Source organism: Nelumbo lutea, chromosome 1 (genome assembly GCF_056320005.1).
Source record: "Nelumbo lutea isolate HS-2025 chromosome 1, American lotus-T2T, whole genome shotgun sequence".
Classification (NCBI taxonomy): domain Eukaryota; kingdom Viridiplantae; phylum Streptophyta; class Magnoliopsida; order Proteales; family Nelumbonaceae; genus Nelumbo; species Nelumbo lutea.
In genome coordinates this window covers 135,014,980-135,087,068 of record NC_142684.1, presented here as the reverse complement: position 1 = coordinate 135,087,068, position 72,089 = coordinate 135,014,980, and the positions used below count along the sequence as shown (strand labels likewise).

The window sequence follows — 72,089 nt, the reverse complement described above, 5'->3', positions numbered from 1 at the left end:
CTAGTAAGTTGAGAGCCAGACCAACTGCATGACTAACTAGTTGGTCTATATTCATGATGCGGTTTCTTATGATGATTGATGACCAAGTGTTAACTGGGTCGACTAGTCAACCACAAAATTATTTTGAAGCTGTTTTTTTTTTTTGTTTCTCTAATTACTTGAAAAAATACAGAACTTGTCTGTATTTTGTTATAGTCATGATGTTGCTTTAAATATTTGTAATGGAACATGTTTGGCTGATGGCATATGAAATAGAAAAAGGCATAAAATAAAAGAAGGCAGTAGAGGAGTTCTCTTATGTTCATCTCCAAGTTCTGATCAATGGTTTGTTGGTATAGAATTGCTACAAACAAAAGGCACATCAAATAATCAAGGTTGCACACTTTCTTTTGAAAACGAAGGCTATAGCCTATCCAATCTAACTATTTTATCTTTGCAAAACTGCAACTGTAAACTAAATGTTCAATAGCATTTTTTATTGCATAGTTATGGATCTATATCGACTTATTTATGAGATTGCATTGATATCTTAGATTTAGACTATATCCTTTTTCATCCATTCTATTGAAAATGTTGGCAATGGGTTGTTTACTTTTATTTGTTGGCTTGTGCTTGTCATGCTCGTGCATGTGTATTTGGTTTATTTGTGTTCTTGTGCCAAACGGTATGTGTTGATGTACTGCAGTACCACAAGCATCATGCTTTTGCCTCATCTTTTGGAATAAATATTCCCTGTATTAGTGATGTTTTATCTTATTCTTGCAATACTGACTTGCCATTGGGGGTTGCTAAATTGAGACATCATACATGTTCTATCATATAGTACAATTGCTTTCTTTTACACTAATTTCCTCAAAATTAGACCCTGTTTTAAAAAGGAGAAAAATACTCTTACAGATGTTTTATGAGAAAATGCTCTTTTGGGAACTGGGGGAGGAGAAGAGGGATCATAGGGTGAGCTAGGAGGTGGTGTGTAGAAGCAAAAATCTAGGTGGCTTGGGGATTTGGAACATCAGGAAAAGGAACATGGCTCTTTTGGGAAAATGGTTGTGGAGACTCCCAATAGAAAAAGGAGAGACTATGGGCTAAAATAGTGGTAAACATACATGGCATGGAGCAAAATGGATGGGATGCTGGAATTCGAGCTAGGACAACAAGTGCATCACCTTGGAAAGCCTTTCACGATCTGCTTCCAACTTTCTCTCCTCTCATCAGGTATGATTTGAACACAGGCAATTCCATAAAATTCTGGGAACAAATCTGGTTGGGGAATGCCCCTCTTATGGATTTGTTTCCTTTCTTGTATGCCCTTTCTGATTTTAAGAATGAGCCAGTTTTTTCTTTCATTACCCCTTCAGCCGAATCTTTTGGGTTTGGGTAGAACCTGGGCTTGAGAAGGGCTATGAGAGATACAGACTTGAATTGTATCTTGTGCCTCCTTGGTCTCCTTGATAATGTTTTCTTGGACCCTACTAAGCTGGATTCTAGAATATGGACCCCACCCCCTCAGGCTCATTTTCTTGTGCCTCTTTTTTCAAAGTTCTAAGTCAGCCCCCAAGCCCAATTCTCCCTCCCTTCCCGGTCACTGAGGTTTGGTGCAGACCAATCCCCCCTAGAGTTGGTGGTTTTTGCTGGGAAGCTTTTTTGGAAAGAATCAATACTGGTGACTTGCTCCAAAAGAAGAGGCCCAAGACTTGTTTATCCCCTAACTAGTGTGTTCTATGTAAAGCGGATGGCGAAACTGATTTTCATCTATTGGTAAATTACCAATTTGCTAAGTCTATTTGGGTGTGGGCATTATCCCTCTTTGGGGGTAGTTGGAATCCTCCAACAAATTTGCAAAGCCTTTTTTCCCCTTCCTTCTTCAGGTGCCGATTGAAAAGGGGAAGAACCATGTGGAGATGTTTGAGGGCTGTTGTATGTTGGGCTTTGTGGGAGGAAAGAAATTCCAGGATCTTCTCTAAAGAAGAGAGGGATAGTGAAGAATTGAGAGATTTGATCCATATAAGGGCAGTACAATGGCTGAAATCTTCAGAGCTGTTTATAAACTTCACAGTGGATAATTTATTGAGGAAGTGGAGTGAGATTGCTAACTGCACCCAGTCCAAAACAATAATGAGTGTGTATTGGACCCCCACCGGCCGGTTTTTTAAAACTTAACTTTGATGGGAGTAGTCGGGGGAATCCAGGACAATCGGGGATTGGAGGTGTGTTTAGGGATGAGAATGGGCTGGTTTTAGCCTTGTTTTCAGGCCTAATTGGAGTGGGTGATTCTCTCAGGGCTGAGATTTTTGCAGTTCTGGGAGGAGCCCAAAGAGTTAAGGAGATGAATATTAGAAAACTCATCATTGAAGGGGACTCGGAGGTGGTGGTAGGGTGGCTGAACAAAGAACATAGCAGTTTATGGATGTACAGTAATGAGAGGAGGAAATTTAGATGGCTTGTTCAAGAGATGGAAATTAAGATCTGCTGGGCGAAAAGGTCAACTAACTCCTCTGATGGGTTAGCTAAGCAAGGAGTTGAGAGGGAGTTAATGTTTTGGGCAGAAGTGTTCTTGGGAGCTCAAGCTCCAGCTAGAAGATAAGAAAGTTTATCTTCATCCTTGTAATATTTTTGTAATATGGTTATTGATAAAAAAAAAAAAAGAAAATTCTCTTTTTTGGTAGTAAATAAAAAAGAAAATTTATTAAGAAGAGAGAGAGAGAGAGAGAATATGAGAGGTGATAAGACATCACTCACCTAAAGGAAAATACAATCCCCGACACCAAATCTTACAATAAAAAAAACCCCTCATCCTCGCCTTTGACTCTCATCCTCACCCTAGACCCCAGACTCTTACTTTATGGTGTATGATAATTGGATAATTATCAGCAAGTAAGGCTTAATATGATAATTCTTACACTTAAAGGAAGGTTTAATACTATGCCTACTTTTTATGGGTTGCTATGGGAAATTATTCAGTTTATAGGAAGGTTTAATACTATGCCTACTTTTTATGGGTTGCTATGGGAAATTATTCAGTTTATGTTGGAGGAGAGTATTGTTTTCTAAAGTTCATTACAACAGCACTAAAAAGGACATGGGGCTAGAAGAGCTAGGGGTACACCAAAAAGGACATGGGTAGAAGTAGTAAGAAATGATTCAAGCACTAATAATTTAAGAATGGATATGGCTTTAAATAGAACAGAGTGGCGAAATAGGATTCATGTAGCCAACCCCATATAGTTGGGATAAGGCATGGATGATGATGATGATGATGATAATGGTGACGATTAGAACTGCACTAAAAAGTCGATCCTTCAAACTTCTGTGACCAGATATGGCTAGATTTCATTGACATGAACCAGAATGTGGAAATTATTAACATGTGTGCTCTTGAACCATGAACTTCATGCTTCTAGAATCTACAGTTACAAATGTTTCTCTACCACTTGGAATAGTGGAAATCATTTCAGATGTTGAGTTGCCAATTGCAAACAATTCTGTTGCCAAAAAAAAGTATTCCTTTTTTTTTATTTTAGCAACTGATATCATAAATTTCATGCACCTTTATGGAATGTGTTAATTCTGGGATGGCCCTGTTTTTGCCAATGTTTGATGTTGTTGTTGATAATGTTGATGATGGCAAAGGCTTATAAGTGCATCACTTAATTTAATCAATGAAGTAGGTAAGCTACAAAAACTGATCCATTGTTGCTTGCCAGTGTCCTTTGATGCATAAAGTTTCAGAGACTTGTGTGCTTAATGTAAGCTTACGATGTTTATATACTTATTATAATTGAGAGATGATGCATCCAAACAAAAAAGTCAATCGATGCACACTCTCAAAACCATTCTAGTTTAACAGAACAAAAACAGGACCACCATATTAAAACAATAAAAGCATATGGCTGTATTTTGAGAATTTTATTATCGAGGCTTCCTCATGCACTGTTGTTGGATGTCTCTGCAGTTTTCTTGCACAGACGGGCTTGGTATCTGTAGAACAACAATTGCAAGAAATGGGCATGATGCCAAAAAATTGTGATGAACAAAGCAAAAAAAGTAATTAAAGCAGTTGCACATATGTAGCATTTGAAAGTAGAGCCAACATCAAAGTATCAGAAAAAGCCTCAAAAGGCCATTTTAATGTCAACTTGAATGAAGCACACACATTGGATTAGTGATTCATGTCAACAAGAAGAAAAATAAGCAAACAGAACATGTTTAATAGACTGATAGAAAGCTTGCAGAAGAGGCTCCACTTCTCAATCTCTCTTGGCTTCCTTATTTTCCAATTTCCCCTTATTCTTATTGGACTTCAGGAAGCAGAAGCACGAGCAGCATGGGAGATGAAGTAAGAACTTCATTGTGCTGTTTTTTGGTTGTGCTAAATGTTGTGAAAACAATATGTATATAATGTGGCCAGAGTTATTCTATCATTTCTTGGTTTTTCTTTTTTTTTTTTTTACTTCCCATTTACTTTTTCACTCATCCAATTGATTCCTTTCCAATCGCTTTTGGTAAAGAAGATGCGTAATCAAGCCAGCTTCAGGATACGGGTGTTTGCTGGTTGGTTTATGATCAAAGAAAGTCTATTGGGTTTTGTATGCCTTTCTTTGTGGGTCATCTTGGCAACTTGTAAATAAAGCATTTCTTTTTGTTCCTTTTCTCCAGCAATTCTCTCTGGGTTGGCAAGCAATAAAGCACAGAATGCGATATTCCACATTTCCACTGGTCTCTTATGTTTTTAACTTGTTTACTGGGACACTGAAAGCACCATGAAGACCTTCAGGCATCATCACCTTTACTTCTACCGTGAAATCATGAACAATAACTTTCAATTTGTGGGCCAGTTCATGATAGATGAAAAACGATCCAAGATTTCCAAAACAGTGGTTAGTGGACAATAACCTTATCAAATGTGCCTAGCAGTATCATCTAGACCTCCTTTTTTTCTTCTGTTTCTAATATTTCCTTCTTTATCTGAAAAGTGCATGTGCTTTACTACTAAGATATGATCCATCCTAACTATGGCCAGTTAATTGAATGATGGGGTGGATGATCTATTTGCCTTCTTCGTGGGTCCTGACCCAAAAAAAAAAAATGCTTCAATTGTTGGTGGTCTCATGCATATAATAAAAATGTTCTTCAGCCTTTGGCAAATGGCTTTCAGAGGGTCTTCTAGAAGAATTATCATCATCGTCTATGCCGATGGTCACTTGGCACCCCTCCAAATAGCAACTTGTTGAAGTGTAGGCTCTCTAATATGGCTAGTGAGCTTCAGGTGGACTTTGTTATGCCCCACTCACGTGCCTCACCCCTCACGGCCCTCACCAGACTTGGGAGTATGGGTATGGTGGATGACCCTCATTTTGTTCAGTGCACTCATGAAATACAGGATTGGTTGCAATCTTGATTGCACTCATGTTATCAGCAAACAGAGTTATAATAGATGAGTGATCAATATTCATGTCATGAAGAAATGCCTTAAGCCAGATTACTGCACTGCATACTGAAGACATGGCTCTGTACTCGGCCCTAGTGGTCAACCAAGTGGATGGGGGATTCTATGTCCGAGATCCCACGATGGCACTTTACAAGGCTCGTGTCCAGGACTTGGTTCCATCTTTTCAGAATGCAGAATTCATCCACATTAAGTGGGGCTTGAATTGAACTATTGATGCAGTGGCCACACTTGCTGCTAAAGTCGACCAAGGAGCGGGAACGATCATTCAAATAGTAGGCTACATAGGGCTTCCATAGATGATATAGAGGAAGTTGAAGGTGAAGACAACTGGCGAAGGGAGTTGATTAGCCAATTTTAGGGGATAACGGATGACGGGGAACAAAAGTATTTGGTCCTGAAAGGGAAGCGGTACTATGGGGACAGGGGAGGCATTTTGCGACACTACATTGGACCCAAACGCATAGCTAGCATCCTGGGTGTCACACATCATGGCATACAACGACTAGGGATTTATTGACCCACACTCGTGGAAGATTCCTGGGCACTACCGAGGAGTTGTCCCAATTGTGAAGCATGTCCTAGCTTGGCAAAGATTGACGCAATGAAGAGAATGATTGGAGAACCCCATACATCATTTAGGGTGCAACTTGGTCTGGCCTAACCTAAGCCCGAACCGGCCTAGCTATACATATGTGTATAGTATACTTGGACAGGCCCGACTATACATGTTTATAGTTGGGTTGGGCTTGAGCCCAAGAAATTAGGCTTTTCTAATTTTCAGGCCCAGCCTCGGCCTAGCCCTTATAGCTCGAATCTGGCCCGAGCCCAATCCAACTATACACATGTATATATATGTTAATTTTTCATAAATATTTTCATATATATATATATACATGTGTGTGTATAATTTTAGAGTGGGTTCATTGACCAACCCAAGCTTGGCTTGGGCCTGACCCCAACCCGAGTTCATCAAATTCCAGTGCGAGTTGGGCTCAGGTTGAGAAAATTTGGGCTCAGTCTAGGCTCAATCCTTAAGCCCCAAATTTTAGGGTCGGGCCCGAGTTGACCATAAGCCCATCCCAACCCGCCTGGCTTGCACACCTACACACCATATATCATTAGCAAGGCACGCTCCCAGATGATCTGTGGGAAGCCCGTCATGTATGAAAACATGCCCTCAAGTTCTGGGTCAAAGAAGGGAAGCTATTCAAGCAAGGCTACAATGGACAAAATCAAATCTATGTATCGGACGAAGAAGCCCAGGAAATACTAAATGAATGCCATCAAGGGGAATGCAAAGGACACTAGGGAGCCATGACATTGCATGCGAAGATTCTGAATACAAGGTACTACTGGCCAACCCTAACCAAGGACATAACTGACTTTGTACAAAAATGCAAAGAATGCAATTGAATGGAGAGCTCATTCACCGATCACCACACCTGCTCCTAGAAATCTCTACTCCTTGGCCCTTCCATACTTGCGGGCTAGACTTCATAGGACCAATGCACCCGAATTTTGGGTGAAAGCAATGGATTCTCACGACTACTGTGTATATTATGAAATGGGTAGAAGTAATAGCTTTGAAACGAGTCACGAGGGAAGCAGTGAGGAATTTCACTAAGGAAAACATCATTTATAGATTTAGTGTCTTCGAGTGTATTGCATCTAGTAATGGGACACCGTTCGCTAACAGAATAGTTGGAGCACTCTTGGTTGAGTACCATGTCATACACCTCAAGTCGACTCCTTACTACTCGTAGGAAAACAAACAAGTAGAGGCAACCAATAAGGTGTTGCTTAGGATCCTTAGTCGAACGATGCATGAGTAGCAGGCCAAATGGGCGGAAGCTCCCCCAATCTCACTTTGGGCATACTGCACCACGCCGCGCCACACCACGAAGCTTATCCCCTACACCCTGGTTTATGAAGCCAAATTAGTCCTCCCCGTAGAATTATAGATTCCCTTGGCCCGACTTACTCTCGCTAGCAGGATCAGAAGATCAAAAGAATGGAATCACAGACGCCTTGATTAATTGATGGCACTTGAAGTTCTACATTAGGAGGCCGAGAATAACTTGGAAAAGTATCAAGAAGAGATATCTTGGGGACACAACTGCAAAGTATAGCTTAGAAAAATTGAGGTGGGCGAATGGGTCCTTAAACCCACTCAGCATGTAAGGGCACGAATAAAGGCCCTGAAATTTACCTCAAATTGGGAAGGACCTATTGTTATTTGAGAAGCATACTCTAGCGGATATTATAGGCTTGTCTTGCCCCTCAGGATTGTGTTAAATGATCACATCAATGGTAAATGACTAAAAAGGTACTTTGTTTAAATAATGTATAAAATCTTCTCAAAGAGAAGGGCGACTTCTTGGGGTATAAGAGGCCATCTCCTCCAATCCTTGAATCTCACTCTGTAGACTAACCAATTTGCCCTCTTCTTCTGATAGCCGGGTCCTGAGAGAACTAGCCTCTGCCTGAAGAGCCTGCAGTTTACACTGCCTTTCAAACAAAAGCACTACTACTTACTAAACATATTGATTCTAGTGCCAATAAGAAGCCAGGTGAAGGAGAAAGTCATGAAGCCATGAAGCACATGGGTTAACTTTGGTGGTCGTCCGCACCGTAACAAACCAGCATTGAAGGGTCTCTCGAGAAATTTTTGCGTCCAACGTGAAAGCTACCTCACTCAAAATCTGACATAAGTAAAACAAGCCCACCAACCTGTACACATCCACGCCTTCTTGAAATAATTTGGGGAAACGATCGAAAATGGCTCACACTGTCACCTCAAAGTTTTGAAGGAACAAACATCGCTTGACCACCAAGGGAGGTCCTCAAGCTAACCAGGTGCATCTAGAAAGGCCAACAGTTCGACATCCGGGATAGATTGTAATGAAGTCTCTGGATCCGATAGTGCATAACTCGGAAGGGAAGGACGAACTTGACCTGTGGTACCAAAAGCCAGCATCCCTATAGTGCCTTGGGTGCCTGACTCATGGGGAAGGCTTAGCACCTAGCATGTCTCCATCTGAAGTGGGATTATGGTACCAGTAACACTAAGCGGCCTGTGCATTAAAGGAAGATCAAGGGACTATGGGGCGATTGCGGGCATCGCTCCCTCGACTGTTGCACCGATGTGAAAAGGGGGTGGGGTGTCCACGGCAGGACATCCTGATGAAGGCACAGGCGGACCTACAAGAGGAACATCATCAATAGCAGTCATCATGAGCAAGTCCTCTCGTTGGAAACATAGGTGACATAAGGATGGGTTAAAGTGATGGCACAGGTCCTGACCATTACCATGAGTAGGCCAATGGAATGCTATCTAGCGAAAGGAAGGGTGTATGAGAGTCAAGGTAAAATGAGAGCCACGCACGGAACGAAACAGGGAACCCACAACTGAATCCTCATTGGACTCAAAACTACAAGTTGAAAAAGAGAGTGACAAACCTGAAGACAAAATAGGAAAACAGGAGTACTAGTGATGCATAAGCAGGCTAAGCGATGATCATGGAGGTGGAAACATCGTGTGAACCACTCCCCGAAGAAGAAGAAGAACCCAAGCGAATACTGGTAAACTCAAGAGAGGTGTAGCAGGAGTGCAAATTTTCCCATAACTTGCTCCCCTAGGAGCATGCAAGCTCTAAGTTTCTTCTCTTCCTCCAAGATGGAAGAACGAAGCAACAAAAAGAGCTAAGGCCCCATATGTCTCATGGAAGAATGAGAACCAGTTATTTGAACAAGAAGGTCCTCGAAAGATTTCTAAAAATGGTTGGAAGATTTGCTAGCGAATGGGTTAGATTGGGAAGGTAGTAATGCATTGAAAGGAAGGTCGACCGCCTCGGAAGGAACAACTGTGGAACATTCCTCTCGCCTCTCCACAACTACTGATCCCTATAAGGAAGAAGGAAAGGAACGTCGATGAAAGGGGGAACAAATAAATTAGGGCGACCTCAACCAATGGAGGAAAGTGGGGGTGAGGGTATTCGTTTACTCTCTCCACATCGGCCGATTGGGCAGAATGATAATGACCATCAACAAGGGGTGCCCCACTCTCAACCCAAGAAAAGGGTGTGGCAAGCCTACGCGATGGATCAACAAGCAAAGAAGACTGTAGCAATGCCACTAGACTACCCACACACTCCAAATATTCACGCCAACCTGAAGATACCCCTCAAGAGCACCTTGAGTCCATGAAACGAAAGTCCTGGGGTAAGGTGCCTTAGTTGGAGCTAAGCTGGTTATGAAGGCCTAGAACCCCCTGGTGACCAGAGACTCACGTGAAGGGATAAGAAATCCATCATATGGATGCCCAAAGATTGCGGAATAAGGGGGCGAATTTCAAAAATTTTTATCTCCCTTCAACTGGGAATCGAATTCCCCATTTAGAAAATCATATTTTCAATGATCATTCTTGAATCATATACTGAACCAGATCTGAACCAAAAGAAGTAGGGAGAGATAATACCTAATACAGAGAAATAATATCTCTCAATGGAGGTGTTCACGCCCAAGGAATGATCCAAAATCTGCTCCCACTGAAGATGGCGCAGTGCAGGGTGGAGCAGAATCAGCAGTATTCTTCCAAAAGAACTTAACCCTTCTCAAAAATCACCTGGACGGCTTGTGAATACAACTCCTACCAATCTTTTCTCCAAAATATTGGAATCAAGATCCAATCTTGATTTCTCCCAAGAATTGGAGATCGAACTGCTGTAGGCGGCGGCTGCAGGAAGGAGGCGGCAAGTATTTGCAGGGTGCAGAATTCTCTCTTTTGTGATTTCAGCTCTAAAGACAAGACTATCTATTGCTTGCTTGTGATTGATGTCTAAAGGTTGTCGCCCCCTCTTCCTTTTATAGACTTAAAGGGATCAGGTCCTAATCTCATTAGGAGTTGCTAACCCAAATCATATATGGATTAGAAGTCCCTTTAAGATAAGGGTAACCCTTATCTTATCTGCAGATTAGATCAGCCATCTCCAAATCTAATTAGGAAGTTTCCAGATCTAAATCTTATTTAGATCTTGGACTCTCTAAGTGGATAGGGTGTGGGCCCAATCCTATCAGTTGATCCATCTCAGAATTCGCCCCTTAAGTGACTAATCAAATTAGTCCCTTTCAGTACAATTTTTCTTTCTCTAAAAATTAACTCCACGATTCCTATTGCCGCGGCTGCAATAGTTGCAGTAGTCCCCAAGTAGAGAGTGATTTCTCCTTCACTCAGCCTTCTGCTTACCTTGAACCCCTGTAGTGAGTTACACACATGAGTTGAAGCCCTGGAGTCAATACACCAGGACGCAAAAGCCACCAATAAATTGGTTTCTATAACACAAGATTCGAAATTACTTTTCTTGGATTCCAAGTAGGCAGGACAGTTCCTTTTCCAGTGGCCGGTCTTATTGCAGAAGTGATAGGCATCCGATGCTTTGTCTTTCTTCTGCTTCTTACCCTTAGTGGCTTTCTTTTGAGGCTTCTTTGCCTTCCTCTTTCTCTTGCCCGTTTTGCTAGCTTCAACAAGCATAGCTACAGGCTCATCCTTTCTAATCAGTTATTCGGCTCTTTGCAACATATTGCTGAGCTCTTACAAGCTGACATTCAGCTTGTTCATGTTTTAGTTCATGATGAACGGATTAAAGGAAGGAGGCAAAGAATTAAGGATATCATCTATCTGAGTCGCAAGGTCCAGCCCGGATCCAAGAGCCTTCAGTTCGTTGATGTAATCCATCATCCAAAGACAATGGTCGTGAACTTATTGGCCCTTGGACATTTGTGTGGTCATGAACTGTTTGAAGACCTTTTGTCGAGTAGAACGATTCTGCTCTTCATACATCATCCTCAGGTTGTCCAATATGTCCTTGGCAAGTTTGATCTGATCGAACTGCCTCTGTATTGGGTTGTCCAAGGAGGCAATGATGTCACACCGGGCAAGGGAGTTTTTCTCCTCCCATTCCTGATAGTCTCTCCTTCGGGCCTCAAAAGCCCTATCACTCGGACGCTCTGGGGCAGGATTCTTTGCCACTTTGTCCACCATTTCAAAAACTAGGACCAGCATAAGGTTCCTGTACCAGTCGACATAGTTTGGACCCTTAAGCTTGTTGTCATCAAGAAGCTTTGCAAAAGATCCGTTTGTCATTTTCTGATAAAAGAGCAAACATCAGTCCACAACCTAATTTGATTAATGTTCATTTCATAGATATGGATTTTAATCTACGACCCATTTCCATTTATTCATCTCTGAGATTTCCCTCCTTTCTCAGTGACAGAGACTACGGGTTGTCTCTGGAAATGTGGGAAATCACATAGGGTGCATGGAGCCAACTGTTTCAGCTGCATAACCCCACCACCTTTCTGTGAATGATCATATCCACTCATCATACGAGTTTTCCCTTTGGCCTCTGTCAAACAAGGTTTAGAGCCGTTTTCAGGTAAACTTTTCTGTCCAGTGAGTGCTTACCCATCATATTAGTGAACGCCAATGTACCGTGAGAGAGTTCCCATTTTCTGGTGAAGCCCCTCCCACAACGGTCTATGACGCCCCTATCATCTTATGAAACACTCAGACAAGCCCAACAGCAAGTGGATAGCTCATTTTCTAGTGCATTTCCTCATTACTGAAGGACCCATCCTCATGCTAATGATGGAAGGCCTTTAGAGAGTTCATCATATGAATCACCCTATCACTTGCACTCATATTAGTTGAGGGAATAGTTAATTACACCCTAGTTTGATTTAGGTCAAACCAAAGTGGCTCCCACTAACTTTCATAAAGCCAGATTTTGGTGGGCCTTAAATCGGCTAGGGTTCCGCACGTAACCTCTTGATGAGGTGTGGGGCCCACCACTGAGGGACACCATGGCAATGATGTGCATGGCATCTAACGACCAAAAGGGACACCATGGCAATGATGTGCATTCAGCCATGGTGTGCGCAAGAGCCACTGTCGAATGGGCATGGGCCAAGCACTTATGGCCCATGTACGCAGCACATCATCCAAATATCTCATGCAGGGATAAATTGATCCAATCAATTAATTATCTATAAGGCCCATTGGAAGCCTGTTGAAAATCCATAATATTAACCATTAATATTATTTAGGTATATGGGCTGAATTAGGGTTACCCAGTTCGGCCCATATAGCTTTATCCTTTGAAGTGAGCTTTTAGTAGTTTTAACTATTTAAAACTGACCCTTTACAGGTTGGGCCGAATTAACCATTTAATTAAATATCAATCCTCAGGCCCATTAGTGGGAAAAAATAGGACTGACTTTCAACCTTGATTAAACCTTAGATTTGGTCCAAACAGTTTTGAACCAATCTTGGTTCGAATGGGTCTAGGGTTTGATCTTTAATTAAATCCTTAATTCAAGAAAATAATCTGAAATTAAATAATTGATAAAAGAAAAACAAGAATCAGTTAATCAGGGCTGTTCGCACACTCCATCCTGCAAAACAGAGGTTAGATCACAGATCGCAGTTTCACAAACTGCAAATCGTAGATAGAGAATCTCCCATCTACGAAATCTCCTTCTCTACGTCGCCATCTTCGATCCAAAATAAAATTAAATAGAAATCCTATTTCTATTAATAATAACATCAGATCGAATGCCTATACATTAAGTCTAAAAATTAAAAAAAATATTTATAGACCAAATGTAATAAATAAATTCAAAAACTGCAAATCTTGCAGTTCTCCCTGCGCAAACCAAGAATTCGATCTCCTCTTGTACGAACAGCCCATAAATCAAGAAAATCATATAGAACTATTCTAAATAATAATCAGATTTATATAAAATTAATTTCAGATTTTTTGCCCATCAGTTTTGGGAACAAATTTCCCAAAACCCATATCTGTGCAAATTGGGTAGAACGCCTTCTCCCTATTTGCGCAGGTTCAGATCTGAAACAGAATGGTTCAAGATTTGAACCATGGCTCTGATACCACTGAAGGGATAGGAAATCCATCATATGGACGCCCAAAGATTGCGAAATAAGGGGGCGAATTTCAAAAATGTTTCTCTCCCTTCAACTGGGAATCGAATTCCCCATTTAGAAAATCATATTTGCAAGGATCATTTTTGAACCATAAACTGAACCAGATCTGAACCAAAAGAAGTAGGGAGAGATAATACCTGATACAAAGAAATAGTATCTCTCAATGGAGGTGTTCACGCCCAAGGAAGGATCCAAAATCTGCTCTCACTGAAGATGGCGCAGTGCAGGCTGGAGCAGAATCAGTAGTGTTCTTCCAAAAGAACTTAACCCTTCTCAAGAATCACCTGAACGGCTTGTGAATACAACTCCCACCAATCTTTTCTCCAAAAGATTGGAATCAAGATCCAATCTTGATTTCTCCCAAGAACTGGAGATCGAACTGCTGTAGGCGGCGGCTGCAGAAAGGACGCGGCAAGAGAGTATTTGCAGGGTGCAGAATTCTCTCTTCTGTGATTTTAGCTCTGAAGACAAGACTATCTATTGCTTGCTTGTGATTGATGTCTAAAGGCCGCCACCCCCTCTTCCTTTTATAGACTTAAAGGGATCAGGTCCTAATCCCATTAGGAGTTGCTAACCCAAATCATATCTGGATTAGAAGTCCCTTTAAGATAAGGGATAACCCTTATCTTATCTGTAGGTTAGATCAACCATCTCCTAATCTAATTAGGAAGTTTCCAGATCTAAATCTTATTTAGATCTTGGACTCTCTAAGTGGATAGGGTGTGGGCCCAATCCTATCAGCTGATCCATCTCAGAATTCGCCCCTTAAGTGACTAATCAAATTAGCCTAGTTCGAAATGGGCTTAAGGCCCATTTAAGGTTATGTATTCATTTATTCTTCCAAATTGCTGCCCAGTTGGGCTTCCTTGTATGGCATGGGACCCAAATATTGATCTACACATCAGCCACCTTGGTTCAGCCTAGCCTTCATTCCAAGTCTGGCCGAATACACTGTTATGGACAGTGCAACCCCTGAAACCCATTAGATGGGCTCTATGGGCCCAACACTTACCCTAAGTGGTCCCTGGGCCAAGCCACCTTGTAACACCCAAGGACTGTGGGAATATGCAAGATTAGCCCATCATGTATTATCCTCAATGGCCTTACACTTAACCTCTCAGCCCATAATGATCATACACTGCCCGACAAGAGAGGACATCTCCCTCGGCTGCAAGGAACAGTGTTGCACTCTCTGCTTATATGGATCCCGGGAATTAAAACCTTTTGCAAATCATTTCGAAACCATAATTTATATACTTTTATATCTCATATAAAATATATTTTGCAAAACAAATGTCAACGATTGAAATCGGCTGCCGATAGTCTTGGTTTCCATCAGTCAGAGTGCATCCCCGATCATTACCTTTGTCCAACAAAGGGGCTGATCCTGTCACTTTGATCACCCAATTAGATGATTTCTCAGACTGTCCCAACATACCTAGGTTTTGACCCCCGCTAAGGATCTCACTGATTGGTACTTCAAAAGACAGCCCAATCCGACACCTAGTGCAGTATCATAATCGAGTCTAGGGGTCGGGTGTAACTTTCCAGTTTTGCCCATCAATCTCCAAGGTCCAGGGCAATACTGGAAATCTGGTCTAGTTCAAAGATTCAATTAATCATACACTATATGTGCCTAGGGTCTCATCCCGGTAGTTGAGACAAGCCACACCAACCGACTTGGTGGCACCACAGTGTCAGCCTTGTCAGGATAGGTCTCCCTAGACTGACCCACTAGCTGTGAACATTTTAAACTAACACGAGTCTCATTAAGTTTCCAGTTTAAGGGTATTACACAGAAACATACCAAGGGAACATGAATCAAATATGTACTTTTATTCATTTACAATAAACTCATAAAGTACATCATTTTGATTGAAGCTAAGGGCATACAAATCTGTCTAACATCACGGAGTCAGGACAGGCCTCCTATAGTGAATTTGGCCAGGCCTTATGACAAAGGTTGGGCTGAACCCATGTGGGTGATGTATAGATCGATGTAAGGGTCCCACGCCATACAAAGAGCCAACTAGGCAGTAGGTTAAGGAGTAAGTGAGCACATAAGCTTAATGGGCCTAAAGCCCAATTCAAACTGGGCTTAATTTGGTTAATTAAAAGGGGCAAGATTTGATTTATAATCTGATTAGGATTAGCTGAAGGATAAGATAAGTCTTATTCATTTTAGAGTCCAGATCCAAATATCATATTTGGATCAAGAAACACTCTCCTAATTAGATTAGGAGGCTGATCCGAAGAAGACTATAAATAAGGGGCAAATTCCTTAGTTTTATACATAGCAATCTATAGAATTCTCCCCTGTTCTTGCCGCCCCTACCCAGTTTGATCTCCACTTGTGGAAGTGATCAAGAAGTGCTCTTGATATTGATTTTTAGTAGAAGAAGCAATCTAAATACATGCTCACCAACCCCTATTCGATTCTTGCTGAAGAATCCTAGTTCTTGTTGAAGAGCCATCTTGATGATCTTGTTTCAACATGCACTGTGTCATTTTCAGTGGAAGCAGGTTTTGGTTTTCTCCTTGGACGTGAACACTTTCATTTGGAGTTACTGCTACTTCGTATCTGGTATATCCCTAACTTCCTAATGGTTTCAGATATGGTCTGATTTTGTTTCAAGAATGATCATTGAAAATGCAATTTTCTAAAATAGGGAATGCGATTCTCGGATGACAGAGAGAGATTTTTGAAATTTCGCCCAACCTTCTTGTAGGGTTCGGCCATCCATATGATGGATCTCTCATCCCTTCAAGTGAATGCTCCGCAATTGGCTCCGTACGAGGGGAGCAGGGTAACCCCTACTGTAGCAGATCTCATTCCCGAATCTGACACTCGTGGGTTGGGCCTCCCAACCCTGAATGGGCTAGGTTGGGTCACCCCACATCAGATTGCATGAAATTGATCCTTCTAGGTGGAGAAGATGATGGGTAACATTGCTTTTTAGAGGACGTTTCGACACTTCGAGCGAATACATAGCAGAGTATCGGGTCAAGAAGACGAAACACGTGGATCGGATCATTTGCATATCTTACAGCCCAACCCACATATATGTTAATTAATGTTACATACTATTAGTTAATAAAAATTTTACTTAACTTAATTTACTATTAGCATAAATTTAAGTAATGGTAATTATTAACAATAATTAGTACGAATGATTTATTATTGTGAACAATGATAAATTATTAAATTTCATTAATAGTTGTTAATGATTATTGAGTTAAATATAATTAATAGATAATTAATGGTACAATGTTAGTAAAATTATATGTTAATTTACTAATAATTAGTTGAAAAATTGCTAAAAATAATAGTTAATTAATAGAATATTTATTATAACACCATCTTCTAAGTACAATTTTTGAAATTTAAATTTTAGGAAATTAATTATTGGAGTTAATTAAATATTAAGGAAATTAATTTTCTAAAAAATAAATATTCCAACAACATAATCAAAACTAAATATTTCTGAAAATATTTTTTGTGAAAATTATGTATTGCAATAAAATGTCACAATTAAACAATTTTCTAAAAATAATTAAATGAATAGCTGAAAAAGTATTTCCAAAAATCAAATTAAATATTAATTTGAAAAATTACTAATGATTTTTGTAATTATATAGTCTGAAGAATAATTTAATAATTATTGTTATTGTAAATGATTAAGTAATTTAATTATAATGTAAATAATTTAATAATTTAATATAGTTTTCTGAAAATGAATTTAATTTTGGTATATTAATTTTTTGAAAATGTGTTTAATAAATTATTATAGTAAATTAGTTTTCTATAACTGATAATAATTATTATAATTTAATTATTAGATTAATTATATACCCTAAATATTCCAACACGACTCACATGACCAAATACCCAAATTCTACCCCACAGACACTAAACTGGGCGGAGGGGTGATATGGATGTCAAACCCACAAGGTAGTGTCATTTCTTGAACATTATTTTTTTTTTATTTTCACATGGAATTTTTTAGAGGATGTTATTGATCACTTCTGTTTGTACATAAAATAGACTTATGCATAACCTATGTACATACATGTTATATAAATATATCTTATTCCTGTCCTGTCAAATACTTAGCAACCTTTCATTCTCGCTTTATTAAATGATAAGGAGAAGCATACCTATATTAGATTCCTTGTATTGATCTTCTCATGATGAGATCAAGCCAATAGAACCTATTATGGTCAAATTATGAGATAGTCTATAAAGTATGACCTTCCCCATTATCTTTGTGTTTGTCAGCCTCTTTTGCGTGTATGGATTTCAAAGGTAATGTTGAAAACTTTTGTTTACATTCCCCTTCTTGTTCAAACACTACATCCTATTTTCAAAATGCAATTCACAAGGGAATGAAAAGTAACAACAATAACTACCTATATAAGGTAGCAATTATAAAGTCCATTTTGTTCTATTGCTAATAAAAGGAAGGAGAAGACATAACTATGTAGGCTAAGAAAAATGAAGTATACTCATCATCCTTTTAAGTAAATTTTCACTTCTTTTGTAGATGTTTAATTTGTATATATAATATAGAAACTATAAATGAAGTTGTAATTTTTTCAATAAATTGAATCCTCTCTCTCTCTCTCTATCTATCTTCTCTTAGAGCTAACAAAGGATATATACTTATAGAGCCCCATATGTCCACCATTTGGATATGCTTAAGAAGAATGCTAGAATAGTAAGGATCACCAAAATGTTTTCCACAAAGAAGACATTAACAATTGGGGGTCATATGTTGTTAATCCACAGATAGTTATCAAGGTAAGGCTCAACAGCCACGATAAACTTGGTACCTGATGGTGCGCGATCTAGTCACTCCTAACTGGAAGTGGTTGCGCTCCTATCTGGCGACGGACGAGAGATACCTGTGAGGAAGAAGATGAAGGAACCCGAGGGGCTCACCCGAGAGGAACACTCCGATGGTTAAGTTAGTAATCGGATTGAAAGCTAGGAGAGAAAGAAAGAGAGAGAGTTGTAGAGAAATTAAAGAGCTAGAGTGATGATCACGCAATACTATCGTCCCTGGGGGTCGGGGTCCTTATATACTAGTATCCTGACATGTCAGGTGCAACCACCTCCGAATCTCTGTTGCGGCGATCTGTTGTCAAATAACGGCTTGGGGTGGCTGGCCGTTATTTTTCAAAGCTGAGCTGGCGGGCAAAGGTGATTGCTATAGAGTATGGTCCTGCCAGACAAGAAACAACCTCCAGGGTTGGCAGGCACGCCGCCGCCAGGCAAGAGACGTGGGCGCAATCTCCAAGTTTGGCAGGTATGATTGCCAGGCAGAAAACCCCCTGCGTTATGTCGAGCTGCTCTGCAGCTAGCTACCTTACACCGAGCTGCTGGTGATGCATCGAGGTGCTTCTACCCAAGGCAGGTCTCCGAAGTAGCCTACTTAGGTTTGGATAGGAGCGAGCTTATTCTAGTTAGGGACTTGATGAGCTTAACCCAAAGTGTCTTCAGTTTGGGATGCTCCCTACTTGGGAGGGTCTAAGCTCGGGGTGCTCCCTATTTGGGAGAGTCTTAGCCCAGGGTAACGGAGTATTATCTTGTAGCGAGTTGCCATTTGCGGTGAGTTGTCAGGCTAGGTTATAGCAAGCTCGTCACGCTGAGTTGTCACTTATGTCGAGTCACGTCCACGTGTCCCCTTATTATGAGGTCGAGCCAAATCACCCTCCATCAATTGCCCCCACTCCCCAGGCCAGGGGTCCTGACTTGGTGCGGGGAGTTCACGATGTGACAGGTGGATTTGGCTCAAGGTTTAGGCCATCCAGTCAGACAGTTCATCGGTTGGACCGATTCGGCTACTCAGCTCAACCAAGTATAACCCAGGTCGCATGTGGTTTATGCGCGGACGTCACGCGATCTATAAACTCTACGGACACCAAAAAATGTGCTAAACTAAATTCAACCTCGAGGGTTGTGCAATCGGTTTTTCAGGAACCGCTAGATCTCCTTGATCTCGACCGTTGATCCCCTGTCCTTGTGGCTATAAATAGGGGGGACCCGAGTCATTTTCTTCGAAATGTTGAGTCATCGAGCTAGGTGACCAAGGTAGGGGTTTCTTAGTTGTTACCCCGAATTGCCACCCCGTACTTGGGAGTAATTTGCCGAAGTGAGCGACATTGTAGGGTATACGCCCGACCTGTCTGCACATAGGCTACATGTCGTAATAACTATTACAGGTATTCATACCCGAGTTGGGTGTGCCTTAGCACTTCGCCTATTCCTAAGAGGCAACTAGGTCTTTGATGGTGTCAAGGTCCTTTGTTAGCTCGGTGTTTTAGCCCTTAAGCTGAGGGAGTGACTTATATTCCACTCTCTGGAGCTCGCCCATGCCAAAGAGGCAGCTGGGTCTTATATAGTTTCGATGTTCTTTTATTAGCTCGGCACTTTGGCCCTTAGGCTTGAGGAGTGACTTGTGGTCCACTCACTTCTAGAGTTTGCCCATGCCGAGGAGGCGGCTAGGTCTTGTAGTGTCGAAGTTTAGCTCGGCACTTTGGCCCTTAGGCTCGAGGAGTGACTCATAGTCTACTCACTTCTAGAGTTCGCCCATGCCAAGGAGGTGATTGGGTCTTGTAGTGTCGAGGTTTAACTCGACACTTTGGCCCTTAGGCTCGAGGAGCGACTTGTGGTTCACTCACTTCTAGAGTTCGCGCATGCCAAGGAGGCGACTGGGTCTTGTAGTGTCGAGGTTTAGCTCGGCACTTTGGCCCTTAGGCTTGAGGAGCGACTTGTGGTCCACTCAGCTCGGTAATTACAAGTAATATTGCCTTAGGTTGACAATATTCCATGCCCGAGGTACCTGCTTCCCTTCTAATGTTTCGAGCTCATACGTTCCTTCCCCAAGTACCCGCTTTACTTGGTAGGGTCCTTCCCAATTTGGCCCGAGCTTAACAACACCGGGCTCTGGTACCATGACTTTACAAAGAACTAGGTCTCCGACGCGGAGGTTCCGCTTCTTGACCCTGGCGTTATAATACCAAGCTACTCTCTGCTGGTAGGTTGTGGTCCTAATGTATGCGAGGTCCCGAACCTCATTAAGTAGGTCAAGGTTGGTGTATAGTTCATCATTGTTTGCTTCGTCATCATATGCTTTCAGGCGTAGCGTAGGTACCTCAATCTCGGCGGGGATCACTACCTCCATGCCATAAGTGAGGTTGAAAGGGGTCTCGCCCGTTGCGGTCTTCAGCAAGGTTCAATAAGCCCATAGTACGTTGGGCAGCTCGTCTACCCACAGTCTCTTAGCTCAGGCTAGACGTGCCTTCAGTCCGTGGAGAATGGCTCTGTTTGTGACCTCCGCTTGACCGTTTGCTTGAGGGTGTGCCACCGAGGTGAAATTTTGTTGTATTCCCATGTCTTTGCACCAGTTCTGGAACTTAATGTCCTCGATTTGTTTGCCATTATCAGAGATGAGCACTCGGGGTAGTCCGAAATGACAAACTATATTCTTCCAGAAGAAATTCTGCACACTTCACGTTGTAATCGTTGCGAGAGGTTTGACCTCCACCCACTTAGTGAAATAATCAAGTGCTACCACTAAGAACCTCCTTTGTCCTGTCGCTAGAGGAAACAGTCCGAGTATATCGATCCCCCACTGTGCAAAGGGCCATGGGCTAGTAAGGTACTTTAGGTCGGCAGTAGGTTGGTGGTGGGTGTTGGCATTCTTCTAACACTTGTCACAACTTCTCACAAACTCAATCGCATCTGCCTTCATCGTTGGCCAATAATATCCCTGTCGTAGCGCCTTCTAGGCGAGAGCCCTACTCCCCATGTGTTCACCACACAAACCCTCATTGAGTGTCACGGAGCACGAGCTCGACTTCAGAAGGTCGTAAGCAGCGCAGATAAGGGAGATTGCAGGATATTCGGTACAACCGTCCGTCTATCATGACGTATTTGGTTGCCTAACGCTCTACCCTTCTAGCAGCATTACGATCTACAGAGAGGGTCCCGTGTAGCAAGTAGCTCGCGAGTGGATCAACCCAGCTCAGCTCTGCTTGTAGACAGAAGCGACCTCCTATGCTCCCCTGAGAATGCTAGGCCGAGGCATGTTCTCTATTTACACGGTTCACATGGTGTTATCGCTTGTGCTAACTAATCGAGACAGGGCATCGACCTCAGCGTTCTCGAATCTCGGGATCTGCTTGATGAAGTAGGACTAGAAGTTGAGCAGAGCCTCTCTGACTTTGAATAAGTAGGCGACCATGGTTTTCTCGCGAGCTTCATATTCGTCGGTGACCTGGTTGACCACGAGCTGGGAGTCACTACAGATAACGATGTGCTTAGCTTTTACTTCACTCACTAGGGCCAGCCCGGCTATCAACGCCTCGTACTCTGCTTCATTGTTGGACGTAGTGAACTCGAAGCATAATGTATACTCCAATTTCACACCGCTTGGCTCGTACAGAACGATTCCAACCCCGCTATCCTATTGATTTGACAAGCCATCCACATGGAGGATCTAGGGCTCCTCATCCCAGGTCGGGTTTGGTCTAACCAGGAGAGAGGCCGCGCTGGTTGAAGCTTCCTCGCTGTGCTCGGGCTTGTCGGACCTGGGGACATCGGTGCTGAAAGTGAATTCCGCGACAAATTCAACTAAGGCTTGGGCCTTGATAGCAGTTCGCAGCTTGTAATGGGTGTCGTACTCATTGAGTTTGATGGCCCACTTCGTCAACCTACTGGAGACCTCGGGCTTGAGCAAGACTTGCCTCAGGGCTTATTGGTGAGGATGACGATCGTATGAGCTTGGAAGTATGGTCGAAGTCTCTGAGCTGCAACAACTAGTGCGTATTCCAACTTTTTGATTTCTGGATACCTCGTCTCTGCTTCCTGCAACACTTTGCTAACATAATAGATGGGTCGTTGGACCTGATCTACTTCTTTTATCAGTACCGAGCTGACTACCTCATCAGTCACGGAGTGGTACAACTCCAAAATATCTCCCTCCTCAATTTGGGTTAACACCAGGATACTAGCGAGGTACCATTTGGGCTCGTCAAAAGCAAGTTGGCACTATTCGGTTATTCGAAGTCCTTACTTCTTTTAATTGCATTGAAGAAAGGCATGCAACGATCTGCCGATTTAGATATGAAGCGGCTATGTGGCCGTTCAACCTCTGAACTTCAATTTCCGGGGTCTATGTCGGGCATCTCTATAGCGAACCATGCAAAAACATCTAAATTTTTAAGTAGAAAGCTTACCGGCTGAGATCGTAGAGGCTCCTCAATTGAAGCGCCGATCTGGAGAGTCTGAGCTAGATCATTTGTCGAAGTAGGTACATCAACCGTCTCTTCAATGGGCGTAGCTCGCTCTTCATATTGTTCCGCAGGTCGCTCCAACTCAAAGTCGTCGGCCTCCTTGGTTTTCCCTTTCAGGGCGGCGACATAGCATTTGCGAGACTCGAGCTGGTCGCCCTGCGCTACCCCTACTCTGAAGTCCGTTGGGAACTTCATAGCCAAATAATAGGTGGACACCACTGCGCGTAAAGCGTGGGTGATTGGTCGACCTATTATGGCATTGTATAGGGAGGGAGTCGTGACCACTAAAAAAGTGTGGTCGAATCTCACAATACTAGGCCATGTGCCGACCTCCACAGGTACTGTAATTCTCCCTAGGGGCCTGACTTCCTCTCCGCTAAAGCCCACCAAGGGAGTGTTCGTGGGCTTGAGATCGTTTTTTTAAAGCTGAAGTTTGTCAAACGCGGTCTTGAAGAGTATATCTGCTGAATTGCCAGAGTCGGCTAGGACGCGCCTTACCTCGAAATCATTGATTCTCATCTTTACAACGAGCACGTCATCGTGGGGGTATTGGACTCCGCACGCGTCATCTTTGGTGAAGAAAATCGGCTCCTCTATCCTTGGTTGCTTCGGGGAATTCCGCTCTTCTCTTTCGATCTCACGAGCCGAGGTCCTTGCTACGGCTAAGGTGCAGCCCGCGACGATCGATTTGCTGGTGATCATTTGGATTGTTCCCTGAACTGGCCTCTCTTCGGGTGGCTGCCTCTCCGGCTGCTCATTTTGCATGTTGCTGGACTCAGGAGTGTCTCTACCTTGCTCCCCTTGTCGTCTTGTTTTATTATCACTTTGTACAAAATTTCTCAAATACCCGCGACGGATGAGTTCTTTTATCTCATCACAGAGATTTTTACAATTTTCGGTGTTGTGATCGTGATCTCTATGAAAATGGCAATACTGATTTTTATTTTTAGTATTCGGGTCTCCTCTCATCCGAGGTGGCCACTTCACATAAAATGCATCCTTGATCGCCATGAGGATTTCTGCTCGCTTCGCGTTCAAGGGCGTGTAGTTCGTCCTTTTAGCTAGAGGAGATCGGAAAGACTAGTCTGGCTTTCCTCCCTGAGTTGGTTCTTTCTTCCTCTTATTGTCCCCGTTAGTTGAGGGCTCACCTTCTCTTTTCCTCTTCTCAGATGGGTTCTCGTTTTTCTGGTTCATCTCCTCCTCTTTTCCGATGAACTGGTCCGCGAGCTTGAGGAATTTGGTTATGTCCTTGGGCTTGTTGGCAACCACGTGCCACTTGAACTCTTTGTGTGTTATGCCTCTTTTGGCTGTTGTGAGTCTCACTACGGGGTCTAGATCAGATATCTGCAGACATGCATCATTGAATCTCTTGATGTAACTGTGTATAGATTCCCCCTCCCTCTAGACTATGCCGAGAAGGCTTTCTTGGGACCTCAGACACCTCTTGCTGGTGATAAAGTGTGAGGTGAAAATCTGCACGAACTGCGCCCAACTCTTGATTGTCTCGGGCGCGAGGTTTCTATACCATGTGCGAGCTACCCCCCTTAAATGTAGTAGATAAAGCTACACACATGTAGGACTCACCTGCCCCGACTAAGTACATCTGGGACTGAAAAGAATCTACATGGTCATTCGGATCGAATGACCCATCATACTTGTCCAGGGGAGGTACCTTGAAATCTTTTGGCATCGGGACGGCCAGGAGTTCGGGAGACAGGGGAGATGGCACAGAGAGGAGTGGAGTGGCTTACACTGCTCCTGAGCTCGATGAGCTCTGCGGCGTCTCCATTGCTTCTTTGTCGGCTCCTCATTGGTGCTGCTAGCCTCTGTGTTGTCAGGCACAGTTCTCGCGGGGAGTGGCCCAGACTGCTGGCGATGGCTGTGGATTGAGGGACCTTGTCTAGAGTCCACGGCCAGGACCTCGAACCAATTTTCTATGAGTGGGATCTCAAACTCTGAAAGCCGAGGTGATGCGGGTCTGTTAGGTTGAGAATCTCTCGACCTGACCATCCGCGGCGAGGTGGGAGTAACTAGTTTCTCCCTCTTACTGCAGGACAAGACTTGGCTCCTAGGGGGATTTTGGGACTGGGATGTCTCTCCCTAGCGATAGGGGCATTCGCTCCGACGGCGAAGCTTAGCTTGCTGTGTGGTCGGATGTCGAGGTGGAACCGGTTGCTGGTACTGAGGTAGTAGTGGGAATTGCTGTTGATAAACATGGTGTTGTTCTTGCTGTTGATACAGTTGGAGCTGCTGGACTTGCTGCATTTGAGCTTGTATAGCTCGTATGCAGTGCATCAGGTCTTTGAGTTGGTTTTGTCCGGCTACCGGGGGGACAAACGGTTCGGCAAAGGTTGTACCTACCATGGAGGGGAGTGGAGCACTCACTGGCGCCATGATCTGAGGCACGTTCAGAGTTGGGACCCCATCCACAGAGAGTGGTAGGGTGAACTAACAAATGCACACCGTCGGGATCTGAGGTTGTTCCCCGGAAGTATCCATATCCGCTCTGCGTCCGGCGTTGCTGGAGGAAGCCATGAAAACTTAATTAAAAGTGCTTGGCGGAAAGAGGCTTTTCGAAGCGTTTCCCACAAACGATGCCAATTGATGGTGCGCGATCTGTTCACTCCTACCTGGAAGTGGTTGCGCTCCTAGCTGGCGATAGATGAGAGATACCTGTGAGGAAGAAGATGAAGGAACCCGGGGGGCTCACCCGGCGGGAACACTTCGATGGTTAAGTTAGTAACCGGATTGAAAGCTGAGAGAGAAGGAAAGAGAGAGAGTTGTAGAGAAATTAAAGAGCTAGAGTGATGATCACGCAATACCTTCGCCCCTGGGGGTTGGGGTCCTTATATACTAGTATCCTGACAAACGACGCCAATTGATGGTGCGCGACCTGGTCACTCCTAGCTGGAAGTGGCTGCGCTCCTAGCTGGCGACAGACGAGAGATACCTGTGAGGAAGAAGATGAAGGAACCCGGGGGGCTCACCCGACAGGAACACTCCGATGGTTAAGTTAGTAACCAGATTGAAAGTTGAGAGAGAAAGAAAGAGAGAGAGTTGTAGAGAAATTAAAGAGCTTGAGTGATGATCACGCAATACCTTCGCCCCTGGGGGTCGAGGTCCTTATATACTAGTATCTTGACATGTCAGGTGCAACCGCCTCCGAATCTCTACTACGGTGATCTGTTGTCAAATAACGGCTTGGAGTGGCTGGCCGTTATTTGTTAGAGTTGAGTTGGCGGGCAAATGTGATCGCTGCAGAGTACGGTCTTACCAGACAAGAAACAACCTCCAGGGTTGGCAGGCATGACGCCGCCAGGCGAGAGACGTGGGCGCAGTCTCCAGGTTTGGCAGGTACGGTTGTCAGGCAGAAAACCCCCTGCGATACGTCGAGCTGCTTTGCAGCGAGCTTCCTTACACTGAGCTGTTGGTGATGCGCCGAGGTGCTTCTACTCGAGGTAGATCTCCGAGGTAGCCTACTTAGGTTTGGATAGGAGTGAGTTTATTCTAGTTAGGGAGCTGACGAGCTTAACCCAAAGTGTCTTCAGTTTGGGATGCTCCCTAGTTGGGAGGGTCTTAACTCGGGGTGCTCCCTATTTGGGAGAGTCTTACCCCGAGGTAACGGAGTATTATCTTGTAGCGAACTGTCAAGCTGGGTTATAGCGAGCTTGTCATGCTGAGTTGTCACTTATGTCGAGTCACGTCCATGTATCCCCTTATAATGAGGTCGGGCCAAATCACCCTCCATTAGTACCTTCCCTCAACATGAACTTAAATCGAAGTTTGAGTTCGACACCAAAGATTTTGTTCGTGGTGTTTGATAGAGATCAAGTAACAAATGGTTCCGTGGATGTATTCTTTTTCTAGGTTTGGTATGACTAAATCTTGGGCCTATTTGGTCTTGCATTGTCAATTTTGAAGAAGCATTTGGACATGAAAATTTTAATTCTATCAACTTTCCTTTTAAAGTATGTTAATCTTCGTTAATCTGATAAGTAAAGTTATATAGTTCAATTGTGAGTCAAGGAAATATGCAATTTCAAATTATCCAAGCATCAAATTGTGAAACTTGTTTTATTTCATTATATCTTTAGTTTAATTCTCTTATTGATAAATTAACCAAATTTAAACATATTGAAAGCAAAAGAGATAGTACTCCCCCAACCACGAAGCTATGAGAATTTAAATATATTGAAAGCATAAGAGCAAAATGCAAGATAATACTCCCCCTACGATGAAGCTATGAGAACAATACACATGACCAGAAGTATAAGAATATAGTATGCATCTTTTTTTCCTAATTTCTTGTTGTTTTTTGTTTTGTTTTCAATTTAAGTACATTTACAAGGTAAGCATGTTGGGTTAATCATTTTATAATGTATTGATTTTACCTTTTATTTTTAGATAATGACTTCTTCCATTTAACGATGGCTTTAGTAAATTAACACAAGATGCTTAATTTACATCTCTTTTAATCATTAGTAGTAATTATTTTTATAAATTTTAGGTAATTACAAAAAAAAAATGGAGATTTGTTAAGAGGGCATCTTCATCAATTCTCCAATTCTGCATGAAGTTTGTGTTTTGTTGGGATAACTCACCATTGTATGTAACACTACTAAATGTAGTTTTATCACTGATTTGTTGCATTTAATCTAATGTATGTGTGACCCCATATAATTATATGGGCGTTATGAAGATCAGATCTTAGCATTTTATGAAGTAGTCTTTCTTTTTTTTTTTTTTCGGTGTTGTATAATTGTTTTAAGACTTGAATTGAATTTAAGCTATCATTTGTGCCCAATATATGGAACTATAATCGAACATCACCATTAATGTCAAGTATCCCGTGCATCGCACGGGCCATTCTACTAGTATTTGAATATGCGAATATGACAAACCTTTGTAGATCCATCGATTTCTCAACTTCCCTCACCATGTTAGGGAGTTATACTGTAGGAGATTCCAGCGTGGGATTCAAAATGCAGGCACGAAGAACCATCGGCAACCTTGAAGATGGAAGAGGTGGTGATTGGACAGAGATTTTGGGAAGAAGTCTCAAGTAAGGAAGCAACCGTGTATTAAATACGAGGGGCATTTTGGTAAAAATTTAAGTGATTTGTAGTGGGGGTGGAGTTCAAAATAAAAATCAATTTATGAATTTGAACTCTGCGGTGGAGAGATCAATAAAAACCCCATTTTTATACATACCACTACAAATTTAATTAATTATAATGATGCCATTGAGTAAACGAAAAAAAAAAACTCATAATTTGTTATTTCTCATTTTCTTCTTTCATATTTGATACCAAATATGTAATTATTTGCAATAGTGTCACTTTCAATTATTTACAATGATGCCACTAAACTTTTACCTTTTCATATTTGTTAAAAATTATTTTTATCTCTCATTTTATTTACAATCGAGTCGTGTTGGGACATGTCATGCTAGTCGTGCTTCGTTTCTATGGGATACTTTAAGGGATTGACCCAATACAGCCCTTGACCCGAGCCCACGCAGGCCTGTGTCATTCTGCAAGTCGAGTTGGTCCATGGGCCAAGTCTTAGGCTAGGCCGGGCCACGAACTAGGCTAATCCATGGTTTTTAAAAATTAATAAAACAAAAAAAACAAAAAAGTTAACATAAATTAAAAAAATTAAAAAAATATATTAAAATTTTATTTTATATGAATTTTGATGTATACAATTGTTTATATATGCAATAATAAAATGAAATAATATAATAAAATTGAAAATGAAATTATATATCATATAATTATTTTATATAATATACAGCCTGAGCTTATGCGAGCTCATGCCGTACCACAGGCCAAGCCGGGCCATGAACTAGGCTAAGCCATATTTTTTAAAAAATAAAAAAAATATAACGAAAAGTTTAACTTAAATTAAAATAATTAGACAAAAAACTAGAAAAAGATCTTAAAATTTTATTTTATATGAATTTTGATGTATACAATTGAAAATCAAATTATATATATTAATATATTATATAATTATCGTCGGGCCATGAATCAGGAGAGGCCATGTTTTATAAATTAAAAAATAGATAAAAATATTAAAATTTTATTTTATATGAATTTTGATGTGTACAATCGTTTATATATGCAATAACAAAATGAAATAATATAATAAAATTATATATTAATATATTATATAATTATTGTATATAATTTACGGCCTATGCCCACGCGGGCCCATGTTTGGGCCATGGGCCAGGTTGGTCCATGGGCCAAGTCTTAGGCTAGGGCGGGCCACGAATTGGGCTAACCCATGTTTTCTAAAAATTTTGAAAATATAATGAAAATTTTAACATAAATTAAAAAAATAGACAAAAAATTAAAAAAGATCTTAAAATTTTGTTTTAGCCCGAGCCCGCATGGGCTCGTTTCATGCCACGGGCAAATTGGTTCGCGAGCCAAGTCTTAGGCTAAGTCGGGCCACGAACCAGGCTAAGCCTGTTCATGGGCTCGATAGCCTAGTAGTTCAGCCCAACCCATTAACAACACTAAATTAATTAATTAAATAATTTGAGATAGCATTTACCAATCTTGTGTTGATAATACATAATGTTGTATTTATTTATTTATTTGCTTATTTTACTAAATTATTTAATTAGTTAACAATTTAATAATCTATCAATTTATTATTGCTAGCAAAGTAAGACATAGAATTGTGTATATATTTATAAATATTTACTCTCTCACTTGATTGTCTATTTATCTCATTTATTTTATATATTTATTTATTAAATTAAATTCATTATTATTTAACTATTTATAATTACTCTACTATATAAAACAAAAATACAATGACAAAAGTCATCTCTCCCTCTTTCACTCTATTGCCCGATGGCCATGATTATTTATTGTTTTATTTATTAAAGTAAATATATTATTATCCATAAAATTTTATTTATTTTAAATAGATCTTTTTTTCCAATAAACTTTTAACTAAAAAAATTTATCTTTCACAAATTTTTTTCCTATATAATAATCTATCTTTGACAAGCCACTTACCATCAATACGATACACTTGATATGCCCCAATATGTGATGAAATTTTGAAAGATCTTGTGGAAACCATCTTCATATCACTATTTTAACCCAATATCTTCACTGTGCATTGGGAACATATCTATAGAGCACACCTCATAGAACCCACCCCACATCATCTCTTAACCAAATTCAGATTTCGTCCTCATAGCCCTTGTAGTTATGTGTTTGGAATATCTTCTCATGAATTAAAACATTTAAGTATTGAGAATTTATCAATGCAAGATGGCAAAAGGCTGAAATGATGGTTTTGTGAGGATGAAATCCAAATTCAATGTACCGTGAGTTTACATTTGCACCCCATAGGCGCTTCACAATACATCTGAATTTGAACCATGTATCAATGCACGCTGAGATATGTACGTGGGGCGTGTCATGTGGGGTGCTGATGTGATCTCATTCCAATACATAATAGGATGTGCATGTGGGGTGCATTGTATGGGAATTCACATTTGCGCACCCACGACCATGAATAGTGGGGCACAGATGTGATTTTGCTAAGTTTACATCAATGCCCCACAAGGGGGCGCCCCATGATATATTGGGAATATCTCCCGATGACAAGTATGGAAGATGATGAGATGTCCACGGGAGATGTTCCCAATATAAGGTCGGGATGTGTTGTGGGGCACAGATGTGGACTTGGTTTTTTTCTATTGGGAATCGATAATCGATCTAAAAGCCTTCTAATAGGCTAACCCCATTTAATAGAGGAGTTGATATGTACAACCCACAACATCCCACAACACATCTCTGTCGTGTATTGGGAACATCTCCTGATGATAGTACTGAATTGATGATATCATCATTAGGAGATGTGCTGTGGGACGTTGTGGGGAGCCCTTTTGTGAGGCGCAAATCTAAACTCAGATCACATCAACACCCTACTAACGTGTTGATGTTCCCAGTAGGGGTGGCTACAAGCCGAGCTCTTCACAAGCTATTTGAGCTCGGCTTGGCTCGGTTTCAACCAAGCTTTGAGTCGAGCTCGAACCCAATTTATAAGATCGATTAATAAATGAGTCAAGCTTGAGCCTAATAGAGCTCGTCTCATGAGTCTCGCGAGTCGAGCTCGAATATATATATATATATATATATATAATATTATAATTCTTAATTTTTTAAATATCAAATAAAAAATATTTTTTATATATAATTTTTTATTTTTATAAAACATTTTTTCTCAAATCGAACTCGAACCGAACCGAGTTTATGAGTTTTTGACTCGAGCCGAGCTCGAGCTCAATGTTTTAACTCGAACCGAGCTCAAGCCTTGTACAACCTTGGCGAGCCGAGCTCGAACCTCATACTATTCGGCTTGGATCAACCCCTAGTTCCCGGTACTAATTTCGTACTAATTTCAGATGTGTTGTGAGGCGTAGTTGTAAACTCCACTCCATTTAATATCAATATTATTGCGCCACACATGCACGAAAACATCTTCCGTACATGTTAATGGGAGATGTTCCGAATACACGGTTCAGATGTGGTGAGCTATCCATCTTGTTTAGAGTTCGGATCAGGTCCCAACAGCCATGCTGTACATTAAGAACATCTCCTGGAGGGCAAACGAGATGATCCCAATGCAGGCCTCCAAAGGCTATTGCTATTGGGACCCTCGTTGGGACTAGATCCGGTCTCTCTTGTCCAACAGCGAATCTTTGACTCTTGAGTATTGGAACGCAGACCGTTTGTGGCTTGTACATGAATTAAATTCTCTCATACTTAACGGTCAGGATCAAGTTTAGTCGTCTAGTTTGGTGGGACCAATACAACTTCGTAATGATGCTGTGGAGTGTGGGCGTGCCCCTGCCAGGGGCTGAATCGAGATCCCCACTCCCAGTGATGAATCTGAAACTCTGAATCTGAATCCCTTCTTTCTCCCTGCCTCCTCTTTCAATAATACAGTTTCTCAAATCGCACAAGGTTCGAGCGGGTGGTTCGGAATGGATAAATCCATTAGAGAAGATATATCATCTGCAAAAGCAGTTTTGCTGGGGGCTTTGGCTTCAGGCGTTAATGTGCGTTTTCTTTTGCTTTGATTCAATCTTGTTGCAGAGATCAAACAGTTTTAAATCCTCTTTTGTTTGGTTATCAGGGACAAACATGGTTTGTGCTCAAAATTACATTTTTGATGCTTGGTGTTTGTCTTGCTGCCATGCTGGGCCTAGCGTTTTCTTCTAGCGATTCCACCATGATGATTCATGTTCTTTTCCTCGTTCTTATAACTGGGCTCCTCTTTTTTCTCCTTAATGGGTAATTGTTCTCTCCCTCTACACACCTTTTATGCTTTCTTTCATGAAAAATGCAAATTTTGCTTATCTCAAGATAATAATCTACACTTTGGATGTACATTTCCTTGGTCCTGGAACAGAAAATTCAGCCCGGATATTCTTGTAGTTAAGGGCCAGAGTTTAATGCTATATATAAGAAACGATTTGCAGCTTATTCAACTACTAACTGGTTTCACTTATTTCAACATTTCTAGGTCCTTTACCTGCACAGTCTTGCATTCCTTACTTTGATTCATCAAATGTTTGTATCCTGTTTCCATATTGTTCAGACCTCACCTCAACAGTTGACCTTTTTTTTTTTTTTTTTTTTTTTTTTTTTTTTATCAATAGCCAGGAAAGCCATATTGCAATAAAGTAGAAGAGAGAAAGGGCAGTTACAATTGTCTAGGGATCTAGAAGAGATACACATACCAAAAGGGTAAAAGGAAAAATTTGAAGATGCTATTGGATACATAATTAAAATTTTCTTTTATTTACTATAAATACATATACATATGCAAATATACAAATAACATCTGTATATCACTTTCGAGGGTGGAGGTTCTGAAGAAACTAAATCCTTCTTACCCCTACTTCAAGTCCGAGCTCCATCAAGAAAACAAAAGAGAAGAAAAAAAAGAGCCAGGCTATCCACTGAAAGTAGGGGTGTCAATTGGATTGGATTTGGTCCAATCCGATCCAGTCTAATGTGAGTCCATTACAAATGGACCAGGTCCAATCCAATCCAATGTATTTTGGACCATTTTGGACTGGTCCAATTCAATGTCTGGACCGTCCAATCTGTACAATTTTGTTTTTAATTTAGATTAATTTTAATCCAAACTTGGTCCATTGACACCTATATTCTTATATTCTATCAATGGATCAGATATTGGCTCAATCCAACCCAATCCAATATAAACTCATTACGGATGGACCGGATCCAATCCAATCCAATAAATACTTTAGACCATTAAGTCTAGACTGGTCCAATTCAATATGTCTTGTTGGTCCGTCCAATCCGTCCAAATTGATTTTGGTCTGGACGAGGTCCAATACAAAACCAGTCCATTGACACCCCTACACTGAAGAGCTGTTTGACTTTGACACTTATTTTCACCCTTGGTGCCAAAGCTCTATTATTTCTGCTGTGGTGTAGCAAGGATGACAAGCTGTTAGCTCCCTCTTTCATGCATCCAATGACATTCTTCATTTCTCCTCTACCACAGTTATATCATGCCCCAATGTAAACCTCAACCTGAGCCCATGCAAAAGCGCCATGGCCCCTACGCTGGTGCAGTTTCCCAAGCCAGTAGGACCTGAGGAGACTAGAAGTCTTGTCACCTGAACTGACTCCGTAGCTCCTCAATTCTTGAAGGTGTTGAAGCTCAAAAAAAGCAGCTATCAAAAATTGAGCTTGACCAGGGGAGGGGGGTTGCTGTACAATACAATTCATCCTATCTACAATATAATTAGAATTCAGTGGTAGGCAGATCAGCAAACTCAATGGCTGACTCACCTGTAAAACAGGGGGTTTCTTGGGCTTCTTTATTTTGGGCTACTTTGTAATTTTATTTGAACTTATGATTCTATGACCAATCTTAAAGGAAAAGTCACATCTCGTGCCTTTCCCTAGATTTTTTTTGATAGATAATGCCTTTCCCTAGATTGCCAGTAACTCTTATTTGCTGGATTAATAAAGTTTTACTCATTTATCAAAAAAAAAAAAAAAAAACTAAGGGTCTGCCAACAATTTATGTTCCCTCTACCGTGACATCCATTGAAATGCTAGTGATGAGTTACTCCAACTCTCTGACATTGAAATCAATAATCACCTATATGGCTTGATCTTTCTCCAAACTTGATCAATTTAATGCTCTTTTTTCACCTTTTGCTTTTTTGGTGGCTGAGGTGGGTGTTCTTTTTCTCTGTGTTCACATCATTTGATGGTAGGATGTTTGGTGAACACTAAGTCAACGAAGCTTCTTCGAGGGAGCTCCTTCCTCCAGAAACAGAATTAAGAGAGAGAGAGAAAGAAGAGGAAGAGAGAAGGAAATAAGGTAGTTATGCTTTTTCTGCCAATTCTGTTCTACCCGAAGGCCTTTTATAGGCTTTCGCACTTATCAGTTTATCATGTCTACGAGCTCTGCATGTGGAAGGTTATGATGTGGCCTACGGTTATAAACAAATCGCAGGGGAGGTTTGTAACGCATTGCGTGTGCTTCTACTACTGCTGCATGGGCTTCACGACTTGTGTGGGCTTGGCTTTCCTGACTTGTATGGGCCCGGTACCTAATGGTGGGTTATCCACCTGGGATCCATCATCTCCCCCACCCTTAAGAACGACCTTGGCCTCAAGGTCAAGATGGTGAAATTGTTCTTGCAACTGATTGAGGTCTTCCCAAGTGGCATCTTCTGGGGGCAGGTTTGTCCACTGAACAAGGGCCTGCTTCACCACTTTGTGACCCATCTTTATCCATCAGATGTCAGTGATGACATTGGGCTCAACAATCATCTACCCCTTACTAATAAATGTCAGTTCGTGAGAAAGTGAAAGAGCAAGGAAAGAGACAGAGGTTCAGATCTGTTAGGGTTGATCAATCTGATCAAACCAACCAAGAAAAGAGATATTTATATTAATCTTATGTAAATGGACAAGGTTGTCCTTACAAAGACAATAAAAGAACTGTATGCTAAAATATACACCTATTATAGATTTATAGTACAAGAAAGAAAAATAAAGTACAATAGAATTACAAAACTACCCTTCAGTAGTTCTTCTACACGCCCCCTCAAACTGATGCTGGGGTATAAGCATCAGTTTGTCAACAAGGAAATTATATCGAGTTTTGGTGAAGAGATCCGTAAGCTATAGACCCGATGAAACATGTGGGAGAGAGATATGACTCGCATGGAGAAGGTCACGAATGAAGTGACAATCCACCTCAATATGTTTAGTGCACTCATGAAATACAGGATTGGTTGCAATCTTGATTGCACTCATGTTGTCAGCGATCAGAGGAATAGTAGATGAGTGATCAATATTCATGTCATGAAGAAGTGCCTTAAGCCAGATTATTTCACTGCATACTAAAGACATGGCTCTGTACTCGGCTTCAGTAGATGACTTGGAAACCATTTGTTGTTTCTTGCATTTCCAAGAAATCAAAGAATCACCAAGGAATATACACCAGCCAGTAGTAGAGCGACGAGTGTTAGGACAACCTACCCAATTAGCATTTGCCTAAGCTCGAAGTTGTGTGGATGAAGAGGATGAGAAAAATAAGTCATGTGATAGTGTACCCTGTACATAACGAATGATTCGGAGAACTGCAGAATAGTGAGGCTTGTGGAGAAGAAACAAATTGACTCACAATCTGAACCACATAGGAAATGCCAGGTCTAGTCATGGTTAGGTAGATAAGACTACCTACAACTCTACAAGTTGTCGATACAGGGTAGCATCAGGAAGATCACCCTCATCTTTACTCAATTTACAATTAAGCTCTAGAGGTGTATCAACATGTTTAGAGTCAGTCAAGCGAGCAAGAGACACCAAATCAGAAGCATATTTTTGTTGGTTGACAAAGTAATCCTAATGACATCTTTGATTTTCGAGTCCAAGAAAGTATGTTATTAGCCCAAGATCTTTCATTTTGAAGGAGTTACTAAGCAGAAGTTTGAGTTTGTTAATACCATCCACATCATCTCCAGTAATAAGGATGTCATCAACATAGACCAAAAGAAGAGTCAATCCCTGAGCCCGTTTGAGAGTGAAGAGAGTAGTCTGAAGCACTCTGTTGAAAACCAGCCTCCAACACTATTGTACGGAAGCGATCAAACCAAGCTCGTAGAGCTTGTTTAAGGCATATAGAGATTTCTTCAGTTTACACACCAATTGAGGATTGTCACAGTAGCCGGGAGGTGGTTTCATGTAAACTATCACCTGTAGCTCTCTATGGAGGAAGGCATTCTGGACATCCATTTGGTGAACTGTCCATTGTTTGAAAGCAGTAATGGCTTGTAGCAAACGAACTGTTGTCATTTTGGCCATAGGTGTAAAAGTTTCATCATAGTCAATTCCATACTCTTGCTTGTAGCCTTAAGCAACTAGATGGGCCTTATATCTGTCCAGAGTACTATTAGATTGAGTTTTACGGTGTAAACCCATCGACTACCAATTATGGAGGCATCTGGGGGAGGAGAGGCAAGATCCCATGTATCATTCTCTGCTTGAACCTTTGGATCTATAGCTTCTTTCCAATGCTTAACTGCTACGGTCTGGTTGTAAGACTTGGGAATATCTGTGGATGACAAAACAACTGAGAATGAGCTATAACTCGAAAAGAAGCCATAACGATCAGGTGGACGAGAAATACAAGATGACCGATGCAAAGGAATAGATGAAGGTAAATTCTCAGGAGGGGAATCTACACTTACAGTAGTGGTAGGTGGAGAGGAATGACTAGTCACTGTTTTTTGAGGTGGAGGCATAGGCAATGGGCGAACTGGATGCTTTCTGAAATACGTCTAAAGAGGCTGAAGAGAAGGAAAATCACTTGTAGATCCAAAGTCATGAAGAACAGAAATGGATGTGCAGGTAATTTACAAATATATTCAAAGAATGAAAGATTCTCCAAAAAGATGACATTACAAGAAATGCGCAACCGACAGACTTTGGGATCATAACAGAGAAACCCCTTGTGTTTCGTACTATATCCCATGAAACCACACGTGGCTAATTGAGCTGCTAGCTTAGTGCATTCATGGGGAGGGAGATAAACAAAGCAAACACATCCGAAGACACGAAGTATGGATAGGTTTGGTCAACGATGAAATAAGGACTGATGGGGAAAAGAATTTTCAAGAATAGGTGTAGGAAGACTATTGATGAGATGAACAATAGTGCGGCCGTGCGGGTCGCCTCCACCCAGAAGGTATGGGGAGCATGAGAGTCTTGTATCAAGGATCCCACCATACTAGCAATGTGATAGTTCTTGCGCTCCAATACTCCATTCTGTTGAGGAGTACCAGGACAAGATCTCTGGGACTGAATGCCATGTTGTTTAAAATAGGTTTGAAACTCACCATCATAGTACTCTCCCCCTAAATCTGACATCAAAATATTAATGGGAAGATGTAAGGGTTTGGTCTTAGTAGTGGATAAAAATAAATCATTACAACCATATACAGGTAGATAATCACCATTAGCAGTAATAATATGGTTGTCAAAGGTTCTAGGTTTAGAAGTTGGTAGACTCTAGAATTATTACCATCACCATTAGCATTTTGTCCAGGTCTTTACATTGGTTAAAGACTCTATAATTATTTAACCATTTTACTTTTGCTGATTGTTGGAAGGATTGGAAGTTGGTAGCAAGCTGTTCCTCCTACAAGCGAAGGGCAGTGACTAGCTGGGTCCCCCCTACTCTTGGTTCTTTGAAGCTGACTTTTGATGGGAGTAGCCAGGGTAACCCGAGTTCCTTTGGGATGGGAGGTGTACTGAGGAATGAGGCTGGAGAGGTTGTCTTAATCTACTATGGCCCTTTAGGAGTTGGGAACTCTATCCGAGTAGAACTGCTAGCTGCAATACAAGGAATACTTCTTGCAAAAGAAGTGGGCGTGGAGCAGCTTCTGATTGAAGGAGACTCTAAGACATCAGCTAATGCTTTTGCTGATGTCTTGGCAAAACAAGGGATAAATAGGGAAACATTGTTCGGAGCACAATTGTAACTATTGTTTTAATTTCAACATTCATGTTTTCTCTGTTGTAGTTTGTGTATTTGCTGTTTGGAGAGGCTGCTCCTCACGCCTCTAAGGGGGTCTTCTTGTATCTATTCATTATTTTAATGGAATTGATGTTATTTATCAAAAAAATAAAAAAGGTTATAGGTTTACTATTATTATCTTTTAATAAAAGTCTCTGTTATTTATCAAAAAAAAAGGTTCTAGGTTTAGTAGACTGACCGAAGGAGGCCCCAGTCATGTGTTTGAGGCCCCTAATCAATAATCCACATGTGACAAGGAGATGAACACAAAAAAGCAGACTTACCAGCCAGTCCAAAAGCAGAAAAAACAGAAGAAATAGTTGAAGACATGAGCTCACGAGTTTTTTCTTCAGTCAGATTTCCCTGGGCATCTGGTTTGTGAGCTGATGATGAGGTGGTAGTATCAATAGAGACAGATTTGGTTGAGGCCTGATAAGCCTTATGTTGTCCTTTCTTGGGAGGCCTAGTCAGGCATTCCACTATAATGTGTCTTTGCTGTTTGTAGTTGGTACAAAAGTTTTTCTTCTTGCAGTGGGATGCCACATGACCAAATTCTTTGCATTCATAACACTGCAACTTCGAAAAGTCTTTCTTAGCCTTCTGTTTGGTGGCTAAAGACACAATATCAATCCCATGTTCCTTCTTCTGATCTAGCGCAGATAAGGTAAGAAGACGAGTTTCCTCCCGTAACAACTCTCCAAGGATTGCATCAACTTTAGGCACCGGTTCTCTATTGAGAATGCTGGATCGTAAAGTTTCATAATCAGGCCTGAGGTGCATCAAAAAGTGCATAGTCTTTCTCTTAGTGAGATGCTTCTTCATAGTCTTCACACAACAATCTGTAGACACATCCCCAAAGTGAGCTATTTCGTATTCAATCCAGAGATTTACAAATCCTGCATAGTAATCCTGAATCTGCTTCTCCCCTTGAACATGGGAGAAGATGTGAATTTCAATCTGATATTGCCTAGATATATTCAATTGCCGATATACCTTTTCTAGGTATTCGAGCATGTCATGGGCAGATTTGAGACCTTTCATCGGAATACTGACATCCATTGAGATAGACCCAAGTATCCATGAGGTAACCTGAGCATTCTTGGTTCTCCACTGTTTCAGCCTTTTGACATCACTGGCATCGGGCATGGAAGTGGAACCGTCGATGTAACCCCACATACCTTTCCCTTCAACAAAATACTAACAATGGAATTTCTAGAGAGCATAGTTGCTCCCATCGAACGTAACAGAAATAAATTCATTCTTTTCCAAAGCCATAATGAAAAGGAAACATGTAAAGACTGATCGAATCAAGCAATAAAGTAGTAATCAAGCTGTGAGAGTCAAAGAAACTGATAATAGAAACCTCTTACAGTCATCAGAAATTGTCCAAGTTCCAGCAAATGGAGAAAAGTTGAAACACAGTCCAGAAAAGGAAAGTCTGGGTGCAGCTGCCTAGAAGAGATGTACAAATCTCTCTCAAAACTTCTCAGATCTCGATGAAAGTTTCAGAATATGATGAGAGGGCCTAGATGACACTTCCTTTCAATTCTTATTGCAAACTGATGTCGTATGAGAGAGATCTAATGAAATCTCTCTCCTTGGATGCGCAAAGCATAGAGAACAGGTCTCTGGAGAGATCGAAACAATCCAGAGTCAATCGGCAATGATTAAAGTTGTCAAACTAATCAGAAAGAAGGAGAAAAGGATCATAGAGCAGTATGCTTTGATACCGTGTCAGTTCATGAGAAAGTGAAAGAGCAAGGAAAGAGACAGAGGTTCAGATCTTCTAGGGTTGATCAATCTGATCGAACCAACCCAGAAAAGAGATATTTATATTAATCTTATGTAAATGGACAAGATTGTCCTTACAAAGAGAATAAAAGAACTGTACACTAAAGTACACGCCTATTACAGTACAAGAAAGAAAAATAAAGTATAGTAGAATTACAAAACTACCCTTCAGTAGTTCTTCTACAGTAAACTCAGGCAATAGTGACTTCACCAAAGCTGCATCTGCTCGACATGGTTTGAGGAGTGAGACATGAAATACTAGGTGGGGGCAGTACTTGGCAAGTCTAATTTGTAAGCCACTGCTCCCACTCTCCCTGAAATGCGAAAGGGACCAAAGAAGCAGGGTGAAAACTTCTGCCACACTCTTTTTGCCAATGATGACTGTCTATAAGGTTGTAGTTTCAAGTAGACTAGGTCCCCCACTTGGTATTCCACCTCGCGATGTTTCTCATCATACTGCATCTTCATGTAATTCTGAGCCTTGAGTAAGTGATTCTTGAGTGATTGAAGTGCTTCATCTCTGGCTTCAAGCTGCTGTTCAACCTCTGCAACTGCTGAAGTGCCTTTCTCATAGGGTAACACCGAGGGTGGGACTCTTCCATACAAAATCTTGAATGGGGTGGTCCCAGTAGTAACATGATAAGTGGTATTATACAAAAGTTCAGCCCATGGGAGCCATTTCAGCCACTGAGTAGGCTTTTCTCCTGTGAAACATTTGAGATAAGTCTCTAGGCAGTGGTTAACTACTTCCGATTGCCCGTTAGTCTGTGGGTGGTAGCTGGTGGAATGATAAGTGCGAGTACCCTGTGCCTGGAAGTATTCTTCCCAGAATCGGCTTACAAAAGTGGGGTCCCAATCCGTGATGATAGTTGTTGGTGTACTGTGGGGTTTTGCCACTTCACGAGTGTAGGCCTGAGCTACTTGAGATGTTGTGTAGGGGTGGGAGAGCGCAATAAAGTGCGCGTACTTGCTCAATCTATCCACAACAACCAGTATAACAGACTTCCCTCCAGACTTAGGTAGTCCCGCAATAAAATCCATAGTTACCTCATCCCACACCTGATCTGGAATGGGTAGGGGCTGTAGCAGCCCAGCTGGGGTTTGGGCCTGATATTTCCGAGTTTGGCACATAGAGCAACCTGCAACAAAATCCTGTACTGCCTTCTTCATTCCCTGCCAATAGAAGTGGGCTGCTATGCGCCTATAAGTTATGATCATCCCCAAATGACCTCCCTCTACTGACTCATGGAATAACTTCAATAGGTCTCTGTGGAAAACAGATTTCGGCGCTATAACTAGTTGCCCTTTGTAGAATAAGTCTAAGCCACCAGGGAGTACCCTGCTACTGGGTTTGCCCCTGATACCAACTGCTCCCGAGTTAGTTTTAATTCATCATTTTGTTGAGCTTCTTCCTTGATGCGATCAAGCAAGGGATGGAGAGGTCTGTAAACTGTCAAAGAGTTCATTTCTTCTCTTCTAGATAAAGCATTAGCAACTCTGTTGGAGGGGCTAGGTTTGTATTCAATGGTGAAATCAAAGCCCATTAACTTGCTGGCCCACTTCTGTTGTTCAAGGTTAAGAATCCTTTGTTCCATCAGATGTTTGAGACTCCTCTGATCAGTCCTCACTGTGAATTTTCGCCCCAACAAGCAAGCTCTCCATTTGTGCACGGAGAGCACCAAGGCCATCAGCTCCTTGTCATAAGTAGACTTTAAATTGGGCCTGGGCTGACAGGAACTTACTGAAATAAGCAATAGGATGTCCTTCTTGCATCAGAACTGCACTGATCACTCTGCCCGATGCATCAGACTCCACCACAAACGGCTTGGTAAAGTCAGGTAATGCCAAGGTAGGTGGTGTCATAATCGCCTTTTTTAGGGATTCAAATGCTACTTCTGCTTGTTCTGACCAAGTAAAGGCTTCTTTCTTCAACAGAGTTGTAAGAGGGGTGGCTAGGGATGCATAGCCTTTTATGAACCTTCTGTAGTAACCGGTGAGGCCCAAGAAACCCCGCAAACTCTTAATGGTCTTGGGCCGAGCCCACTGAGTCATTGCTACAATTTTCTCGAGATCGGTCATTGCAGTCCCCCGCGAAATTGTGTCCCAAATATTGAATCTGTGTCCGGCCAAATGTGCACTTGGAGGGCTTGGCAAATAACTGATTTCACCGGAGAATCCCAAGGGTTAGCTCCAAATGTTCTAAATGAGAAGCACAATCACTACTATAGATCAAGATATCATCGAAGAAAACCAAGATAAAGCATTTGAAGTGGGGCCGGAAGATATCATTCTTGAGGCTTTGAAAAGTGGAGGGCGCATTAGTAAACCCAAAAGGCATGACAAAAAATTCATAGTGGCCATCATAGGTCCCGAAAGCCGTTTTGTGGATATCTTCTGGGTGGACCCAGATCTGATTGTAGTCGAATCGTAAGTCTAATTTGGAAAAATAACGGCATGCTTCAATTCATCAAATAACTCATCTATTAATGGAATTGGGAATCTATCCTTCACAGTGATGTTGTTAAGGGCCCGATATAATCAACACAAAAACGCCATGTTCCGTCCTTCTTGATGCGAGCAGGACTGGAGAAGAATAGGGACTGTGGCTCGGTTGTATAAACTAGTTGAATAGGGATGTGGTGATCATGAGTATGTACGGGAGGTAGGCTGTTTGGTTCTCCAAATACATCTTGATACGTTGCTAAGAGCTGTTGTAAAGTGGGGTCCTCCGTAATAGTATGGGTTCCGTTGTCACAACAGATAGTGGGTTCCACTCCCAATGATCCCAAATAAACCAGGGTCGCTGCACTGGAGTGAAAGCTGTAATTGAAAGCTGTAATTGATAACATGTTGGGCCGAATCTGCTGCTGGTTCGGTTGGCCCAATTCCCTTCAATTGGCATTTCTTCCCATTCATCCAGAAATGCATAGTCAAGAGGATCCAATCACATACTGTTGGCTCAAGTAGTTTAAGCCATTGGATCCCCAGGACTAAGACAGCCCCACTAAAATCCAAAGGGTAGAAGTTCACACTGAACACATGGCCTTGAATTCTAAGGCCCACAGCCCTGCACAACCCCTCACAAGGAATTTGTTGTCCATTAGCTGCCTTAACAGCAAAGGGAGTCACTGCCTGAACCTGTAGGCCCATTTGTTGAGCTAGGTCCAGAGTGATGAAGTTAAGGGAACTCCCACTGTCAATTAGGATGCACACTCCCCTACCCTTAAGTACACCATACACTCTCATGGTCTCAATGGAATGGAGACCAATCAGGGCGTGGAGTGAAATCTCTGGGTTTTCTTCAATGGAGTCTTCCGCCTGGTCGGAGACCATGGGTCCGGTGTTCACATCTTCACTCTCATCCAGATTGTCAACAATTTGAAGAAGGAACATCGGGGTTAACTCAGTTTTGGATGTCAAGGGCTTGGGAGCTGGTCCGAAAATTCTTGGCTATGGGTTCCTCCTTACCCGGTTCAACTTGTCTTCATGCAGTCGGGCTAGGCTCACAGCAGTCAAAACAGTAGGGGGTTGCAGGGCTTTCGCTTCCAACCTAATGTCTTCCCACAAGCCACTAATAAAACAGCCGGTGAGTGCATGTTCCGGCCATCCATGCACTCTCATGGCTAACCACTCGAATTCAACTTGATATTCTCGAACGGAGCCGGTCTGTTTCACTCTAGACAAAGCTTTGTCAAAATTTTCAAAGCTGGAAGGACCAAATCATATTTGCAGGGCCTCAACAAAGTCTAGCCAGGAGAGTTGTGGGTGTAAACGGCGGTACCATTGGTACCAGAGACTAGCCTCTCCATCAAGATGGATGGAGGCAATCTGTACTCTCTGGCCGGCTGGAATCTCATGGAAATCAAAATGCTGCTCTGCGCGGTATATCCAGGGGGAAGGATCGGCACCCGAGTATGTGGGGAATGCCAGTTTGGGGCTGCGAAGGTCAAAGGTGCCGTTCGGTTGAAGGCTGCCACTGCTCGATCCCTCCTGATCTGCCTCCTTGCTCAGCTGAGTTGACATCCCTTCGATCTGAGACACTACAGCAGAGAGGGCATCTTTAATACCCCTCAGTTCTTCCTGCATCCGATTGATCCTTTCTTCTTGTGATTGATTGCAAGTGGTGGGCATGGTGGATCAGGGGCTCTGATACCAATTGGTGAACACTAAGTTGACGGAGCTTCTTCAAGGGAGCTCCTTCCTCCAGAAATAGAATTAAGAGAGAGAGAAAGAAGAGGAAGAGAGAAGGAAATAAGGTTGTTATGCTTTTTCTGCCAATTCTGTTCTACCCGAAGGCCTTTTTTAGGCTTTCGCACTTATCATTTCATCATGGCTACGAGCTCTGCATGTGGAAGGTTATGACGTGGCCTGCGGTCATAAACAAATCACAGGAGAGGTTTGTAACGCCTTGCATGTGCTTCTGCTGCTGCTGCTGCTGCATGGGCTTCACAACCTGTGTGGGTCTGGCTTTCCTGACTTGTATGGGCCCGGTGACCTGATGGTGGGTTATGCACCTGGGATCCATCAATGTTACCCTGTATGTATTGAATAACTATGGAGGTGTTGCCTGAGAATTTTCATCATGTGTTTTTAAGTGCAATAAGTAAGATCTATATTTTAATTTACATAATATTACATCTCTTAAGGCCTATTTCTTCATATAACAAATAAATCAATAGGGTATGAACTTAAACTTGTTTGTCATCACTCAAAATTTTATTCAGATAGATGATTTATGAGACTCTCAGGGAAGGAATTTCGTGAGTGTAATACATTGAGATGTAGACTAGTATTTTCTTAGGAAGGTTTGTAGATTATTTTATGTGGTATTAGAAGTTGATGTATCTGTTTGTGATTATTTTATATTTTCATGACTGCATTCTGTTATAATTTGGTGATATTTGCTCTTCTGTGTACTTAACATCACATTCAACAGTTTTTCAGATGCAACACTTGTCTTATGGATGAAGTCTTGTCTCAAGTGAGCTTGACTTATTGTGAATTTTCTTCTAATCTGCCTCCAATTGGTTGCACATTAAAATGAAGGAAAATGGATGATTTCCACAAAGTGCTATTATATGGTGTTTTGGTTGCATGTAAAATGAGCATTTTTCTAAATGGAGAGACCAACGGGCTTGGGTGGAAGTAATAAGAAATGATTTAAGCGCCCATAATTTAATGATGGGTGATGCTGAACAGAACAGATCAATAGAATGGTGAAACAGGATTCATGTAGCTGACCCCAAATAGTTGGGACTAGAGGTGTTCATTATATGGTTCAAACTGCCAAACCAAACCGGAATTTGCAGTTCGGTTTGGTCTAGACTTAAAACAGTTTGGTTCGATTTCCTGAATTTTAGAAACCAAACCAAATCGTAAACTGAAATATATACATATATTAACATATATATTTATATATATGTATATATATATAAAATATAATATATATAATAAAATAATTTCTCAAAACACTCTCATTCTAACCAAATTCAATAGCAATGATTCAATGATTTTATGGTGACTAAAAGATAACATTTATTATTTATGCAAGTATATATGTTGTTTGGGCTTTCTAATTGGGTTAAGCCCAACAGAATGGCCCAAACCATATTAGAAACATCACTAAACCGTAATAAAACGGTTTGGTTTGGTCTGAGATCTACTCTAAACCGCACCAAACCGAATCGTGAACACCCCTAGTTGGGACAAGGCTTAGATGTTGATGATTTTATGAACAGAGAATTTGTCTTGTTGATAGAAATCTTGCAATGCATATTCTTTTCTTAATCATTCATGTCCATTTTCCAATTTAAGCCAGATGCCAAGAAGATTGGGATAATGGTTTCCAATTCTTATTGATTATCATTTTCCACCTTTTGGTCATTATAAATGAAACTAACGTGCTCATTCATTCTTACCATAACATAAGAAATATTTATTCTATAAAAAGAGTCCTGCTATGGTACCAGAAAGGCATGGTACCTAACAAACTCATAACCAATCAATCGGTATTTTCGTTTAAATTAACATGGGATTTTGATTGATCAAAGTGGTTTAGGTTTTCACTTTGTTCTTTTATGGGCAATGAGTAAGCTTCATATCCACAATCCATGGTAAGGAGTCAAATCATTAACTTAAATGAATTTATCTGCAATCCTAGAACTTTTACCACTCAGTGTTGTAGACCATTTCAGACCCTTAGAAGGCCTTTAAATGAGAGAGTGCGGTTAAAGGGCTTGGAGTGGACAAACATAGGGGCAAAGAATAAAGAGTGGTTAGAAAGGGAGTTTGAGGTGAAAGAAATAAATGATGCTATGTTCTCTATGGATAGGACAAAAGCTCCGGGTCTAGATGGGTTCACAATGGCTTTCTATCAAGATTGTTGGAAAATCTTGGAAGATGACCTAAAGCAAGTGTTTGATGAATTTCACAAGAGGGGAGTAGTTAATTTGGGGTTGAACTCAACCTTCATAATTCATTGCTTTGGTTCCAAAGAAGAGAGATGCATTACACTCAAAAGATTTCAGACCAATCAACCTTGTTAATAGTCTATACAAGATAATTGTGAAAGTGCTCTCTCAAGATTAAGCAAGTTCTCCCTACTATTGTGGCCCCAAATCAAGGAGCCTTTGTGAAAGGGAAGACAGATTTCTAGTCAAATCCTAGTTGTAAATGAGTGTATGGAGAACTACAAAAAGAACAAAAGGAAAGGAGTGGAGGAATATACCTGATACGAAGTAATAATAACATCCAATGAAGGTGTTCACGCCTAAGGGAAAATCCAAATACTGCTTCCACCGAAGATGACACAGTGGGGGATGAAGCAGAATCAACAGGATGATTTTTTAGCAAGAATCGAATTCTTCAGTAAGAATGTGATGGAAGGTTAGTGAGCACGACTTCAAATTACCTTTTCTACCAAAAGGTAATATCAAGAACCCTTCTTGACCGCTCCCACAGGTGGAGATCGAACTAGTATGGCGGCAAGAGCAGGAGAGGAGACATTGCAGTCAAACTGTGTTGTCTCTCTCTGGAATTCAGCAGTCTGTTAGATGATCTGGAGGTTCGCCCTGCTCTTCTATTTATAGCCTTAAAGAGAGGTTCTCCTAACCCCATTAGGAGTTTCCTAATCCAAATCTTGTATTTGGATCTAGACTCTCTTTAAAAGATAAGGATAATCCCTTATCTTATCTACAAATAAAGATTAGCCTTCCTAATCTAATTAGGAGTTTCCTGATCCAAATCTTTATTTGGATCTGAACTCTTTGAGTGGATAGGGATAATCCCTTATCCTATTTGTTGATCTAAATCCCATAACCGCTCTTTTAATTAAACTCATTAAGCCAGTTCGAATTGGGCTTTAGGCCCATTAAGTCCATCTGCTCACTTAGCCTCCTAACCACCGCCCAGTTGGTTATCCTTGTATGGTGTGGGACCCAAGCATTGATCTACACATCAGCCACATGGATTCAGCCTGGCCTCTGTTACAAGGCTTGGCCGAATTCACTGTAGGAAACATTGAACCCCTGAGTCCATTACCATGGGCTCTTAATGGGCCCAACATTTATACTAAATGGTCATTGGGTCAAGCTACCTTATAAAAACCCAAGGACTGTGGGCAGACGCAAGATTAGCCCCTCATGTATTACCCTCAATGGTCTTACACTTAACCTCTCAGCCCATAATGATCAAACACTGCTCGACAAGAGAGGACCTCTCCCTTGGCTGCAAGGAACAGTGCTGCACTCTCTACTCACATGGATCCCGGGAATTAAATCCTTTTGCAAACATTTTGAAACCGTAATAGATATGTATATCTTTATATAAATATATTTTGCAAATACAAATTTCAACGATTGAAATCGGCTGCTGGCATTTTTGGTTTCCATCAGAGAGAGTGCATCCCCAATCATTACCTTTGTACGACAAATGGGCTAATCCTGTCACTATGATCACCCACTCAGATGAATTCTCGGACTGTCCCAACATACCCAGGTTTTGACCCACTCTAAGGATCTCATTGATTGGCATATCAAAGACAACCCAATCCGACACCTAGTGCAGTATCATAATCGAGTATAGGGGTTAGGCGTAACATTCCGGTTTTACCCATTTATCTCCAAGGTCCAGGGTAATACTGGAATTCTGGTCCGGTTTAGGGTTTTAAGAAAACCCACACTACATGTACCTCAGGTCTCACCCTGGCAGCTGAGAAAGCCAACCAACTTGGTGGCACATTAGTGTCGGCCTTGGCAGGATAAATCTCCCCAAATCTATCCAACGATTGTGAAGATTCTAAACTAACACGAGTTTCATATGTATTCAGTTTAAGGGTATCAAACATGAACACACCATGATAACATGAATCAAATATGTACTTTATTCATTTACATTAAATGTCATAATGTACATCATTCTAATTGGAGCTAAGGGCATACACTGTCTAACAGCTCCCACTTGCACTTAGGTCCAATCTGGTATAAGTTGGAGTCTCATGCTTTCCACGTGTTTCTCAAACACTTTCTGTGTTAGTGACTTAGTCAATGGGTCTACTACATTTTCCGCTAACGCTACATTTTGAATTAGGACGCCCCCTCTTCCAACTATCTCCCGTAGTACATGGTACTTTCTCTCGATGTGCTTCGACTTCGAGTGGGCTCGTGGCTCCTTAGCCTGAGCAATGACTCCAGTGTTGTCACACAACAATGGAATGGGTGATGTGCTGGATTGAACTAGTCCCAATTCGTGAATGAACTTCTTCATCCATATAACTTCTTTGGCAGCTTCACTTGTGGCAATGTATTTGGCTTCGGTTGTGGAATCCGTCGCAGACCCCTATTTGCTGTTTTTCCAACAAACGGCAAACGATCCTATCGTGAAGATATAACTAGAAGTAGACTTTTTATCATCTGGATCTGACTAGAAGTCGGCATCAGTATACCCCTAGATTTGTAGTGAACAGCCATTAAACACCAGACAAAACTCTTTTGTCCTTCAAAGGTATTTTAGTATGTTTTTCACAACAGTCCAATGCTCCTGCCTTGGGTTTGATTGGAATCTGCTCACCACACTCACTGCCTGAGAGATGTCAGGATGAGTGCACAGCATGGCATGCTCTCTACGGCTGAGGCATAGGGAACATCTTTCATGCATTCAATCTCTTTGGGAGTCTTGGGAGACATACCCTTGGAGAGACTGACTCCATGCTAGAAAGGAACATTTCCTTTCTTGGAATTGTCCATGCTGTATCTCTTGATTATTTTGTCAATGTAAGCAGATTGAGATAATCCTATTATTTCTTCGATCTATCTCTATAGAGTCGAAGACCCAGTATGTAGGAGGCTTCTCCAAGATCTTTCATGGAGAATTGCTGTGAAATCCACACTTTCACCGTAGTCAACATTTTGACATCATTCCCAATGAGTATAATGTCATCTACATACAGAATTAGGAACATAACCTTATCTTCACTGGATTTCCTATAAACACAGGGCTCATCCAGATTTTGCTCAAAGTCAAACTGTTTAATGGTAGAGTCAAACCGAATGTTCCAACTCCTAGAAGCTTGCTTAAGTCCATATATGGATCTGTTTAGTTTATATACCATGTGTTCCTGACCCGCAACTATGAAACCATCGGGGCCCTTCTTCCTCTTATAGATCCATTTGCAACCAATTGCTTTTATCCCAAGGGGCGGATCTATCAGAGTCCAGACTCCATTGGTCTTCATTGAATCCATCTCAGCTCTCATGGCATCTACCCACTTCAAGGAATCTATGTCCAACATAGCTTCCGTATAAGTCACGGGGTCCTCCTCATTGGTCGTGGCTTCCACCAAGTAACTTTCTTGGTCATAGCCAAAATGAACTAGAAGCCTGGAAACCCAGGTAGATCTCGTAGATTGGTCATTAATTGGAGCTTGTGGGACATCTCCCACTACCTCTGAGCGCTCTTCATCAAGAACAACATCTTAACGATGATTGTTCAGGATATAATCATCTTCCAAGAAATGGGCACTTCGACTACAGAACACCTTCTGTTCTCCTGGGTCATAGAATAAGTAACCCACAGAGCCTTTGGGGTAGCCTATGAATAAGCAATGGCTGGTCTTGGATTCCAAATTGTCATCACTCATTCTTTTAACATGTGTCGGACAATCTCAAATCTTCAAGTGTCTCACACTTGGTATCTTACTGGTCCAAAGCTCATAGGGAGTCTTCGAAACTGATTTGGTTGGAACCCAGTTCAACACGTATATTGCAGTCTCTAATGCGTAACCCCAAAAGGATGTGGGTAATTCTGAGTGTACGAGAAGTAATCGAACCATATCCAATAAAGTCTGGTTCCTCCTCTCTGACACACCGTTTAGTTGTGGTGTAGCAGGAGGAGCTAGTTGTGATACTATCCCATTGTCCTTTAAGTAGTCCCTGAATTCATCAGAGAGATACTCGCCACCTCGATCTGATTTAAGGGTTCAAAGGGTCTTAATTTCTCTCCCTAACTATTTCTCGACCTCTTGTCTGAATTCTTTGAACTTTTCAAAAGATTCAGACTTATGTCTCATTAGGTACACAACCATACCATGATTAATCATCGGTAAATGTTATGAAATAAACATGTTGGTAGTGTCCTAACATTCATGGGACCACATACATCAGTATGTATAAGGTCAAGTGTGCCTGTCGATTTTTCAGGCTTACCGTTAAATGGTCGTTTCGTCATCTTACCCTGAAGGCAAGGTTCACAGTTTGGAAGATTTTCTACAGTTAGAAAATCCAAAGAACCGTCATTTACCAACCTTGTGATATGATCTATGTTAATGTGGCCAAGTCCGTAATGCTACAGGCACGTGGGATTAACTGTATCACAGGTTCTTTTCTTGGTGTTATTATTCGACGTAGTTTCAGTTATGTTTGTTTCCAGAGAAGGATGGAGAACATAGAAACCATTCTCAAGTTCTCTGTATGCGAGGAATTTGTTATTTCTTTTGATAGTAATCATATTACTAAAGAGAACAGAATATCCATCCGCATACAGTTTTGAAACAGAAATCAAAATTCTTCTCAAATTGGGTATATAAAGACAATCTTTTAATGTAATTGATCATTCTCCGAAATACAATTCTACAAACCCTATGGTTGTAGCCGCAACACTTGCAGAAGTCCCCAAGTAAAGAATCACCTCTCTGTCACTCAGTCTTTTGCTTGTCTTGAACCCCTGTAGTGAGTTACACGCATGAGTTGAAGCCCCGGAGTCAATACACCAAGAAGCAGAAGTTACCAATAAATTGGTTTCTATGACAAAGGATTCGAAATTACCTTGTTTCTTGGTCTCCAGGTACTGAGGACAGTTCCTCTTCCAATGGCCGACCTGCTTGCAGAAGTGACAAGCATTTGATGCTTTGTCCTTCCTCTACCTTTTGGTCTTGCTAATTTTCTTTTAAGGCTTCTTCTTTGCCTTCCTCTTCTTTTTGCCCGATTTGCCACCTTCAACAAACATGCAATGGGCTCATCCTTATTTATCAGTTCCTCGGCCCTCTGCAACATATTCTTGAGTTCCTGGATGCTAACATTTATCTTGTTCATGTTGTAATTCATGATGAACTGATTGAAGGAAGGAGGCAAAGAATTTAGGATGGTATCAACTTTGGTGACATTATCAAGCCCAGATCCAAGAGCCTCAAGTTCATTGATATATCCCATCATCTTAAGACAATTGTCATGAACTTGCTGGTTCTTGGACATTTGTGCGGTCATGAACTGTTTTAAGACCTTCTAACGAGTAGAACGATTCTACTCCTCATACATTGTCCTCAATTTATCCAAGATATCCTTGGACAATTCAATCTGATCCAACTGTCGCTGTATCGGATTATACAAGAAAGCTATGATGTAGCACCGGGCAAGAGAAATTTTCTCTTCCCATTATTGATAATCCCTCCTACGGGCCTTAGAAATAAAGGGAGTTTGAGGTGAAAGAAATAAAGGAAGCTATGTTCTCTATGGATAGGACAAAAGCTCCAGGTCCAGATGGGTTCACAATGGCTTTCTATCAAGATTGTTGGGAAATCTTGGAAGATGACCTAAAGCAAGTGATTGATGAATTTCACAGGAGGGGAGTAGTTAATTTGGGGTTGAACTCAACCTTCATAATTCATTGCTTTGGTCCCAAAGAAGAGAGATGCATTACACTCAAAAGACTTCAAACCAATCAACCTGGTTAATAGTCTGTACAAGATAATTGTGAAAGTGTTCTCTCAAGATTAAGCAAGTTCTCCCTACTATTGTGGCCCCAAATCAAGGATCCTTTGTGAAGGGAAGAACAAAATGAAAGGAGTGGCATGCAAATTGGACCTAGAAAAGGTGTATCACTTGGTTGATTGGTCTTTCTTGATGGAAGTGTTGGTTAACTTTGGAATTGGGAACAAATGGTGTAAATGGGTTTTGGGATGCATTAGGAGTTGTCACTACTCAATGTTGGTAAATGGAACAATGGTGGATTTCTTCCTAGTTTTGAGAGGAATAAGACAAGGAGACCCACTCTCCCCCTTTTTGTTCATACTGATTGCAGATGTTTTAGGAAGATTGAATCATAGAGCTAGCTCGGAAATTTAATAAGGGGCTGGAGGGTAGAAAAGGAGGAGATACCACTTACGCACTTGCAATTTGTAGATGACACAATACTTTTCTGTGAAGGTGGGAACATGAGTTGGATTAGGAACTTGAAATTGGTGATACAATTGTTTGAGCAAATGTCAAATCTTGAGATAAACTTGGAGAAAAGTTGCATAATGGGAGTGAACGTGGAGGGAAGGGAGATTAGGGAGTATACAGATACTCTAGGGTGTACAATCTCGGAGTGACCTGTACAGTACTTACGCCTTCCCCTAGGAGATAACCCCAAGAAAGGAAGCTTCTGAATTCTGGTGGTGTAAAGATTTGAAAAAGACATGCTTCTTGGAAGAAGAATTATCTCTATGAGGAACTTTTTGTGGGAGCCAGGAGAGGAAAAGAGGGACCATAGGGTGGGGTGGGAGGTGGTTACTAGAAGCCAGAAACAAGGAGGTATTGGGATTGGAAATATAAGAAAAAGAAATATGGCTTTATTGAGGAAGTGGTTATGGAGGTTCCCTTTAGAAAAGGATAAGTTGTGGGCTAAGTTAGTAGTCAGCATTCATGGTCGGGAGGACAATGGATGGGATCCTGGAATTCTAGCAAGGACTACTAGTGCTTCTCCGTGGAAAGCCATCCATGACCTACCGGTTTACTCCCCTTGGGTTAGGTATGATTTGAACTCAGGAAACCTCATTAAATTTTGGGAACAAACTTGGGTGGGGGACATTCCCTTCATGTACCAGTTCCCTTCTTTGTATGTTCTCTCTGACCTGCAAAGTGAGACCATTTCTTCCTTCCTAGTTCCTTCTGATTTTGCCTCAGGATTTGGGTGGAATTTGGGATTGAGAAGGGCTGTAGGGATACAGATTTGGGTAACATTTTGAACCTTTTGTCCGTTCTTGAAGACATTTTCTTGGATCTTTCAAAGGACAGCAGATTTTGGACCCTCTCATCCTCGGGTTCTTTCTTTTGTGCATCTCTGTTCAAAACCTTAACTCAGCAACCTGCTCTTCCTGGTTTGTCTTTTCCTGTTAAAGAGGTCTGGTGCAAGCCCATTCCTCCTCGGGTTGGGAGTTTTTGTTGGGAAACTTTCCTGGAAAGAATCAATACAAGTGATCTACTTCAAAGAAAGAGATCCAAGACTTGTTTAGCCCTGCATAGGTGTATTCTTTGCAAGGCAGATGGGGAATCTAGTTACCACTATTTGGTATCTTGCCACTATGCTAAAACTGTATGGGAGTGGACTTTCTCACTTTTTGAGTGTACCTGGAACCCCCTAGTTAATGTACAAAGTTTGTTTTCCCCTTCCTTTTCCAGATGGCCAATGAAAAGAGGTAGGATCATGTGGAGGTGTATGAGGGCCGTGGTGTGTTGGACCTTATGGGAAGAAAGAAACTCAAAAATTTTTTCAGAACAGGAAAGAAACATTGAGAACCTAATAGAGTTGATTCACATTAGGGTGGCACATTGGCTGAAATCTCTGGATTTATTCACAGATTTCACTGTGGATGACCTGTTGAGAAGTTGGAAAGAGATAGCAAGTTCTGCCCAAGTTAAAAAGGACAAAGTCCCTCTTTGACACCTCCCCCCTTGGGCTTCGTAAAACTGTATTTTGATGGCAGCAGCCTTGGGAACCCAGGTTTGTCAGGTATTGGGGGAGTATTCAGGAATGAGGAGGGAATTGTTTCAGCCATCTACTCTAGCCCTATTGGAGAGGGTGACTCTCTAAGGGCTGAGATCATGGCAGCATTGGAGGGAGTTCAAAGAGCCAGGGAGTTAGAACATTAGGAGACTGATAATAGAAAGGGACTCTGAGGTGGTGATAAGATAGATAAAGGAAGACAAGACTGCTATGTGGAATTACAGCAATGAAAGGAAAAAAATATTAAATGGCTGGCAAAAGATATTGAGATAAAATTCAGTTGGGTGAAGAGATCTGCTAATTCATTTGCGAATGGGTTAGAAAAGCAAGGGGTGATTGGGGATTCTTTGTTTTGGGCTCATTTCTAATCCTGTAATTTTGTTTTGTTGTTTGCAAGGGAGTTAAGATAGCTTACCTCCCTCTGCTTGTATGGATACTTCTTTAATCTTAATGAAATTCATGGTTATTGATAAAAAAAATTGAAATGAAAATGCAAGAACCAAGTTAAGTGGTTGTGTTATGGGCCCGGTCGTAGGATCTCGTCACGGGTCGGTCCACGGGGAGAACCTCTTGCTTCCCCTTGCGCCTTCCCTTGCGTGCAGGCCCTATTGTGGAGAACGAATGGGTGATTTGTCCAAGAGACCACCCGAACTCTCCTCACTCTTCTCTTGACTGGAAACTGAATACTTTATTCCCAAATCACAGCTCCTTAAATAGGAGATTACAAGAGGAGACTCCTTACTCCATTCGACTAAGCTGGGACAATCCAACTTTAAATCAAACTCCTACTTCTAATAGACTTCTAACAGAACTCAGTTCTTATCTCTAATAGATAAGTAAGAACAGAACTCCTACTTCTAACAGAACTCAGTTCCTATCTCTAATAAATAAGTAAGAACAGAACTAGATAAGTAAGAACAGAACTGGAATAAGTAAACTATTGGCGAGCTGGCAAGAAGAGCTGATGTGGCAATATAAGCTGCTGTGTGGGTCCCCCCTCACTGCTGCTGCCGGTGGCGGTAATTCTTCCCACGAATGCATCCACAACAGGTTGCCTTAGCTTTGTGCTGGGGATAATCTTGAAAGATGATCTTCCTTATATTTTTGAGTCTTTGACTGATAGAGGTCTTATCCTCACAATCACAAGGCAAAGATAGTGGAAATTTGGAACTCTAAGTCAGAGCTTCGTCGAGTTAAATTTTGTTGGTTGTTCCCTGTGAATTCTAGGAGACTAGGACCCCCTAGAATCCAGGTTGTTTTCAAGAACAGTGATTGTGGCCATCCCTAACCTCTTAAGGAGTGGCTCGTTCAATCAATTCTGCAAGAGATGGATTCCTTTAAAAAAATATAGTAAGGAGAAAATTCATTAGAAAAATGAGACTATACGAACAGGTGAGAAGGAATTACCATAACAGGGTAACAGAACACATCACCACCACCCATGACCCAACCCCAACCCTTAAAGGAACTCCAAGCCAAGTTCCAGCTAAGATCTTCCAAGATGCCTAATAAAACCAGAACACTAACTAAATTATCACTGCAATCAACAAAACCAATAATAAAAGCCAAAAAGAACACTCCCTAGTCCCTACCTACCCCATCTTTAAAATATACACAAGGTCTTAGTCTCTTAGACTAGCTCTCTCCATGAGATATCAAAGGATACCTAATGAAGAGATCCAAAGACTGAGTAGATAAGAGATTGATAGATCTGGAGGCATTCAGACATTATGTCAACAGATTAGAGTAGCTAGATCTTTGACACATGGATTGAGCTCCTTGTCTTATTGGTTTCTAGGAGGCCCTGCAGGGGGTATGTAACCTAAATACAGCAAGGACACAGCTGGACGAGGTTTAAGATATTAAATTTACAATAGAAACTGAAGTGCTCAAGACAATACCCATGTACAGTTATCTGAGTATCATAGATGGTGGGCCTACATGAGGTAATAGCTATTAGGATATCTCCATACTTAAGTTTTCGCAGAGTCTAGGGCCTTTATAATGGCACCTTGCATATATTTCTTACATTAATATAATTTAACACACTTCCATTTTCTGTGAGAGAGAGAGAGAGAGAGAGAGAGAGAGAGAGAGAGAGAGAGAGAGAGAGATCTAGGGCCTAACTGAGGCAATAGGGTACCATTATACTTGGGCTTTTGCTGAGTTTAGGGCCTTTATCATAGTACCTTACATATATTTTCATACATTAATATAATTTAGCACACTTAAATTTACTGAGAGTGTGAGAGATGTTTCCTAGCACTGGTTTCCTTCAACTATATGCCTATTCTTTAGAAAGTAGCTATTGTACTTTACATCCCAATGCAGTAGGATAATAAGACACATTAAAGTCTTTGAGCAAGAGATGATGTATGGCATACTCAGAAATCAATTTACTACAATAATTTTTTTATCAGACACATACAGGGACTTCAGTGTTTTAGAAGCTTGACCAATCAGTGAACTGGACAAAGATTGGTTCAATCCAACTGAATGATCAACTCTTGACACTACACCAAAACCAGTTAATTGTCATCTAAAATAAATTAAATAAATGAAAAGAAAATTGCTCCATGTCAAACTGCCATCAGGTTCGATATTCATGCAAATTTGAGGGTCAGACTGGTGGTTCATAGGTTCTTTTCAATTTTCGTAAGGACTCAATTCACTAGTCAAATTGAACCAGTGGCATTTCAGTGGCCCAATTTTCGGGTCCAATCCAGTTTGTTAAACATTGATATGTGTATGTGTGTTTTCAAATTTAAGCAAGGATAACCCTATCCTTAATGAATTCTGCACTAAAGGTCTAGGCTCCCAAGTTTGTATTTGATTTTTTGTTCTTGTTTGAACTACATATTTGATTTTTTTTTGTTATTGTTTGAACCACATATAGAATATATGATCTAATATATGATCTAATATATGGGTGAATGCCATCTCTTTAATATAAGCAATCTTATTCTCTTTGAATTTATTTGGCAGTCACAATACAGGCACTACTTTTGGTTAAATAACAGAGAAAGAAAGATCAAGATGAATAATAAGTATATTTTTAATAAATAAATTAACTTTAACAGTGGATTGGTTTTTCTGAGTTGTCTGAAGGGGAACACATATGGTTAATTCTTTTAAACACAGGCTGCATTCTTTTCACTGTAAAGGGGCTGATTACCAAGAAAAAAATTGTGAAAAATTGTGTTTTTTAATGTAGAAGGTATTGATAATAGATGAAATATTTTCTATCCCTTTTACATTGAAAGGAATTAAGTTATGAGAAATGTTTCATGTCTGATATACTTTTGAGGAAAGTTAGCACAGATAAAAAATCAGGCAATTGAAATTCACTAACTTAAGGTCCACATCTCTTAGAGGGACATGTCTCCTTCAACTGAAGCATTGGGCCTATGTTAAGACTAAAGGAAAATACAATCCCCGACATCAAATCTTACAATAAAAAAAACCCCTCGTCCTCGCCTTTGACTCTCATCCTCACCCTAGACCCAGACTCTTCCTTTTTGGAGTATGATAATTGGATAATTATCAGCAAGTAAGGCTTAATATGATAATTCTTACACTTAAAGGACGATGTCTGATAATTGGATAATTTCCAGTCCAGAAAGTAAGGTTTAATACTATGCCTACTTTTTATGGGTTGCTATGGGGAATTATTCAGTTTATGTTGGAGGAGAGTGTTGTTTTCCAAAGTTCATTAGAACAGCACTAAAAAGGACATGGGGCTAGAAGAGCTAGGGGTACACCAAAAAGGACATGGGTAGAAATATTAAAAAATAATTCAAGCACTAATAATTTAAGAATGGATATGGCTTTAAATAGAACAGAGTGGCGAAATAGGGTTCATGTAGCCAACCCCATATAGTTGGGATAAGGCATGGATGATGATGATGATGATGATAATGGTGACGATTAGAACTGCACTAAAAAGTCGATCCTTCAAACTTCTGTGACCAGATATGGCTAGATTTCATTGACATGAACCAGAATGTGGAAATTATTAACATGTGTGCTCTTGAACCATGAACTTCATGCTTCTAGAATCTACAGTTAACAAATGTCTCTCTACCACTTGGAATAGTGGAAATCATTTCAGATGTTGATTTTCCAATTGCAAACAATTCTATTGCCAATAAAAAGTATTCTTTTTTTTTTTTTAATTTTAGCAACTGATATCATAAATTTCATGCACCTTTATGGAATATGTTAATTCTGGGATGGCCCTGTTTTTGCCAATGTTTGATGTTGTTGTTGATAATGTTGATGATGGCAAAGGCTTATAAGTTCATCACTTAATTTAATCAAGGAAGTAGGTAAGCTACAAAAACTGATCCATTGTTGCTTGCCAGTGTCCTTTGATGCATAAAGTTTCAGAGATTTGTGTGCTTAATGTAAACTTAAGATGTTTATATACTTGTTATAATTGAGAGATGATGCATCCAAACAAAAAAGTCAATCGATGCACACTCTCAAAACCATTCTAGTTTAACAGAACAAAAATAGGACCACCATATTAAAACAATAAAAGCATATGGCTGTATTTTGAGAATTTTATTATCGAGGCTTCCTTATGCACTGTTGTTGGATGTCTCTGCAGTTTTCTTGCACAGACGGGCTTGGTATCTGTAGAACAACAATTGCAAGAAATGGGCATGATGCCAAAAGATTGTGATGAACAAAGCAAAAAAAGTAATTAAAGCAGTTGCACATATGTAGCATTTGAAAGTAGAGCCAACATCAAAGTATCAGAAAAAGCCTCAAAAGGCCATTTTAATGTCAACTTGAATGAAGCACACACATTGGATTAGTGATTCATGTCAACAAGAAGAAAAAGAAGCAAACAGGACATGTTTAATAGACTGATAGAAAGCTTGCAGAAGAGGCTCCATTTCTCAATCTTTCTTGGCTTCCTTATTTTCCGATTTCCCCTTATTCTTATTGGACTTTAGGAAGCAGAAGCACGAGCAGCATGGGAGATGAAGTAAGAACTTCATTGTGCTGTTTTTTGGTTGTGCTAAATGTTGTGAAAACAATATGTATATAATGTGGCTAGAGTTATTCCATCATTTCTTGGTTTTTCTTTTTTTTCTTTTTTTTTTTTACATCCCATTTACTTTTTCACTCATCCAATTGATTCCTTTCCAATTGCTTTTGGTAAAGAAGATGCGTAATCAAGCCAGCTTCAGGATACGGGTGTTTGCTGGTTGGTTTATGATCAAAGAAAGTCTATTGGGTTTTGTATGCCTTTCTTTGTGGGTCATCTTGGCAACTTGTAAATAAAGCATCTCTTTTTGTTCCTTTTCTCAAGCAAATTCTCTCTGGGTTGGCAAGCAATAAAGCACAGAATATGATATTCCACATTTTCACTGGTCTCTTATGTTTTTAACTTGTTTACTGAGACAGTGAGATGTTCAGTCAAAACTACAGTGGAATTATTTGATTCACAGAAGCACCATGAAGACCTTCAGGCATCATTACCTTCTACCGTGAAATCATGAACAATGACTTTCAATTTGTGAGCCAGTTCATGATAGATGAAAAATGATCCAAGATTTCCAAAACAGTGGTCAGTGGACAATAACCTTATCAAATGTAGCTAAAAGTATCATCTAGACCTCTTTTTTTTCTTCTGTTTCTAATATTTCCTTCTTTATCTGAAAAGTGCATGTGCTTTAATACTAAGATATGATCCCTTGTAACTATGGCTAGTGAATTGAATGATGGGGTGGATGATCTATTTGCCTTCTTCGTGGGTCTTCCTCACCCAAAACAAATGCTTCAATTGTTGGTGGTCTCATGCATATAAGAAAAATCTTAGCAAAGCCTTAAGTTATTCAGTTCTTCAGCCATTGGCAAATGGCTTTCAGAGGGTCTTCTAGAAGAATTATCATCATCGTCTATGCCGATGGTCACTTGGCACCCCTCCAAATAGCAACCTGTTGAAGTGTAGGCTCTCTGATATGGCTAGTGAGCTTCACGTGCACTTTGTTATGCCCCACCCACGTGCCTCACCCCTCACGGCCCTCACCAGACTTGGGGGTATGTATGGTGGACGACCCTCATTTTTTTCAGTGTACTGATGAAATACAGGATTGGTAGCAATCTTGATTGCACTCATATTGTCAGCAAACAAAGGAATAGTAGATGAGTGATCAGTATTCATGTCATGAAGAAGTGCCTTGAGCCTGATTATTTCACTGCATACTGAAAACATGACTCTGTATTCGGCCCTAATAGTCAACCAAGTGGATGGGGGATTCCATGTCCAAGATCCCACGATGGCACTTTACAAGGCTCGTGCCCAGGACATGGTTCAATCTTTTCAGAAAGCATAATTCATCCACACTAAGCAGGGCTTGAATTGAACTATTGATGCATTGGCCACATTTGCTGCTAAAGTTCGCCAAGGAGAAGCGGGAACGATCATTCAAATAGTAGGTTACATAGGGCTTCCATAGATGATATAGAGGATGTTGAAGGTGAAGACAACTGGCGAAGGGAATTGATTAGCCAATTTTAGGGGATAACCGATGACGGGGAACAAAAGTATTTGGTCCTGAAAGGGAAGCGGTACTATGGGGATAGGAGAGGCATTTTGTGACACTACATTGGACCCAGACGCATAGCTAGCATCCTGGGTGACACACATCATGGCATGTGTGGGGGAAATCTACCTCTTCATGGGTGCATACAACGACTAGGGATTTATTGACCCACACTCGTGGAAGATTCCTGGGCACTATAGAGTTGTCCCAATTGTGAAGCATGTCCTACCTTGGCAAAGATTGACGCAATGAAGAGAATGAATGGAGAACCCCATACACCATTAAGGGTGCAACTTGGGCGGGCCTAACCCAAGCCCGAACTGGCAGAGCTATACATATGTGTATAGTATACTTGGGCGGGCCCAATTATACATGTTTATAGTTGGGTTGGGCTCGAGCCCAAGAAATTAGGCTTTTTTAATTTTTAGTCCGGGCCCCAGCCTAGCCGTTATAGCTCGAATCTGGCCCGAACCCAATCCAACTATACACATATGTATATATATGTTAATTTTGCATATATATTTACTTATTTACATACATATATACATAAATTTATGTAAACATATTTGTATAAATACACACATATATATTATATATATATATATATATATCGGGGTGTGTGTGTGTGTATAATTTTAGAATGGGTTCATTGACCAACCTAAGCTCGGCTTGGACCTGACCCCAACCCGAGTTCATCAAATTCCAGTGCAAGTTGGGCCCAAGTTGGGAAAATTTGGGCACAGTCTAGGCTAAATCCTTAAGCCCCAAATTTTAGGGTCGGGCCTGGGTTAACCATAAACCCATCCCAACCCGCCTGACTTGCACCCCTATACACCATATATAATTAGCAAGGCACGTTCCCAGATGATCTGTGAGAAGCCCGTCATGTATGAAAACATGCCCTCAAGTTCTGGGTCAAAGGGGAAGCTATTCAAGCAAGGCTACAATGGACAACCTCAAATATATGTATCGGACAAAGAAGTCCAGAAAATACTAAAAGAATGCCATCAAGGGGAATGCAGAGGACACCAGGGAGCCATGACATTGCATGCGAAGATTCTGAATACAAGGTACTACTGGCCAACCCTGACCAAGGACAAAATGACTTTGTGCAAAAATGCAAAGAATGCAATTGCATGGAGAGCTCATTCACTGGTCACCACACCTGCTCCTAGAAATCTCTACTCCTTGGCCCTTCCATACTTGCGGGCTAGACTTCATAGGACCAATGCACCCGAATTTTGGGCGAAAGCAATGGATTCTCACGACTACTGTGTATTTTACGAAATGGGTAGAAGCAATAGCTTTGACACGAGCCACGAGGGAAGCAGTGAGGAATTTCACTAAGGAAAACATCATTTGTAGATTTAGTGTCCTCGAGTGTATTGCATCTAGTAATGGGACATCATTCGCTAACAGAATAGTTGGAGCACTCCTGGTTGAGTACCATGTCATACACCTCAAGTCGACTCCTTACTATTGCCGCGGCTGCAACAGTTGCAGTAGTCCCCAAGTAGAGTGTAACTTCTCCTTCACTCAACCTTCTGTTTACCTTGAACTCCTGCAGTGAGTTACACGCATGCGTTGAAGCCCTGGAGTCAATACACCAGGACGCAGAAGCTACCAATAAATTGGTTTTATGACACAAGATTCGAAATTACCTTTCTTGGATTCCAGGTAGGCAAGACAGTTCTTTTTCCAGTGGCCGGTCTTCTTGCAGAAGTGACAGGCATCCGATGCTTTGTCTTTCTTCTACTTCTTACCCTTAGTGGCTTTCTTTTGAGGCTTCTTTGCCTTCCTCTTTCTCCTGCCCGTCTTGTTAGCTTCAACAAGCATAGCTACAGGCTCATTCTTTCTAATCAGTTCTTCGGCACTTTGCAACATATTGTTGAGCTCTTGCAAGCTGACATTCAACTTGTTCATGTTATAGTTCATGATGAACGGATTAAAGGAAGGAAGCAAAGAATTAAGAATAGCATCTATCAGGGTTGCAGGGTCCAGCCCGGATCCAAGAGCCTCTAGTTCGTTGATGTATCCCATCATCCGAAGACAATAGTCGTGAACTTGTTGGCCCTTGGACATTTGTGTGGTCATGAACTGTTTCAAGAACTTTTGTCGAATAGAACGATTTTGCTCTTCATACATCGTCCTAAGACTTTCCAATATGTCATTGGCAAGTTCGATCTGATCAAACTGCCTCTGTATTGGGTTGTCTAAGGAGGCAATAATGTTACACCGGGCAAGGGAGTTTTTCTCCTCCCATTCCTGATAGTCTCTCCTTTGGGCCTCAGAAGCCCTGTCACCGGGACGCTCCGGGGCAGGATTCTTTGCCACTTTGTCTAGCTTTTCAGAAGCTAGGACCAACATAAGGTTCTTGTACCAGTCGACATAGTTTGGGCCCTTAAGCTTTTTGTCATCAAGAAGCTTTGCAAATGATCCGTTTTCCATTTTCTGATAAAAGAGCAAACATCAGTCCGCAACCTAATTTGATTCATGTTCATTTCATAGATATGGATTTTAATCTATGATCCATTTCCATTTATTCATCTCTGAGATTTCCCTCTTTTCTTAGTGATGGAGGCTACAGGTTGTCTCTGGAAATGTGGAAAATCACATAGGGTGTATGGAGCCAACTGTTTCAGCTGCATAACCCCACCACCTTTCAGTGAAGGATCACATCCACTCATCATATGAGTTTTCCCTTTGGCCTCTGTCAGACAAGGTTCAGAGCCGTTTTCAGGTAAACATTTCTGTCCAGTGAGTGCTTACCCATCATATTCATGAATGCCAAGGTACCGTGAGAGAGTTTCCATTTTCTAGTGAAGCCCCTCCCACATCGGTCTATGACGCCCCTATCATCTTATGAAACACTCAGACAAGCCCAACAGCAAATGGATAGCCCATTTTCTGGTGCGTTTCCTCATTACTGAGCATGGGCCAAGCACTTATGGACCATGTATATAGCACAATATACATCCATACATCTCATGCAGGGATAAATTGATCTAATCAATTAATTATCTGTAAGGCCCTTTGGAAACCCGTTAAAAAATCCATAATATTAACTATTAATATTATCTAGGTATATGGGTTGAATTAGGGTTACCCAGTTCGGCACATATAGCTTTATCCTTTGAAGTAGGCTTTTAACAGTTTTAACCATTTAAACTAGGCCTTTACAGGTTGGGCCGAATTAACCATTTAATTAAATTTCAATCCTCAAGCCCATTAATAGGAAAAATTAGGGCTGACTTTCAGCCTTGATTAAACCCTAGATTTGGTCCAAACAATTTTGAACCAATCTTGGTTCGAATGGGTCTAGGGTTTGATCTTTAATTAAATCATTAATTCAAGAAAAAATAATCTAAAATTAACTAACTAATAACAGAAAATCAAGAATTAGTTAACCTGGGCTGTTCACACACTCCATCCTGCAAAACAGAGGTTAGATCATAGATTGCAGTTTCACAAATTGCAAATCGCAGATGGCAAATGTCCCATCTGCGAAATCTCCTTCTCTGCACTGCCATCTTCAATCCAAAAATAAAATTAAATAGAAATCCTATTTCTATGAATAATTACATCTGATCAAATGCCTATACATTGAGTCTAAAAATAAAAGAAATTAATTGCAGACCAAATGTAATAAATAAATTCAAGAAACTGCAAATCTTGCAGTTCTCCCTGCGCAAATCAAGAATTCGATCTCCTCTTGTACGAACAGCCCATAAATCAAGAAAATCAAATAGAACTATTCTAAATAATAATAAGATTTATATAAAATTAATTTCAGATTATTTGCCCATCAATTTTGGGAACAAATTTCCCAAAACCCATATCTGTGCAAATTGGGTAGAACGCCTTCTCCCTATTTGCGCAGGTTTAGATCGGAAATAGAATGGTTCAAGATTTGAACCTGGCTCTGATACCAATAAAGGGATAGGAAATACATCACATGGACGCCCAAAGATTGCAGAATAAGAGGGCGAATTTCAAAAATAATTTCTCTCCCTACAACTGGGAATCGAATTCCCTATTTAGAAAATCATATTTTCAAGGATCGTTCTTGAACCATAAACTGAACCAGATCTTAACCAAAAGGAGTAGGGGGGATAATACCTGATACAGAGAAGCAGTATCTCCCAATGGAGGTGTTCATGCCCAAGGAAGGATCCAAAATCTGCTCCCACTGAAAATGGCGCAGTGTAGGGTTGAGCAGAATCAATAGTGTTCTTCCAAAAGAATTTGACCATTCTCAATAATCACCTGGATGGCTTGTGAATACAACTCCCACCAATCTTTTCTCCAAAAGATTGGTATCAAGATCCAATCTTGATATCTCCCCAGAACTGGAGATCGAACTGTTGTAGGCGGCGGCCGCAAGAAGGAGGCAGCAAGAGAGTATTTGCAGGGTGTAGATTCTCTCTTCTTGTGATCTCAGCTCTGAAGACAAGAATCTCTGTATTGTTTGCTTGTCATGTCTAAAGGTTGTCGTCCTCTCTTCCTTTTATAAACTTAAAGGGATCAGGTCCTAATCCCATTAGGGGTTGCTAACCAGATCATATCTGGATTAAAAGTCCCTTTAAGATAAGTGATAACCCTTATCTTATCTACAGATTAGATCAACCATCTCCTAATCTAATTAGGAAGTTTCCAGATCTAAATCTTATTTAGATCTTGGACTCTCTATGTGGATAGGGTGTGGTCCCAATCCTATCCGCTGATCCATCTCAGAATTCGCCCCTTAATTGACTAATCAAATTAGCCCAATTCCAAATGGGCTTAAGGCCCATTTAAGGTTATATATTCATTTAGCCTTCCAAACTGCTGCCCAATTGGGCTTCCTTGTATGGCGTGCGACCCAAACATTGATCTACACATTAGCCACATGGGTTTAGCCCAGCCTTTGTTACAATGCCTAGCCGAATACACTGTTATGGACAGTGCACCCCCTGAAACCTATCAGATGGACTCTATGGGCCCAACAGTTACCCTAAGTGGTCCCTGGGCCAAGCCACCTTGTAACACCCTGGGACTGTGGGCAAATGCAAGATTAGCCCATTAGGTATTATCCTCAGTGGTCTTACACTTAACCTCTCAGCCCATAATGAACATACACTACCCGACAAGAGAGGACATTTCTCTCTGCTGCAAGGAACAGTGTTGCACTCTCTGCTTGTATGGATCCCGGGAATTAAAACATTTTGCAAATCATTTCAAAACCATAATATATATACTTTTATATCTCATACAAAATATATTTTGCAAAACAAATCTCAACGATTGAAATCGGCTGCCGTTAGTCTTGGTTTCCATCAGTGAGAGTGCATCCCCGATCATTACCTTTGTCCGACAAAGGGGCTGATCTTGTCACTATAATCACACACTCAGATGATTTTTCAAACTGTCCCAACATACTCCGTTTTTGACCCCCACTAAGGATCTCATTGATTGGCACATCAAAGACAGTCCAATCCGACACCTAGTGCAGTATCATAATCGAGTCTAAGGATCGGGTGTAACTTTCTAGTTTTGCCCATCAATCTCCAAGGTCCAAGGCAATACTGGAAATCTGGTCCAGTTCAAATATTCAATTAATCCTACACTGTATGTGCCTAGGGTTTCACCCCGGTAGTTGAGACAAGCCACCCCAACTGACTTGGTGGCGCCACAGTGTCAGCCTTGTTAGGATAGGTCTCCCCAGACCGACCCACTGGCGGTGAACATTCTGAACTAACACAAGTGTCATTAAGTGTCCAGTTTAAGGGTATTACACAGAAACATACCAAGGGAACATGAATCAAATATGCAGTTTTATTCATTCACAATAAACTCATAAAGTACATCATTTTGATTGAAGCTAAGGGCATACAAAACTGTCTAACAGTTTTGACCCCTGCTAAGGATCTCACTGATTGGTATATCAAAGACAACCCAATCTGACACCTAGTGCAGTATCATAATCGAATCTTGGGGTCAGATGTAAGTTTCTAGTTTTGCCCATCAATCTCCAAGGTCTAGGGCAATACTGGAAATCTGGTCTAGTTCTAAGATTCAATTAATCCTACACTGTGTGTGCCTAGGGTCTCACCCTGGCAGCTGAGACAAGCCACCCCAACTGACTTGGTGGCACCACAGTGTCAGCCTTGTTAGGATTAGTCCCCAGACCGACCCATTGGCTATGACCATTCTAAACCAATACGAGTCTCATCAAGCGTCCAGTTTAAGGGTATTACACAGAAACATACCAAGGGAACATGAATCAAATATGCACTTTTATTCATTTATAATAAACTTATAAAGTACATCATCTTGATTGAAGCTAAGGGCACACAAAACTGTCTAACATACCTGAGCTGGGTAGCCAACCCAGTGCTAGTAAAAAAGGTAAACGGCAAGTAACGCATGTGCGTCGACTACACTGGCAAGTGGTGCATGCCCATGTGTGTCTTCGATGTCACCGCGGGTAAGATCTTAGGGTACATTGTCAACCGGCGCGGCATTGAGGCCAACCCGGACAAGATAAAGGCCATCCTAGATATGAGACCACCCCAAAAAGTAAAAAATGTTCAGAGGCTAAACGGCCGCATAGCCGCTCTAAGCCACTTCATGTCCAAATCGGCAAACTGCTATCTGCCTTTCTTTAAAGCAACCAAAGGCAAAGGGTTCGAATGGACCCGAGACTGCTAGCTCGTGTTCGATGAGCTAAAAAGCTACCTCGCTAGCGTATCAATCTTAACTAGGCCCTAAGAGGGCGAGGTCTTAGAACTGTACCTCTTGGCAAGCGATGAGGTGGTCAGTTCGGTACTAATAAAAAAAGTAGATCGGGTCCAACGACCCATCTATTATGTTAGTAAAATTTTGCAAGGAGTAGAGACGAGAGACCCGCAGATAGAAAAGTTTGCATATGCATTGATAATTACAGCTCAGAAACTCCGCCCATATTTCCAGGCTCACACTGTCATTGTCTTGACTGACAAACCTCTGAGGCAAATCTTACTCAAGCCCGAGGTTTCCGGTCGGCTGACGAAGTGGGCCATCGAGCTCAACGAGTATGACATCCAGATGCCACGAACTGCTATTAAGGTCCAAGCCTTGGTAGAATTTATCGTCGAGTGCATGTTCAGACTCGAAGTCCCTAGGCCGGTTGAGCCCGAGATCCCCAGTTTGGTTGAACCCAGAGCTCCCAGGCCAATAGAATTTGAACCCCGTGAAGTAGCAGCCAGGGTGGCATCTCTCCTAGTTAGGCCAAACACGAACTGGGATGAGGAGCCCTGGATCCTTCATGTAGATGGCTCCTCGAACCATCAGGGTAGCGGGGCTGGAATAGTGTTATGTGGCCCGGGTGGCACAAAATTGGAATACACACTACGCTTTGAGTTCGTGGCATACAACAACGGGGCGGAGTCTGAGGCATTGATAGCTGGGTTGAACCTAGTGCAAAAGGTAAGAGCAAAACACATAGTTATCTACAGCGATTCCCAGCTTGTGGTCAACCAGGTTACGGGCGAATACGAAGCACGCGAGCTAACTATGATTGCCTACCTGGAAAAAGTAAAGGAGGCTCTACTCAACTTCTAGTCACACTTCATCAGGCAAATCCCGAGGTCAGAGAACATTGAGGTCAACGCTCTGTCCCGGTTAGCCAGAATGAGTCACAACGTCATGAGAACCGTGTACATAGAGGACTTACCTCGGCCTAGCATTCTCAGTGGGGCAGAAGAGATCGCTCCCGTCCTTGAAGCAGAGTCGAGCTGGATCGACCCACTCACGAGCTTCTTGCTAGATGGAACCCTCCCTGTGGACCGTAATGCAGCTAGGAGGGTGCAGCGCTAGGCAATCAAATACGTCATAATAGACGAACGGCTGTACCGACGGTCCTACACGCTCCCCTACTTGCATTGCTTGCGACCTGCTGAGGCCGAGCTCGTACTCCACGACACACATGAAGGTCTGTGCGGCGGACACTTGGGAGGTAGGGCCCTCGCCCAAAAGGAACTTCGACAAGGGTACTACTGGCCAACGATGAAGGCAGAGGTCGTTGAGCTCGTAAGAAAATGCGATAAGTGTCAAAAGCATGCCAATATCCACCATCAGTCTGCCGCCGACCTCAAGTACCTCACCAGTCCATGGCCCTTTGCACAATGGGGCATCGACCTCCTGGGGCCATTCCCGTCAGCAACAGGTGGGAGGAAGTTCCTAATGGTGGCGGTAGATTACTTCACAAATTGGGTAGAAGCTGAACCTCTCGCAACAGTTACAACTCGAAACATATAGAACTTCTTCTGGAAGAACATAGTATGTTGCTTCGGGTTACCTCGGGTATTGATCTGCGACAATGGCAAGCAGTTTGAAGATATCAATTTTCAGGAATGGTGCCAAGATATGGGGATTCAACAGAACTTCACATCGGCCGCGCACTCGCTGGCAAACAATCAGACAGAAGTAATGAACAGAGCTATCCTCCGCGGGCTGAAAGCGAGACTAGACCAAGCTAAAGAGTTGTGGGCGGATGAACTACCAAATGTTCTATGGGCTCACTGAACTATGGAAAAAACTTCCTTGAGAGAGACCCCCTTTAACCTCACCTACAGCACCGAAGCGGTAATCCCAGTGGAGATCAAAATACCTACACTACGACTAGAAGCATACGAGGATCAGATAAACGAAGATGAGTTGCATACCAACCTCGACCTACTGGATGAGGTAAGAGACCTCGTGTACATTCAGACCGCAACATACCAGCAAAGAGTAGCTCGGTACTACAACGCCAGAGTAAAAAATCAAAACTTCCGCGTTGGCGACCTAGTCCTCCATAAGATCATGGCACCCGAGCCCGGCATGGGCAAACTTGGACCGAATGGGAATGGCCCTACCGAGTAAAGAGAGCGCTCGGGGGGCATACGAGCTCGAAACCTTAGAGGGCAAACAAGTACCCCAAGCTTGGAACGTCGTTAACTTGAGACAATACTACCTATAGATCACCAAGCGAAGTGGACTAAGTCGCAACCAAAGCCTAAGGGCTAGGATGCGGAGCTAACAAGAACCTCGGCATGGGCAAGCATAGGCAAAAAATGCCAACTAAAACCTCAGACAAAGCTTCAACAATGAACTAATAGGCACATCGGCATATGGTCAGTTCGGCAATACGGCCAGTTCGGAGGAAAGAGTGACCAACACTTAACCAAAAGAAAGTCATTCCATTGCAAAATACTTTGTGTACATTTCCAAAAAAAAACATAAAAAGTGATCTCACATGCCCGGAGGTACTTCTTCACCATCAGAAGGCACTTCAACGACACCCGAAGGTCCTGCCTCATCCTCAGAATCTGGCTCATCATCGGCAGCATTGGCCATCTCCTGAGTAATGCCCGCAGTGGTTAAGGCGCAAATATCGAGCTCGGGTTACGTATTCCGGATCATCCACCGGCTTAGTTTAAAGCCCCTTCATCGACGACCTTCTTCTTGGCATCCTCAATGCCCTGAGAAAAGATCTTCGTCCTCTCCCTAATATCCTCTTGAAGGTATTCAACCTGATGCTGCAAGTCCAACCTCTGGCCCGCAATGTGCTTCACCACAATTCCCATGGCTTCGGTATCTCTCCGAGACCTCGCCAGCCTGGCCTGTGCAACACAAGAAGCCGCCTCAGTAGCTCGGGAAGCCACCTCGGCAACGTGGGAAGCCTCTTCGGCCGCTCGCGCCTACCTCGAGCTTTTTTCCACTTGGGCCGCCAAGGCATGGATAGAAGAATTCACCTACCAAAAGGAAAAATAACAAATGATCAAAAGAAAGATAGCAAGAAAGATAAAAGCAAAGAGCTCGACAAGAAATTGCTGACTTACCACCATGGCATGAGTGGCAGCACGGCAAGCTACCTAGTTCAAAGGGAGCTCGGTCCATGCCGCGACCTCCTCAGGATAAATAGCCTCCCTACTCTTCTAAAGAGCGTGGTTCGGCAACAACACGCATCTGAACTCGCCTTGGGCTCCCGAGCCTGAAGGCCCACCTCGCGTATAAGCAAACTCAAAGTAAGCAGGACCCCCCGTGTAAGTAGCCTCGGTATAAGGGGCCCCTGCCGCTTCTTGCACTGGAGCGGCCATCTCGGGCTCCCTAGGCGGATCCACTGACGGACAGTCTGGTACCTCAGGCTCCGCATCTCGGGGCAGTTCAACATGAGTTCATTTGGCGACTCGCTTCCTCCTCTTCATGGTGTGAAACAGGTTCCCACCACAAGTCTTCTCTGAGTCCATCACACCTGCAAAAAGATCTCGGCATCAGGAAAATGAAAGAACATAGCAAAACAAAAGGCAAGCCTCTGAGTAAGGAACCTACTCGAACTCAGACCGGCCTCGATGAGCTTGGCCTTTGTCAGATAATGGTGGCATTTTAGCCCAAGCCGTGCCCATTCCCAGAGGCCCTTTGTCGTCTCCCTATCAAGAATAACATCGGCATCAGGGGCAGCCATCCCCCACCCGGTTTGGAACAGCCACCCCAATGCACTTTGCACCCCGAAGTAGTCCCGTTAGCACGTTGGGACCTTGTTGGAAAGATCATGTAAAAGCTTAAACCCCGGGCGAGGAGACAGGTAATATGCCCGCCTACGCCCGGGAAGGGGACCCACTTGCTTCTTAAGCATTAGAATGGAAGAAAAGATCTCTAGGTCTAAAGGCAAGACCTGCTCGCAAAATAGGGAGATTGTCCCCACCAAGTTACGAATAGAATTCGGGTGAAGCTGGCCGACAGTAACACCGAAGTGGTTCATAACCTCGACAACGAGGGGGTGGAAAGGCAGGTGCAACCCAGCCACGAGCTACTCCCGGAATATAACGATCTCATCAGGACCATGTTCCCAAGGAAACAGCCCGAGGGTATGAAGTACGTGTACTCCCTAGGCAAGTTGAACTGGGTAATAAGAGACTGAAGCCCCTCAGGCATCATGGTCGAGGGCCCAAACTTGTCTAACGTCCGACCTCAATGGGAGGAGGACGCCAAACTACCGGAGGCGACTCGGCCTATGGGTTCAAGCTCCTCCTCGAGCTCTACCTCGGGTTTACTAAGGCTATCGAGGGATGCAGCTCAATTTGTAGAACCTGCATCTGAACCCCTTGAAGAATTGTTTGAGTTGTCCAAGCTAGACATCAGGAGGAAAAGGATACCAAGAAGAAAGAAGACTCACCCGAAAAAGGCAAACGAACTACAGAAACTTGGACACGAGCTAAAAAAACATGGATGCGAGCTCAAGAAGCAAAACGCGGGAGAATGGCAATGAAAAGCGACTGGGGTCACCCACTATTTATACCCACAATAACTGAAAATCAACGGCTATAATCAAGGCCAATCCAACGGCCCGTAGTCGCGCTAACCGCACGTCTCCTGAGACCGAGACGTGACTGGCCGCATGTCATTCGAAACTGAAAGAGTGTCGGCACAGTCTCCCCGCGTTAAAGATAGCATCGGCACATTTTAAAAAAATTTTTGAAATAACGCCCGTTGTCACGTCTCCCAACGGCGCATTTTTTAAATTTTGAAATAAACGCATACTGTCACGTCTATCAGCATTTACAGACAGATTGGCGCATTTCTCAACTTTTTGGCACTCGAGAAACCCGAAAGAACC

At 41.8% G+C, this 72,089-nt stretch overlaps 1 long non-coding RNA gene across 1 annotated transcript; it reads left to right on the top strand.

The window, feature by feature from the left end:
* Nucleotides 1-31,530: 31,530 nt before the first annotated feature.
* On the top strand, nucleotides 31,531-58,993 carry LOC148877732 (uncharacterized). Its single transcript, XR_016098830.1, has 3 exons — nucleotides 31,531-31,845; nucleotides 31,923-32,080; nucleotides 58,525-58,993. It is a non-coding gene; the product is annotated as an uncharacterized LOC148877732 (long non-coding RNA).
* The last annotated feature ends 13,096 nt before the right edge of the window (nucleotides 58,994-72,089 follow it).